This window comes from Trichomycterus rosablanca, chromosome 10 (genome assembly GCF_030014385.1).
Source record: "Trichomycterus rosablanca isolate fTriRos1 chromosome 10, fTriRos1.hap1, whole genome shotgun sequence".
Taxonomy (NCBI): domain Eukaryota; kingdom Metazoa; phylum Chordata; class Actinopteri; order Siluriformes; family Trichomycteridae; genus Trichomycterus; species Trichomycterus rosablanca.
Genome location: NC_085997.1, coordinates 37,413,840 through 37,485,928, shown reverse-complemented (window position 1 = coordinate 37,485,928; position 72,089 = coordinate 37,413,840). Strand labels below are relative to the sequence as shown.

Sequence of the window (72,089 nt, the reverse complement as noted above, 5' to 3'; positions counted from 1 at the left end):
TTAACAGGTTCTTAAAAAATAAACTTGTAGCGTAAAGCCTCCACAAGGGGGGCGTTTGTGTACATCTTGTAAACCACAGTAGTTTCGTTTTGTGTTTTGTTTTGCTGAATTTGATGTTTTGATAAATTTGATGTGTTTTAATGTGGGTCGCTTGAAAAAAAAGTGTGAAAAACCCAGCATTAAGGCATGGTTTGTTTCATTTTGGTGTGGATGTACTCTGGCAGCTTTGAAGAGTCCAGACCTCTTTGTTCAGACATCCCAAGTTGCAAAAACTCATTTCAGGGAGGTACCCCGGGACCCCCAAACACACACGCACACACACACACAAAAAAAAAAGCTAAAAAACCTCTCGCACATACCAAAGGATTATGGGTGATAACAGAACTTTTTGGAGCTGCTAACTGAGCTACTAAGCTAACTGTCCGCGTCACAAACACATAGTGCACTAGATAGTGTGAAAGATAATAGATTAATGTTTCCTACATAGTGCACTACTTTGTATATTAGAAAATAATTTATGTTCCTTAATTGGTGCACTAGGTAGTGTACTAGATAATAGACTTATATTTCTTGCATAATGCTTTAGGTAGCGTATTAAAGGATTTACGTTCCCTACACAGTGCACTAAATTGTATATCAGATAACGGATTTATGTTCCCTACATAGTTGCACTAGATAGTATTTTAGATATGAATTTATGTTCCCTACGTAGTGCACTAGATAGTGAATTAGACAATTGGTGTATGTTTCCTAAACAGTGCACTAGATTGTATATCAGATAACGGATTTATGTTCCCTACATAGTTGCACTAGATAGTATTTTAGATATGAATTTATGTTCCCTACGTAGTGCACTAGATAGTGAATTAGACAATTGGTTTATGTTTCCTAAACAGTGCACTAAATTGTATATCAGATAACGGATTTATGTTCCCTACATAGTTGCACTAGATAGTATTTTAGATATGAATTTATGTTCCCTACGTAGTGCACTAGATAGTGAATTAGACAATTGGTGTATGTTTCCTAAACAGTGCACTAGATTGTATATCAGATAACGGATTTATGTTCCCTACATAGTTGCACTAGATAGTATTTTAGATATGAATTTATGTTCCCTACGTAGTGCACTAGATAGTGAATTAGACAATTGGTTTATGTTTCCTAAACAGTGCACTAAATTGTATATCAGATAACGGATTTATGTTCCCTACATAGTTGCACTAGATAGTATTTTAGATATGAATTTATATTCCCTACGAAGTGCACTAGATAGTGAATTAGACAATTGGTTTATGTTTCCTAAACAGTGCACTAAATTGTATATCAGATAACGGATTTATGTTCCCTACATAGTTGCACTAGATAGTATTTTAGATATGAATTTATATTCCCTACGAAGTGCACTAGATAGTGAATTAGACAATTGGTTTATGTTTCCTAAACAGTGCACTAGATTGTATATCAGATAACGGATTTATGTTCCCTACATAGTTGCACTAGATAGTATTTTAGATATGAATTTATGTTCCCTACGTAGTGCACTAGATAGTGAATTAGACAATTGGTGTATGTTTCCTAAACAGTGCACTAAATTGTATATCAGATAACGGATTTATGTTCCCTACATAGTTGCACTAGATAGTATTTTAGATATGAATTTATGTTCCCTACGTAGTGCACTAGATAGTGAATTAGACAATTGGTTTATGTTTCCTAAACAGTGCACTAAATTGTATATCAGATAACGGATTTATGTTCCCTACATAGTTGCACTAGATAGTATTTTAGATATGAATTTATATTCCCTACGAAGTGCACTAGATAGTGAATTAGACAATTGGTTTATGTTTCCTAAACAGTGCACTAGATTGTATATCAGATAACGGATTTATGTTCCCTACATAGTTGCACTAGATAGTATTTTAGATATGAATTTATGTTCCCTACGTAGTGCACTAGATAGTGAATTAGACAATTGGTGTATGTTTCCTAAACAGTGCACTAAATTGTATATCAGATAACGGATTTATGTTCCCTACATAGTTGCACTAGATAGTATTTTAGATATGAATTTATGTTCCCTACGTAGTGCACTAGATAGTGAATTAGACAATTGGTGTATGTTTCCTAAACAGTGCACTAAATTGTATATCAGATAACGGATTTATGTTCCCTACATAGTTGCACTAGATAGTATTTTAGATATGAATTTATGTTCCCTACGTAGTGCACTAGATAGTGAATTAGACAATTGGTGTATGTTTCCTAAACAGTGCGCTAGATTGTATATCAGATAACGGATTTATGTTCCCTACATAGTTGCACTAGATAGTATTTTAGATATGAATTTATGTTCCCTACGTAGTGCACTAGATAGTGAATTAAACAATTGGTTTATGTTTCCTAAACAGTGCACTAGATTGTATATCAGATAACGGATTTAATACGCGATCGGGAAAAAAGTCTGTGTCGCCTGCGTGCGTGCGTGCGCGTGTGTGTGTGTGTGTGTCGCTCTTGGCCGCTCGTTCTAGATTCCGGGAGATTTTATCTGACTTGCGGGCATCAGGGAGCCGCTATGTACATGCGGGAGACTTGGGATGTCTGTTTGTTCCACATTTTTGGGATGAACTGGAACATCAATTGCAAGCCAAACTCTTGTGGAAAGCCTTCTGATAAGAGTAGATGCTGTTATCACAGCAAAGAGGGCGCAAACTCCATACTGACCAACAAAGGCATGCTCAGGTGTCCACATACTTTAAGTCAGAAGTGTGTGTGTGTGTTTATGTATATAAAATACCCGTCACGTGTGTGCTCTTCAGGTGCAGTTCGGCCACGCGGGTGCTTGCGCCAATCAGGCGTCGGAGACGGCCGTGGCGAAGAACGAGGCGCTGCGTGAGGCCGGAGTTTACGTTCCCAGAAGCTTTGATGAGCTCGGAGACGTAATCAGGTCAGAAACCCTGTAAAAACAAATACAACTGAAGCTCTGAACACTTTACGGTACATAAAATTGTCTAGAAAAAAGGTAAATGACCAGATTTGAAAAATAAGCATAATGGTGAAAAAAAAATGGTGTATAAACTCTTTTCAAAATTTGAAATTGTTACTATAATATTGCTGAAAATGAAAATATAAAATGGATTAAAATATAAAGACAAGGTTAAATAAACAGACAGAAACATAATACCTATTTTTTTGCCATTAAATGACACGTGTTAAATATGTCGTCAAAACCCAAATAAATACATAAATAAATATTATAATATTGCAAAATATTTTGCTTCTTGACCAGGTCTGTGTATGATAAGCTGGTAGAGGGCGGTGTGATCATTCCAGCACAGGAAGTTCCTCCCCCTACAGTCCCGATGGACTATTCCTGGGCCAGGGTAATTATTACTATGTTATTAACATCATTTCTATTAATATGCACTTAGTGAGCACTTTATTAGGTACACCTAGTTATTTAGGCCATTTTAGGAGCTCGACCTGCCACATATTTATTGAAAATCCTATCCTGAGGCAGTTGTAGCCTAGCGGTTAAGGTTACTGGACTTGTAATTGAAAGGTCGCTTGTTCAAGCCCCACCACTGCCAGGTTGCCACTGTTGGGCCCTTGAGCAAGGCCCTTAAACCTCAATAGCTTAGACTGTATACTGTCACAGTACTGCTTTGGATAAAAGCATCTGCTTAATGCCAGAAATGTAAATGTAGTATTATTGAAATGGACCATTTGCACTCCGACCGCACTGATATTAACATGGTAATGACATTGACTGAGTGTATCAGGTGTAGCAGTGTTGTTGGGATTGTAAACACTCCCTTATTAAGGGTTATGTATACTTTTTGTGGACCATCAGTGGATGCTTTCTGTTTTTTTGTTTTTTATATTTAGTTAAAGTGCTGGGTTGTTTACAAATCCCAACAACACAGCTGTACCTGCTACACGCATACCACATACTCATACAACACACACTACCATGTCGTTTACCTAGTCAGTGTAGAGAATGGTTGACCACTCAAATAATCGATCAGTCGGGGTTTCCTTTATATTGATGCACTAGGGGGAAATACAGTCAGTATTTGTATACCAACAATGTGCATCTATATGTTAGGTGTAGCTCTTAAAATTGTGAATTCTGCATATTGATGCACACGGTTTGTGTGTGTGTGTGTGTGTGTGTGTGTGTGTGTGTGTGTGTGTAGGAACTGGGTCTGATCCGTAAGCCCGCCTCCTTCATGACCAGTATCTGTGACGAGAGGGGTCAGGAGCTGATCTATGCCGGGATGCCCATCACTGAGGTCTTTAAGGAGGAGATGGGATTAGGAGGAGTGCTCGGCCTGCTGTGGTTCCAGAGGAGGTACATCTCACTCTGTACGGTGCTGGGAAAAAGTATTTGCCCCCTCCTGATGTTTTATATTCCTAAATAATACATTATTTGAAGTTAATAACTGGTTGGGCTACTTCCAGTTACTGGAGGACCAGTCTTCCATATAGTTGTTTAATGGTTGCTTTAATTCACCCACAGTATGGGCATTGGAGCGTGAAGTGCTCATTTAAGGTGGACCAGTTCTTGTTGTTCAGCTCAGTGTCAGATCACGCTGCTTAACAAGCGAATGATCAGGTGTCCACATACTTTTGGCTATGTTGCTCGACAATGCAAACCTTTTACTCAGGGATTGCTGAGTCCAGGTTCGGGTGTTTTGACCACACCCATTTCCAACAGGTGCATGACAACAGTGATATGCTTTCAAGTCGATGGCAACAGTTTGGGGAAGGCCCTTGTCTGTTTGTCTGCACAGAGCCCTGACCTCAACCCTATTGAACACCTGTAGCATGAATTGGAATGTTGATTGTGAGCCAGGGCTTTTTTTAATTGAGCCTTTTTGGGAAAGGGGACGGGGTGCAAGTCCAAAATAATGGATTAGGTAAGGGGGTTTCTAACAAGCTTATGGTTAGGTGTCCAAATACTTTTGGCTATACTGTGTGTAATTTTCATACTTGGGTTGGAAGTCGTGACCGTCGTGAATTAATAATAGACTTAATAGAATGTGACTCTGTGTGTGTGTGTGTGTTGCTGCAGGTTACCCCGGTACGCCTGTCAGTTCATCGAGATGTGTCTGATGGTGACGGCCGATCACGGTCCCGCTGTGTCCGGAGCTCATAACACCATCGTGTGCGCTCGTGCCGGGAAAGACCTGGTGTCCAGCCTCACGTCCGGCCTGCTCACCATCGTAAGGGCTCTAGAGAATGTGCTACGTCTGTCTGGTGGACGTTTCTGTGTTAGTGCTATTAAAGAAACATGCCAGCAGGGATCTCTAACAAAAATGTCTGGGAGAAGTCCTTGCAAAAGCTGGTTGTTACCTGCTCTGAAGCTTACATGCGTTGTTTACACAGCACATACAAGTGTTTTCTGGCTGTGTCCCAAACCACATCAATGTGCTACAAAGTGTATGACTGTACTCTCAGGTTTTTTCCCTTACGTCCCAGTCTAGTCACCCCTTTATATATGGCCACTTCTTTTCCCCTGACAGAGACAGGGCTGTATCATGCACTGCTATACCTGCCAGCAGGAACCACAGTAGCTGCAGCAACAAGGAACTTATTTAACCCTCCTTCCTCAGGCACAGCCGACAGAGCCTGAGATTCGACCATCAGACAAAATGAACTTCCTGTTTTTAGGAAAACACAAAATTGACCAAAATATAAAGACAAGATAAAATAAACAGCCAGAAATATAATGCTTATTTCACCATTAAATGACACGCGTGTTAAACATGGCGTAAAAACCCAAATAAATAAGTAAATACGATTAGGAAAACACAAGGCACTTGTAGCCTATTGGTTAAGGTACTGGACTAGTAATCAGAAGGTTGCTGGTTCAAGCCCCATACTGCCAGGTTGCCACTGTTGGGCCGTTGATCAAGGCCCTTAACACTCAATTGCTCAGACTGTATACTGTCACAGTACTGTAAGTCACTTTGGATAAAAGCGTCCGCTAAATGCAGAAAACTGTAAATGTAAAACACACTGTAACATTGGTTAAGAGTATAAGTGTGTGTGTGTGTGTGTGTGTGTGTGTGTGTGTGTGTGTGTGTGCGTGTGCGTGTGCGTGTGCGTGTGTGTGTGTGGTGTACAGGGAGACCGTTTTGGCGGCGCCCTGGACGCGGCAGCCAAGCAGTTCAGTAAAGCGTTCGACAGCGGCATGCTGCCCATGGAGTTCGTCAACAAGATGAAGAAAGACGGCAAACTGATCATGGGCATTGGGCATCGGGTCAAATCGGTAGGTACTTCATTTTATAACGGCTCAAATTTTACGAAAGTGAAGCGTCTACACCTGAAAAACATTTATTATTGTTCATGGTTGGCATCAAGTCTCCTGCGTACAACTCTTAAACGATACACAATCCACCAATGTGCCAAAACATTACGACCCCTAGGGCTGAAACGGTTCCTCGAGAACTCGCACGGACGACTTTTACTTTTGCACGACGCGTTCACGCTGTGGTCAGGTGATGTGAAGAAGCCGAGGGCTGCGTCCGAAACACTTAAACAATACTTAACAGGACTTAAACCGGGTACTTTTCACGTACAGTTCAATGTATACTACGTATCTGGACACGCTCGCATGCAGTACGCTCCTGCGTACTGTTCAGTGTTAAAGTCGAGCCGAGATTTGATAACACAGACTGCAAAATATAGAAAGAGAAAATATCGAGGGGTGAACAGAGGAGACAGAGAAAACCACAGAAAGTTTGAGGTCATTTTAAGCTGGAAAAAAGGAAAACTCAGAACAACATCCACACCATCAGAGCGTCGTGTTGATACCCCGGCTTTTCTTCATTACAACCACCACAGGCTTTTTTGAAGTTTTAGGCAAACACACACGTACACACACACACACACACCAGATCTACCTCATCTAGAGATACAATCCTGACAGAATTTTTTTTACCTCCTACAAACGCCACAAAGCCTCTCAACAAAATATTAAAGCTTTATGTTCTGCCTGAGCCATAGCTGAAACTTTTAGTTCTGAAAGTTGCACAAATTAGAGGCAAGTTATATTTATGTTTTATTGTTTATTATTATTTATGCCTTAGTTTTAGGTGCCTGTTTACATTTTAAAAGTAATTTGATTAATTTTTGATGTATTTGTTTTTGCATTTCAAAAATGTTCTCTTTAAACTGTCCTGTGTGCAGGAATAAAAATTTACAGTTTGCTTTAAGAGACGCGTCTTATTTTATCTTATACGTATTTATTTTTTCTCTTTATTAAAGCAGAAGTATTTCTTATCTGTTGTAGCCTAGTGGTTAAAGTATTGGACTAGTAATCCAAAGGTTGCTGCTTCAAGCCCCACCACTGCCAGGTTGCCACTGTTGGGCCCTTGAGCAAGGCCCTTAACCCTCAATTGCTTACACAATATACTGTCACACTACTGTAAGTTGCTTTGGATAAAAGCTTCTGCTAAATGCCGAAAATGTAAATGTAATCTGATTTCTCGATTAATCGCTGGAATAATCGATAGAATACTCGATTCCAAAAATAATCGATAGCTGCAGCCCTAACGACCCCCACAATATATACTTCATAACAATTCAGACACCGAATGTAAACATTTTATTTATTTATAATAAAAATGTCTGATTGTAAATATTCCACCTGTTGTTCCTGCTCAGATCAACAACCCGGACATGAGGGTGCAGATCCTGAAGGACTTTGTGAAGCAGCACTTTTCCTCCACGCAGCTGCTGGACTACGCTCTGGACGTGGAGAAAATCACCACCTCCAAGGTCTGTGGTCGCCTCCGGAACGGACTCTGCTCTGACCTTTCCTGTACAGCGTTTGTGTATTTTGTGTATATCCGGCGGTCGTGGTACATCCGTGATCGTGTGATGTTCTCTGTGTGTGTGCAGAAGCCCAATCTGATCCTGAACGTGGACGGTCTCATCGGCGTGGCCTTCGTGGACTTATTAAGGACGTGCGGAGGGTTCACACGGTAAGAACATGCGTGTTCCACACCGCTTCCTCCTCGAGTGCCGGACGAGGCTCCGCCCCTTCCTGTTCCGTCGCTGATCCTTCCTCTGTGTTTGCAGGGACGAGGCGGACGAGTTCGTGGAAATCGGCGCTCTTAACGGGATCTTCGTCCTGGGACGCAGCATGGGCTTCATCGGTACGTGTTCGTCTTCAGATGCGCTCGTGGCCAGCGGTGTTTAAAAGCCCAGGTTTGGCGTGAACACCTACTGGAGTACAAGGCGACGTCAGGCACAAATTCCCACAAACACACTCCAAAATCTTGTGCTAGCCCTTTTCAGGAAGGTAGAAGCTGTTGTAGCTGCCAGTTCCATATTTTTCGGCATTTAGCGACGTTCTCATCCAGAGCGACCTACAGAAGAGCTTCCATAGTGAACATTACCTTACTCTAGTTTAAGTACAACAGTCCAACAACACACATCTGATAAAACTCAATTTTAGAACAATTTTTTAAAATAGGAAATAAATAAGAGAATTAGTAAGTACATGTTAGTTCTCAGTGCTTAGTAAAGAGGTGATGAATGACTTGATGCTTGTCTTCCTCGAGTTGTGGGTGGAGGATCAGGTCGAGCGAGACTAGTGACTCGCTCGACCTGAGCTCGACTTGAGCCGAGTTTTATTAGACCTCGAAGGTAGCTTGGTGCTGGTCCATTTTTGGCTTTGTAGGCGAACATCAGTGTTTTAAATTGAATGTGGGCAGCTACAAGAAGCCAGCAGTGGGGGGGGGGGGGGGGGGGGGGGGGTGATGTGGCAGCAGTGTGGTGATGGTGTGGCAGCAGTGTGGTGATGGTGTGGCAGCAGTGTGGTGATAGCGTGGCAGCGGTGGGTGATGTGATGTGGCAGCAGTGGGGTGATATGGTGTGGCAGCAGTGGGGTGATGAGATGTGATGTGGCAGCAGTGGGGTGATTATGTGGCAGCGATGTGGTGATTACGCAGCAGCAATGGGGTGATGTGATGTGATGTGGCAGCAGTGGGGTAATGATGTGGCAGTGGTAGGGTGATGCTGTGGCAGCAGTGTGGTGATGACGTGGCAGCAGTGGGGTGATGACGTTGCAGCGGTGGGGTAATAACGTGGCAGCAGTGGGGTGATGGTGTGGCACAAGTGGGCTGATGATGTGGCAGCAGTGGGGTGATTACGTGGCAGCAGTGGGGTGATGACGTGGCAGCAGTGGGGTAATGATGTGGCAGTGGTAGGGTGATGCCGTGGTAGCAGTGGGGTGATAACGTGGCAGTGGTAGGGTGATGCCGTGGCAGCAGTGGGGTGATATGGTGTGGCAGCAGTGGGGTGATGAGATGTGATGTGGCAGCAGTGGGGTGATTATGTGGCAGCAGTGGGGTGATTATGTGGCAGCGATGTGGTGATTACGCAGCAGCAATGGGGTGATGTGATGTGATGTGGCAGCAGTGGGGTAATGATGTGGCAGTGGTAGGGTGATGCTGTGGCAGCAGTGTGGTGATGACGTGGCAGCAGTGGGGTGATGATGTGGCAGCAGTGGGGTAATGATGTGGCAGTGGTAGGGTGATGCTGTGGCAGCAGTGGGGTGATAACGTGGCAGTGGTAGGGTGATGCCGTGGCAGCAGTGGGGTGATAACGTGGCAGCAGTGGGGTGGTGTGATGATGAATCTGAGTAGCTTCCATGGAGAGAAATGGCCGAATCTTCCTGATGTTGTAGAGGAGGATCCAGCATCTTGTCATGTTGGCTACATGAGGAGAGAAGCTCAGCTGGTCATCCAGGACGACACTAAGGCTTCGTACATGATCAGATGGTCTAATCTGGGAGTCATTGAGAAAGATGACCAGGTCCTGGGTTGGAGATTGATCTCCAGTAATAAGTAACATCTCTGTCTTGCTGGGAATAAGTTAAACCCCAGTAGTTTTGGAACAGGATGTCCAGCAAGCAAACGTTTGAGATGTCCATATACTTTTGGTCATGCAGTGTGTTAACGGTCATCTCCTCGTCCTCTAGGTCACTATCTGGACCAGAAGCGTCTGAAGCAGGGTCTGTATCGGCACCCGTGGGACGACATCTCCTACGTGCTCCCCGAACACATGTCCATGTGACCTCCATCACCCCCGTCAGCCTAGATGTTCGTCTCTCCTCGTCCTGTCTCTGACCTGATACTGGTGTGTGGAGGTGGAGGGTGGAGGGCGCTATTTATTATGGGGGGGGGGGGGGTGTACGAGGTTGATTTAAAGTTCAGCTCTGTGTTACTGTTGTTTCTAAAAGCACTTTCATCCACTTCCTGTCCTAACACAAGAGGAGCGACGTCTACACCATCAGCACCGAGACCAACGCGCTGCCGTAGCGCTAACTAGCTAATGTGCTTCAATAAAAGCTTTGCTCATGACCTGCCTGGAAAAAACTGCCTTCAGACACACACATGAAAGCCTGATCGTCGTATAATTAGCTAACTCGCTATGTTGTAACCTTTGATACTTAGCCATGCGACGTTTAGCTTCCACCTAGATTTACACGTTCGCCGAATAAATACGTGGTTTTTATGTTAGCTTTGTGCTTACTATCTGTTTGCTAAATCACAACTCTAGTGGTTTGGTGTCCTGACAGGTCGACCGCTTGGTAAATATACAATTTGCTAACTAGCCAGTTTGCTTACTAGATGTTTTGCTTTAAAACTAGTTTGCCAACTATTTAACTCAACAGTTTGCGAGTTTGATAGCTAGCTGGATGTTTTGTGTATTAGCTAGCTTCAGGACAAAAATACGTCGATAATTACTCGGAATTATTTGGCTAATTTGCTGGATTTAGAACTATCTGGCTACCTCACAAAGTGAGATCGCTAATTCACTGCTTTAAAATCTTGATAATTAGCCAGTTTGATTGAATTTGGCTACTGTTATAACTAGCTGGATTGCTAATAGGGTAAATAAATGATTGGCAGTATTGCTAACTTGAGTTAAAATCTCGATGATCAGCTGATATTGGTGAATTTCTTAATCATTTTAATTCAGCGCTTATTTACAAACCCTGAAAGGTCAGATTGCAGAAACACGGCCGACGTTCATGTTTAGCATCTGTCAGAAATAAAAGCAAACTGTGACTAATTCAAGGGAAAGAAAAAACAACACACGGTATCTACAGAAGGTTCCGGATCTCCACGAGCCACCAGAACCGCTTCGGTTCTTCTCTCGGCATCTAAAAATGTCTGGAACTGTTCTGGAGTAACGGATCAGCGTTCTTCTGAAGTATCTTAGACACTTTGAAGCATGTGGATCCTAAATCTGGTGATTAAAAGGCTGATTAGTATTATTATCATACTCGTTTAACCAATGGGTGGGTACATCGTCATCCTGGACAAGACCACTCCCATCAGGATATACGTATAAATCTGCAAGGATGCCAGCAAAAGTGCCCTTCCAAAGTATAACATAGCATAACACCATAAGCATAACTGGCATTGTTGTGATCAAGCATTCAGGTCTGTACCGTTCTCTTGGTGTCCTCGTATGTGAACCCATGAACCTTTGTCGCTTGTTTGGCTGCCCAGCTTGTGATGTGCGTCAATACTTCTCACTCCTGTATCCACCCGAGTGCTCGAGTCTGATGGGCTCGTCCCGTTACACCGCTGGAGGACGTTACGCTTCACACCCTTGTACCTGTTACCTGTAATGAAGGCTCCATGACGGCGGTGCTCCGTTCACCAGCTGAAGTGCGTGATTGGGGGGGGGGGGGGGGGTTTGATTTGTTTTTTTGGGTTGGATTCTGCGTCAGGATTTCGCGCTTTATGCTCGACTCCATGTTTAACTGTGAAACTAAAAGCTTCTGCTATTTTCTGTTTGTTTTTTTAATATACGCCTACAGCTGTAATACTGTAGAATTTAATAAAGATCATTCTTGGTTAAAGCGTGTCTGTTTGATAGTTTGGGAAGGGGGGGGGCAATAATTTAATTCAGTTCTACATTTCTATCATACATGCACTATGTGGTGGCACCTGATGATGGTCCGCAAGCGCAGGTCCAGAAACAAAATTTATTGACCGGCTTTGTGATGAAATAGAACGTCAAGTCAAATGTATTTATATAGCGCTTTTTCAATGAACACTGTCTCAAAGCAACTTTACAGAATCCAGGACCAACAAACCAAAAACCCCTGTTAGGCAAGCCGAGGGTGACCGTGGCAAAGAAAAACTCTGGAGAGGAACCAGACTCAGCAGGGACCCCCGTCCTCTTTCGGTGGTCTGGAGGATATTTTAAATAAATGGAATTTACACAAATCATACAAACACTAAATTAAATTGTACTGAAAGTTATAACTAGCAAAAAAATAATTGGAGTTCTTCATTGTATAGTCCAGTCTGTGATGAAGTCTGTTGTAATTTTGGTGCAAACAGGTTTCCATCCCATCTAGCAGGAGCAGCATTGTTGGCACTGCGTCTTCCTACATCACTGCCTGACCTCGCAAATGCTCTTTTACCTGAATGAGCACAAATTCCCATAGACGTGCTTTGAAATCTTGGCAGAAGAGTGAAGGCTCTTTAATGCTCGTGGCTTTGGAGTGGGACGGCCACAAGCTCACGGTCGCCGTATAGTGCATGCGGTAGTTCGTGAAATGATGAAGATACAACCACAGATGGACACTAGTCAACAAATTGTGACTTTCCTATCCTGTGGTTCAGAAAGGCGGGGGGTCATTTTGCAAACTACAGTGGACCCTTGGGTTACGAACGGTTTACCATACGAACATTTTGGGTTACAAACAATGTTTTTCAACTTAACGTACCAACAAATTTCGGATTACAAACCGAAATTCGCGAAACACGTGACGTCACGAACAAGTTGACTCCAACCGTCTCTCTATATATATATACAGTGAGCGACCATTTGGACAGCAGAATTCAATATTAAAATGGCCTCAAAGAATGTGCAGAGGAAGCGAAGTGCTGAGAAAATGAACAAATCTATCACTATTTGTTGTTGTATAATTATCCTGCCAGTAGGTGTCACTGTGTATCAGACAGAGGGGACAGTGAAGTATTCTTTCTTTCGTGCAAGTACACCTACAAAATACAACACTACTGAAATAAAGAAGGAAATAATAGAGAAATATGAGTTATTGTTGTTTCTGGTAGATACATTTTATATAAAAAGAAGGAAATGTATTATGGTGTATGATAGAGCACACGTACTGTACTGAAATGTGATGTGTGTTATGTACAGTACTACTGTGTATTGTTGTTGGGATACTTTCATTTATAACAAAAAAGAGCATTTAAGACATTAGAGAGGTTAGGGGTAAGGGGGGGTTTGGGAGGTCTGGCTCGGATTAATTCTGTTTACATTATTTCTTATGGGAAAAATAGGTTTAACTAACAAACATTTAGACTTAAGAACAGCCCTTCAGAACCAATTACATTCGTAAGTCAAAGGTACTGTATATTAAATTTAGCTGGGCAGGTCGCCTCACAGCAAGAAGGTCCTGGGTTTGAGCGGTCCGAAACCATTCTGTGTGGAGTTTGCATGTTCTTCCCGTGTCTGTGTGGGTTTCCTCCCACAGTCCAAAGACGTGCAAGTGAGGTGAACTGGAGATACTAAATTGTCCATGACTGTGTTTAATATTAAAAACTTGAACTGATGAATCTTGTGTAACCAGTAACTACCTACAATCCTAATAAATAAATATTAAATTTAGCCACTTATTTTGGGGGTAGTTTTAGTCCCAATAATCTTGAAGGGGGTGAAAACCCCTAGGATTTCCAGAGCTCTCTGGGGGGCACGTGTTTTGTCCGTAGTGTCTTTCTTTCTCTCATTTTTTTTTTAAATTAAGGTTGCAGTGAGGCAGGCAGTCCACCTATTGCATGTCTTTTGGGGGTGAAGGAAACCAGATTACCTGTATGAAACCTATTCAAATAAGTACTCCCAGGATCCAAGTTGCAAAAATCTTTTTAAATTATATTGTTAATTTTTCTCATTTTTTCTACACTTCACATTTAAAAACATTTCTATATATTTTTTTGTATAATATATATTTTGACTTGTAGTTTTTGTAATTACTGTGGCTGAGCAGTCACTAAAGCATTTCACTGCCAGTTGTACTGTGTATGACTATGTATGTGACAAATAAACCTTGATTTGAACCTATTGAAGTAAATTAATTTCATAATACACATTTTTAACTACAGATGATTAGTGCTGGATGATATAGCTGTTCTTGTTCTCTGACTCATGGAAATCATTTGGACCAGCAGCTTTTAGATTCGTATTAGGTAACAGACAAAAATATCACGACCCCAGTATAAAAACTGAGTTTGTACTTCAGTGATTGTAAGTTCAGTGTGTCTCAACTCAAATTCAGACTCAAAAGAAGCTTTTTTGGCATGACAAATAAGGACATTCGTATTGCCAAAGCAAGTTAGAGAGAAATAATAAAAATAACAGTAAGAAAGAACAAATATGTACAAAAACATACAACCATAATGAGGTAGTAATAGCGATCAGTTTGTCTGTGTGTGTGTGTGTGTGTGTGTGTGTGTGTGTGTGTGTAAAGTCCTGAGTAAAAGTCAGATTGGTTTTCTACCAAATTACCGCACTACTGATCATATTTACACCCTACACACCCTGATCGAAAAATATGTAGTTCAAAATAACTAAAATATTTGCATGTTTTATTGATTTTAAAAAAGCTTTTGATTCCATTTGGCATGAAGGATTGTTTTATAAAATGTTAGAGAGTGGTGTAGGGGGTAAAACATCTGATCTTATTAAATCCATGTACACAGAAAACCAGTGTGGAATAAGAATCGGCAGTAAGAGAAACATCTCATCTCTCAGGAGCGTGGAGTGAGACAGGGCTGCTGTTTAAGTCCAACTCTATTTAACATCTATATTAATGAATTGGCCTCCATGTTAGAGCACTCAGCCACGCCCGGTCTCACTCTACACGACTCAGAGATTAAACTCCTGCTGTATGCAGATGATCTGGGCCTGCTGTCCCCCAGCGCTCAGGGTCTCCAGCACAAACTGGACCTGCTGCAGCAATACTGTCAGACCTGGGCCCTGACAGTCAACCTCAAAAAGACCAAAATTATGACCTTCCAGAAAAGAGCCAGATCTCAGGGAACCAAACACACATATAAATTAGGACAGCATGAAATTGAGCACACTAAAGATTATACTTACCTCGGACTGAACATCAGTTCCACAGGAAACTTTAACCCGGCAGTAAATGAACTGAGAGAAAAAGCTCGCAGGGCGTCTACGCCATAAAACGTCAAACATTCGTGGAAATTCCAGTTCGAATCTGGCTTAAAATTTTTGAATCAATAATTGAACCGATTGCTCTATATGGCAGTGAAGTTTGGGGTTCGCTTACACACCATCAATTCCATAACTGGGACAAACATCCATTAGAGACCCTGCACACAGAGTTCTGTAAAAGCATCCTAAAGGTGCATAGACACACCACGAACAATGCGTGCAGGGCAGAATTAGGCCGATTTCCACTAATTATAAACATACAGAGAAGAGCAATCAACTTCTGGAACCATCTAAATGAGAGCGACCCCCAAACTTATCATTATAAAGCCCTGAAACACCAAGAGCTGAGCAAACATACCAGTCCCCTCATCCAACCGGTCCTGAGTCACTGCACCCACACACCACTAACACACACAGATACACCACTAACACACACAGACACTCTAACACACACAGACACTCTAACACACACAGATACACCACTAACACACACCCATACACCACTAACACACACAGACACTCTAACACACACAGACACTCTAACACACACAGATACACCACTAACACCCACCGATACACTAATAACACACACAGATACACCACTAACACACACAGACACTCTAATAACACACACAAACACATTGCTAACACACACCGACACACCACTAACACACACTAACACAATAAAGACTCAGGAACAAGAGAAATCTGTAAACCCAATTAGAATAAACCAAATTACACAAAAACTCAGAACTAAATATCTGAATTATTGGGAAACTGAAACTAAAACTCAAAGTAAAATGCAGTTATTTATTATTTGTTATTATTTGTTGTTATTTGGCCCTAAACAGACACTACAGTGCAGCAGATTATCTGAGCACAGTATCCGACCCTAAATTAAGAAACACCCTGACGAGGTACAGACTGAGCGCACACGACCTGGCCGTGGAGACGGGGCGACACACCCGGTCCTGGCTGCCCCAGGAGGAGAGGTTGTGTCAGCACTGCACTCTCAGTACAGTAGAGACGGAGCTGCACTTCCTCACCCGGTGTACCAAGTACCACCACGTCCGCTCCCAATTCTTCCCTAAATTTAATAACATCATCCTCAACTTTACCTCCCTCCCGGACCCCGACAAACTGCCCCACCTACTGGGGGAGCACAGAGAGAGCTGCACACTAGCAGCACTCTATACACACACCTGCCACCAGGTGAGGGACAGTGGGTGACCATGTCTCATACACACACACACACACACACGCACACACACACACACACGCACAAACTGATTGTTTTACTACCTCATTAATGTAAATATTATAATTTTTATTGTTATTATTTTTGCACTGTTTTTATTAATATTTTATTCTATTTTATAATAGTTTTTGCACATGTAACTGTTCTGTATATTTTTGTTTTTCCTTATTGTTATTTTTATATTTCCCTGTAACTTGCTTTGGCAATACGAATGTCCTTATTTGTCATGCCAATAAAGCTTCTTTTGAGTTTGAGTGTGTGTGTGTGTGTGTGTGTGTGTGTGTGTGTGTGTGTCTCTGTCTCCCCCTGCTGTCCGTGCATAAGAACTGCTGCTGCCGCCGCTGTGTGAGCCGCACACGCTTACTAGAAGCAGGCTCTTTCAGCCGTAGGTCGCGTCATTGCTGCTGCGCATGCGCGCTGCTATCCAGGGTTGATGTTTGTGTGCGTGTGTCTGAGTCTGATCTACCGGACCGATCTCGCCCGTTTGTTACGGATCAGACCCGCCGAGGAGGAGCGCGACATGGCGGCGGTGGCTGCTGCTGCGGCGGCGGCCCCCCCAAACCCAAACCCAAACCCGAACCCGAACCCGAACCCGAGCCCGAGCCCGACAGCAAACCAGAGCCGGAGCTCAGGCGCTGGCAGCGGGGAGGAGGCGCACCGGGCCGCGGCGGCTTTGCAGAGCGACGGTGAGGCGGAGGAGGCCGAGCAGTTCTCGTCGGGAGCGCACTGCTCCGAGCTCGCCCGCCGGCAGAACGAGCAAAGGAAGCTCGGGCTCTTCTGCGACGTGACTCTGGCGTTCAGCGGCGGCGGAGCGGCCGGGCGGGCGGCCGGGGCTGGAGCCGGGGCCGTGGCTGAGGGAGGGTTCGAGCTGGGCGCTCACCGCTCCGTGCTGGCGGCCGCCACTGATTACTTCACCCCGCTGCTGAGTGGCCAGTTCTCGGAGAGCGTGTCGCGCCGCGTCGATATGAAGGAGTGGAGCAGCGAGGCGGGACCCGAGAGAGAGACCGTGGAGAGCGTCATTCAGTTCATGTATACCGGGGAGATCCGGGTCAGCACAAGCAATGTCCACGAAGTTCTGGAACTAGCCGACAGGTAGGAGAGAACCGAACCGGGCTGGGGCGGGTGTGACCGGTATGGTATTGATTTTGCATGATCTGCTGAATGCTGGTGATGCTCCTGCATTGATTCTTGTGGGATTCGGAACAGACACAGTGATGTCATCGGTCCAGTTTCTCTGGCATTTTATGATGTTCCACTTTAAAGCTGCAAGATCTGAAAACGTGGGTGCAGCATATATATATATAGCAACATGGTGTTTTTCTACCCTTATATGCATGCAGAAGGTGGATTTGCTCAACTAAACTGCCCCAGGTGTGCGTGAGGTGAGGGTGTATTCCTGCCCTGCACCTAGTATTGCACCCACTGCGTTTTTGACCAGGATGAAGTTAAAATATACACCAATCAGCCATAACATAACACACTGTCCATTTTATCAGCTCCACTTACCACATAGAAGCACTTTGTAGTTCTACAATTACTGACTGTAGTCCATCTGTTTCTCTGCATGCTTTGTTACCCCCTTTCATGCTGTTCTTCAATGGTCAGGACCCCCACAGAGCAGGTATTATTTAGGTGGTGGATGATTTTCAGCACTGCAGTGACACTGACATGGTGGTGGTGTGTTAGTGTGTGTTGTGCTGGTATGAGTGGATCAGACACAGCAGCGCTGCTGGAGTTTTTAAACCCCGTGTCCACTCACTGTCCACTCTATTAGACACTCCTACCTAGTCGGTCCACCTTGTAGATGTAAAGTCAGAGACGATCGCTCATCTATTGCTGCTGTTTGAGTCGGTCATCTTCTAGACCTTCATCAGTGGTCACAGGACGCTGCCCACGGGTCGCTGTTGGCTGGATGTTTTTGGTTGGTGGACTATTCTCAGTCCAGCAGTGACAGTGAGTGCTGCTGTGTCTGATCCACTCATACCAGCACAACACACACTAACACACCACCACCATGTCAGTGTCACTGCAGTGCTGAGAATCATCCACCACCTAAATAATACCTGCTCTGTGGTGGTCCTGTGGGGGTCCTGATCATTGGAGAACAGGGTGAAAGCAGGTTAAAAAGAATGTAGAGAAACAGATGGACTACAGTCAGTAATTGTAGAACTACAAAGTGCTTCTATATGGTAAGTTTTTCAGGATGAACTCAAGTTAATGTGTGTGAAGGCAGGCGAGCGAATACTTTTGGCAATATAGTGAATATTACCCTTGGTGACCTGGTGAGGAGGTTGGTAGAGTGGGTGCTGCAGGGTAACGTGTCTGAAGGACCTGGGTTCTATTCTTGTTTCCACCACAAACCTGTTGCAGTACATTCATGGGTGATGTGATATCGATATCGTGGTTATGTACGGCTGGGCGATGTGCTGATACTGTGTGTAATCAGGATCAGTACTGGGTAACATGCCAGTATAAAATCAACCATGACCAGGCATAACATTCTGACCACTGATGGGTGAAGTGAATAACACTGATTATCTCTTCATCACGGCACCTGTTCGTGTGTGTGTGTGGGGGGGGATATATTAGGCAGTAAGTGAACATTTCATCCTCAACGTAGGAAAAATGGGCGAGCGTGAGGATCTGAGCGAGTTTGACGAGGGCCACATTGTGACGGCTAGACGACTGGGTCAGAGCATCTCCAAAACTGCAGCTCTTGTGGGGTGTGTCCCCGGTCTGCAGTGGTCAGTATCAATCAAAAGTGGTCCAAGGAAGGAACAGTGGTAAACCCGGCGACAGGGTCAACAGACGAGCTACTGTAGCTCAAACTGCTGAAGTAGTTCATGCTGGTTCTGATAGAAAGGTGTCAGAATACACAGAGCATCACAGTTGCCGGGGACCAACACAATATTAGGAAGGTGGTAATGATGTTATGCCTCATGACTACAGGGCCAGTGATAGCTCGGTGGTTAAGGTACTGGACTAGTAAACAATGTTCCCGGTTCAAGCCCCGCCACCACCAAGTTGCCTGAGCAAGGTCCCTGGGTCCCTGAGCAAGGCCCTTAACCCTCAATTGCTCATCATGTTCCGCTCATTGTGTGTAAGTCGCTTTATATAAAGGCGTCTGCTAAATGCTGTAAATGGTTATAATGTTATGCCTGATTGGTGTATTTGATATCGGTATGACATTTATCACAACAGTAGTCGGTCACTTTGACAGAATGACACCTGACCGGCTGGGCGATTATAATAAAACATTGAGATCATGAGGCACTTGATTTACTTATAATTATTGAATTATTGATTTTTAGCACCTGTGGGTAATACGTCTGGCTAAAACACCTCAAGTAGAAGAGGTGTCCACATACATTTGGCGTTTGTTATCTGTTGTACTAGAAACTGTTTTATTTGCCCACTAATCAATAATGAAATTTCTTTTTAGCGATTACTATGGTTAGTTGGGGCGTCAGGGTGGCTAAGTGGGTGGCACTGTCTCCTCACAGCAAGAAGGTCCTGGGTTTGATCCCCAGGTGGGGAGGTCCGGATCCTTTCTGTGTGGAGTTTGCATGTTCTCTTCGTGTCTGCATGGGTTTCCTCCAGGTGTTCCGGTTTCCTCCCACAGTCCAAAGACGTGCAAGTGAGGTGAACTGGAGATATAAAATTGTCCATGACTGTGTTCGATATAACTTTGTGATCTGATGAATCTTGTGTAATGAGTAACTACCGTTCCTGTCATGAATGTAAGTAAGTGTAAAACATGACGTTAAAATCCTAATAAATAAACAAACATTATGGTTAGTTTGCAGGCGCTGTATTTTTTTGCGTTTGTGTCTATTTGGTTTGTTTGGGTTGCTTTCGTACTTCGATTTTTTAGAATGGTGTACATTTAAGCATCTCAGCTGATTTGATTTGAGTCCCCACAAAATCTGCCCTATTATTAATAGCAGTTTTTGTGGTAAGTTTTTTTTAGATTTGCTGATTAAAGTAACCCAGTCGAGACGATTCTGTATTCTGCATTTAAATCCTAAAAATCTGAAACATGATCAGAATTAAATTAGAAACAGAAATCAGAACTCAGTGCTTCTTTGTGTTTAGGGTGAATGTTTTTAACCTGTCTGTCCACTAGATGACGCTGTCAGTACATTTACATTTGTGGTATTTAACAGACTTTTATTTACACTTATGAACTGAATACAATTATAGTAATTGAGTGTTAAGGGCCTTGCTCAGGGGCCCAACAGTGCCAATTTGGCAACCTTATGATTGCTAGTCCAGTACCTTAACCCAGGGGTTTTCAACCTTTTTGGACATGCGCCCCCCCTTCGTGTGCCAGCCGCGAACTCCCCCCCCCCCCCCCCCCCCCCCCCCCCCCCCCCCCTTGCGCCCCCCCCCCTCCCCTTCGTCAACCACCGCACAGACATCATTGAGAAAGCTTCTGACAAGCTAAAATAACGTAATTAACGTTGTGCACATCATACATATGATGCAATTTTGCTGATATAAAATATTACTTTAAAAACATAATACAGTCCGACCCCATCTGAGCCGATTCTATCAGCACATTATATACATTTGTGGTTCACTTTGGTAAATCGTGAGCGGTTCTTGCTTTTTGATGTAGATGAGAGCAGAAAACGTTACAGAGCCAATCACAGACAAAAGTTCATCAATTACTGAGTTGGTTAGTTCAGGATCATCTGCTCTGACTGAGAGAAAACGTTTAGCTCCACAGGCAGAACGACTCTGAGTCGGTTACGGCTCTGTGGTAATAACCAGTATAATTAAGCCTGAGCTTTTTATGGTAATCGAGTCACACAGAATGTTCTGTAGTAGTTGGTGTTTATTTAAAACCGCTACATTCATTATAACAGTAAACACAGAGAGATGACTGAGAAGAGAAACTTACACTGCGCTTAAAATGAATCCACTCCTGAATCACTTATATCGATACTGTGAACAGGGCATCTCTCTTAAAGACACACACACGTCCTATAGCAGCAGTCGTTGCTTTTGTCACCGGTTTATCTTCACTGATAGCTCTATTTTGAAGTTTTTTTTTTCAAACTAAACTGAATAAGTAAGTAGTAAAAAAAGTAAAAAAATCTCGTAATGCCATGCCCCCCCTTCCCCCGGTCAGGCACTCGCACCCCCCCCAGACAAGTACTCGCGCCCCACAGGTTGAAAACCCCTGCCTTAACCCCTGAACTACCACTGCCCCTTAGAAAGTAGTATAACTTGCATTACCTGTCTTGAGTGTGCATTCATTGGCTCATTGTGGGTATACAATGACTGACCGCCTGTTTCTCTGCACATCCATCAATGGAAAGCGACCCCATTTGGCATGTGGACCCTTCTCAGCTTCCCAGCACTGCAATAACACTAACACGGTCATGAGTGTAGCAGGTGCAGTAGTGTTGTTGGGACTTTTAAACACGGCGCTCCAAAGATCCACTCATAAAAGACTAACTGTCCACCTACAGCCAACACTAACGGGGTATGTGTTCTTAATAAAGAGGTAAGGAGGTTTAAACGGGACTTAAAAATCACATCAACACTCCTGCACCTACTACATTCATACCAGAATGATCCACCATGCAAATAATATCTGGACTGTAGTTGGGGGGTCCTATAGAGGTTTATTTCTATTAATAAATGGGGTGGGGGTGTTGACAAGGTGTACAGAGCAATAGATGGTCTACAGTCAGTAATTGTATACCAAAAAGCGCACCAATATGGTAGATGTGGACCATAAAATAGCCAATGGATATCAGTGGAACCTGTAAGACTGGTGTTTCTAATAAAGTGCTTGGTAAGTGAAGGTTGTAATCTTGATCTTTTCCCTCTTTCCGCCCGTCAGGTTCCTCCTGGTGCAGCTGAAGGAGTTCTGCGGCGACTTCCTGAAGCGGAAGCTGAGCCTGGCGAACTGCGTGGCGGTCCACAGCCTGGCGCACATGTACACGCTGGACCAGCTGGCGTTACGCGCGGCAGAGATGATCCGCCGCAACTTCCACAGGGTGATCCAGGACGAGGAGTTCTACACGCTGCCGTTCCACCTGGTCCGCGACTGGCTGAGCGACACCGAGATCACGGTGGACTCGGAGGAGGTCCTGTTCGACGCCGTGGTGAAGTGGGTGCACCGCTCCACCGAGGAGCGCGAGAAGCATTTCGAGGAGCTTTTCCGGCTCCTCCGGCTGCCTCAGATAAAGCCCACGTACCTGACCAGGGTGGTGAAGAACGAGCACCTGGTGGCGCGGAACGAAGCCTGTCTGAAGCTCGTCTCGGACGCCGTGGAGAGTCACGCCATACGATTCGAGAACCACAAGAAGTCTGTCTCGGATTCTGAGTTCTGGGTGGCCTTTCAGCCCCGATTCGGACAGAACATGGACGTCATTATGGTGGTGGGCGGAGTCTCGGAGGGCGGAGACTACTTGAGCGAATGCGTCGGGTATTTCGTGTACGAAGACCGCTGGGTGAACCTCCCGCACATTCATAATCATCTGGACGGCCACGCCATCGCGGTTACCGATTCGTACGTCTACGTGGCCGGATCCATGGAGCCCGGGTTCGCCAAGACCGTGGAGAGGTACAACCCGAATCGTAACACCTGGGAGCAGGTGAGCAATCTAACCACGCGGAAGCATTCGTTCGGACTCACGTGTGTTAAAAACATCCTGTACAGCATCGGAGGGCACGGGAATTTCAGTCCGGGATTTAAGGACGTCAGCGTGTACGAACCGGAGCAGGACAAGTGGCACAACTTAGAATCGGCGCCCAAAATCTTACGAGACGTGAAGGCGATTAGCGTCGAGGATCGTTACGTGTACGTGACCGCGAGGACGCCGGTGGACACGGACAACGACGACGGGCTCAAAACAGTGACGACTCGTTACGACACCGAGAGCCGGCAGTGGCAGGAAGTGGATTCTTTGCCCCTGATTGATAATTACTGTCTGTTCCAGATGGCCGTGTCGACCTCAAACTTCTACCACACGGCGTCCTGCTGCCCGAGGAGCTACGGCAACATCCGGGACGAGGCGGCGCGCCAGAAGATCAGCGCCAGGATCTCGGACGAAATCCTGGAGAGCCTGCCGCCGGAGGTGACCAGCGTGGAGGGCGCCGCCGTGTGCTTCCTCGGCGACGACGTGTTCGTCATCGGCGGCTGGAAGAACAGCGACGACGTGGACAAGCAGTACAGGAAGGAGGCGTACCGCTACTGCGCCGAGAGGAAGCGCTGGATGCTGCTCCCCCCCATGCCGCAGCCGCGCTGCCGGGCCACGGCCTGCCACGTCCGGATCCCTTATCGCTTCTTGTACGGGTGCCAGAGGTACCCCATGCCGCAGAATTTAGCCAGACAGCGGGACAGGATGCAGCAGATGCAGCAGCTGCACCGGCGCACTCTCACCCTCCGCAGGCAGCTGCAGTCGCAGATCGAATGCTGAAAACGGTCTTGATGTTCAGAGCGTCTCGGGACCAAGTCTGCAAACGTCTAGTAATTCTCCAGTCCACCAGGGGGCGATAGTGATCTGTGAATAATGTTATTAACCAAGCATTGTGAATACCATTAACATTCCCTGTTTATTTCGTATTTATCGTAAATGCTTTTTACCAGCTTCAGGATGTTGATTTTGTTGTATAGTTACATTTCTTTACATATTTATATATTTATTTTTCATTAGTAGCTTCAGAAGAGAAAACTGACGCGGTTAAGGATTGCAGATGGAAGTGTTCTGAATATCTGCAGTACCTGTTTGAAACAGCCAATGCTAATCAGTGATATTTAGCGTATTAGGTCCAGCGTTAGCCTACGCAGAGGGGTACAGAAGAGGAGAAATGTCCTCCGGTCAAGGGTCATGAGCGCAAATTATTAACACTTGTTGTATTTGTTGTATTTTGTTTTTCAGAAAGTGTTCGAGCTTAGCGTAGCCTACGCAATAACGCAATCGCAACTCACAGCGTCGGGCTAATGCATCGCTAAATCTTGGTAGCCTGTTTTCAAAGCGCCTTTTCCTTTCTGTGCTAAATCTTTACGCGCACAGACCGGTTACGAATCAGTGTGCTATTATTTCTAGCGATTTCTGGCTGCTATAATAGTCCACACATCCGAAAACACAAAGCCGCTGTGGCGTATTCATAACCAGGTCAGATACCTGCTAGCAAGGGAGCAACTTGATGTTGTTTTTGTATGACTAATGTTGATATTATTGATAAAATGACGCTATAAGCGCTTCGCTTACAGCAGCTTTTGAAATGCAGCGTTTCGGAAGAGAAAACTGACGTGGTCAAGGATTGCAGATTGAAGTGTTCTGAATACCTGCAGTACCTGTATAAAACAGCCAATGCTAATCAGTGATATTTAGCGTATTGGGTCCAGTGTTAGCCTACGCGGAGGGGTACAGAAGAGGAGAAATGTCCTCCGGTCAAGGGGGAAAGTGTTCGAGCTTAGCGTAGCCTACGCAACTCACAGCGCCGGGCTAATGCATCGCTAAACCGTGGTAGCCTGTTTTCAAATCGCCTTTTCTTTTCTGTGCTAAGTCTGTACGCGTACAGAGCGGTTACGAATCAGTGTGCTATTATTTCTAGTAATTTCTGGCTAGTGAAGAGCGTAGCTAATGCCTGCTATAATAGTCCACACATCCAAAACCATGTAGAAAACACAAAGCCGCTGTGGCGTATTCATGACCAGGTCAGATACCTGCTAGCAAGGGAGCAACTTAAGGTTGTTTTTGTACGACTAATGTTGATATTATCGATAAAGTGACCGACTCTATAAGCCCTTCGCTTACAGCAGCATTTGAAATGCAGCGTTTCTTCTATTTCATTCCGATTTTCGTTAGCATTCCGCCACATCGCGCCAGTTCCTTGTGTGCAGCTAGAAGCCGATGCCTTTGCGGACTCGCGTCGAGTTCATGCTAGCACTGATTTAAACCAGCTAATGAGTCTGCATCACATGAGAGGATGTAAATAATGTAATCATGTTGTATTATATTACGCTGGTTTCGTATTTCGTTGTTTAAAAGTTCCTGAGAAGCTGAGAACAGTTGGGACTTTTGCATCGTGCACTATTAGCTGTTTGCTATTCCGCTGTATGTACGATATAAACGGGGTCGGTATGTTTTGGGAGAATTATAGAGCTGCAGATTGTAACCAGTACACGATCATTATTTTATTTTGTATTATATAAGGTGAATAATGCGTGTTTAAGTGTGTTTGTGTTGTTTTGTCGTGTCTTGTTACTTGTGGAGAACTGAAGTGCTTTTACCGGCCGCACTCCTGGATGCCTTAACTGCTGACGGCTTAGCACGCGTTGCCAGCGCTGTTTGTAACGTGCACGTTAACGGTCGTCAAGTTGGATCAGGCGTGTAGCAAAATGAGCAGTTCGCTGAAGCGGAGTTTCTGAGGATGAGGCAACCCACAGGCAAACGTCTTAAGCTGTATGTTGTACGAGCGCTTCATAACGTCCAGTTATATCTCGTTCATTACCACATTAATTCTTCAGCTTTGTTCACCTTTCAAACACCGACAAATCACGTCTGAATTATTATTCCGTCCTTCAGCTGAAACGAACAAAATGTGAAATCGTTTCGGTTTCTTTATTTATGAGGTTTTGTTTACGTGAGCTGCTTTTTTTTTCTTTCTTTTCTGAGTTTTGCACTTGATTTTGTTCTTTACATTTAGATTCATTCCTTCATTTATTTTTATGTTAATTTCTGACCAGATTTGGAAAGCACTTCTTTGTGTCTCGAATAGTGCTGGGATTTGGGCTGTGTTCTAATTCTCTTGTCGACGTCCCCTTGGTTATGTACCCTTGGTGTTTTAACACTTAAACAGATAAAAACAGGGGTAATTAATTACTGTGTATTTTAATAAGTCCATTTAGGCCATGTGATAAAGCCAGGCATGAAGTCGAATCACACCTTAACAAAAAATCTTATGTTTACATGCCCAATGCTGTCCTAACATACTGGAACGCTAAATACATCCAGAAGCTTTTATATAGACTACATCTGTACTACAAGGGATCTTCAAAAAGTTTCCACACTTTTAAAACTCTCTTTATTAGAAATTTCAAAAACAAATTTCATCACTTTTCTATATTGTCGCCTTCCGATGCATTTTTCCAGTGTCTTACCATCATTTTAAAGCCATCAGATTAAAATGTTTTTGGTTGAGCTCGTAGCCACTGATGCAGCGCTGCTTTCAGATCATCATCACATGAAAATCTTCTTCCCCTTAAAGCTTCTTTGAGCTTCCAAAAAGGTGAAAATCAGATGGAGCTAAATCCAGACTATAAGCGTCTCTCAGACAGGACCGTTTACTCCTTCTCCCACCCTCACCGTTTCCAAAATATAAAAGTGCAGAAACTTTTTGAAGATCCCTTGTACTTTCCAGCTTGCAGGAAGAACACACTATACTATAGTATTCCTCCACCGGAATCGAACCTGGCTTCCTTGAGAAGTGATTTGTCTCTCTTGCTACCAAAAGGCCACAGTGATAAAATCCGAATCCGAGCTACATGTGTACTTTTGTGTTTTTTGCGACCAAAGTGAGGTTTGAGGGTAAAAAAAGAAGGGGGGGGGGGGGGGGGGGGGGGAGTAGTGATATATCAGATATATAGTTGTGTATAAGAGTAATATAATGATTTATTTGTCTATCATTGTACGTTTTATTAATGACATTTCACATCTTATGTTCGTCCTGGTGTTTGTGAGACGTCATTCCATTTTGATTCACATGAACCAGCTAATTAAAAACATCATGATTATTTATTAAAGTATATTTATATACATTGATATATTAATTATGATGATAATTGATTAATAATGAACCTTGTAACGTCACTCTGGTCCGTCTCTGAAATGTGAGCGGCAGACGAGCTTTGTGTCAGAGCTGAAAAGCTCTGAGCTCCCACAATCAGGACATCAAAACTACATGGATGCATATTAGTCATATCTAGTTCCCTCTTACAGTTCCTCTGTAACATGCACTAGTCCCACAATGACTAGCACAGTCTCTGACTGCTTCTTTACATCACTGTGGAGGGTTATGCTATACCTTGCATGTTCCTCCACCACTCACAAGTTGCTGTTCTGGTTGCAGCGATTAGAACCAGTCCCACCTTTTCTTCCATAGACACGCCCAGTAATGTCTGTTAAGCTGGAACTGAAGTGTCTGCAGTGATGGTTTACAGGTTTTACACTCGTTGGCAGGTCATTTTATTTCTTTGTGTAGGAATTGAAATCAGTTTTGACTCGGTTCTGGATGTTTGTACTCGCCATGATTTTGCGTTTCAGGATTTTTATGACATGTTATTAATGTGTTACAGAACAAAGCTCCATTTCTTCTTAATGTAAATCAGACATTCCACTTTTTTTAGACATTTCATGGACGCAGAATCGTCTCCACAGTTTTGCTTCGTCTGCTTTTGTGTTTGATATTTTCCAGTTTTATTTTATCATCAGTAAGTTTCTGGCTGTGAAATTACAGAATGTTTGAATGAAATCTTGTCAGTCTTATACTGAAGTTAAGTGAGGTTGTTTATTATCTGCCACTTTATTTAGTTTTATATATGTTTAGGTTCAAGTATAGCTCATAACATTTCTCTTGTGAACATTTTATGTTGACATGATGTCTGATCCTCATTCAAGACAGAATAACATAGTCCAGAATTGAAAAAAAGTATGTGAACCCTTGTATTTATATAGTATAAGGTGCCATAATTAAACATTTCTTTTCATTGTTCAGTTTAGTTTTGCTTGATACCTTTGTACTGAAAACATAAAATACTTTTTAGTACTGAATGATATGATTATATCACTCCAATTCAACCAAACAAACTTTAATAAATTGAATTGATCTGCTGGGTCAGAAATAAACAAACAGCAGGTTGGATGATTTATTTAGTGATGTTGAAGGTTCTATAATATCATTTATGTTTGACTTTTAACTTCCAGATCGTAAAACGATTTCTTTAGAAACCTGGACCAGTGACATCACTGTGTCCTCACCAAGCATGACCAGAACTCTGTGATAAACCACGCTTCTTCTCTCAAGTACATGAATTCTTGAAGGTGGAGCCATGAACAGTTCTCTCTCTGGTACAGACACAGTGATGTAATTGGTTGGGAATTTTTTTGGCTTTTTCCTCCTAGATGGACTTGAGAGAAGCTTATCAGCTTTTATTAGAGGAGCTGGAAGTAAAAAGTCCTTTTTAATATAAAAAAAAATAGACAGATGGTTTTGTTCTGGTTTAAACATTTACATTTATGGCATTTAGCGACACTTTTTATCCAAAGCGACTTACAATTATTAATGAATGAAATTTAATCTATTTTGGACTCAGGGGCCCAACGATGATAACTGGGGCTTGAGGTGGGGCTTGAACCGGCACCTTTCAGATTACTAGTCCAGTACCTTAATCGCTGAGCTGACACAACTGGTATTTATAAGTTTTCATTCATTATATTACAGGAGAAAATGTGTGAGCGCTTTAAAATGTCTATATTGGAATTGTATTTCCCCAGATAAATATTATTATAATCTTCATATCAGGTCGTAAATAGTCAGTTTAAAGTGTCTGCTGAGGTGACAGAGCTTGTGGAATTAAAATCAGCATTATGATTGTGATACTAAAGTCTTCACGTGTTTTCATTTATAAAGTATAAAGTGTGTAAAAGTGAACGAGTCCAAAGATGCTAAACGTCCTGCCTATGAGGAATATGGAAGTGTGTGTGTGATGTGTGATTGTCGAGGCCAGCAGAGCATAAATGTGCCAGATATGTAAAAAGAAAAAACAGACCATCATGTTCCAGCCCTTGTAAAACAAAGTCTATAATGAATTTATGTATATTGCAGATGTTTTGCTTTGCATGTGGTACAGATGTGCACTGCAGGATGTGGATTGCAATAAAAATGCATTTTTAAATTCACCTTTGTCTGTATTTTCTCATTCTGGTTATGATGGACACATACTTATGATTGATCATTTATTCTTATTTAATGTTAAATTTAATGATTCAGTTTTTTTATACAGGAGTCGTGATATGTTTCCTAATGTGAATCTAACAGGTGATGGTCCAGAACATTTCCATGATTTGGAGAACAAAGACAACAATATCACCCACAACAACTTCTGCAGGGTTTTAGAACAAACGAAAGCCCGGAAGAAAACCTACAGTGACCCGAGTCAAGTGTCCCTAGAACCCGTGTTGCTCTGTAGCTCACACTACCAGGTGACTTTAATAACAGACTTTTGGAAACACATACAAGTCAAAAATTTACATACAGCAACTTAAAGATATAGTTTAGTAGTGTAGAAAGCTGTAGAATGCCCATGAGAAATGAGCAAGTTCAACCTCCCCCATTAAATAGCACATGGAACAGTCGTCTCTTGCTGAGGTTGGGAAGAAAACACAAACTGTGACCTTATGCTTCGTGAAAAAGAACCAACAAAAAACAGATCAGCACATAAATTTAAACCTGTGTGCCAAGCACGTGCACCCATGTCATTAGGTGTTTGACATCAAGTCTTTACTTCACACTGTATTGCACCACTGTGTTGGAAGAGCAGTCTACATCCTTCACAGGTACAAACCTTTGCACATTTTATTGCACAATTACTGGTAATCTGGTATCTTTAGCACATAGAAAAAAGAAAATGGATCAATAATATGCATATTAAATATTTTATGTTTTTAATAAATAGTGTTTATTAACTGCAGCTTGTCCCAACAATTTCTGAGCCCATTGTTAGTCAGATCAGTCCTGGCTAATCTTGTTGCAGAGGACCCAGATTGTATTGTATGGTGCTCTCTGTGGGTTGGCTGCTGTATCTGTGGGTCCTGATGAGGGTAATGGGTGTGGTGGTGGGGCTGATTGGTTGCAGACAGGCTGATCCATGAGGAAGGATGAAGGTTCCTGAGGAGGCAGAACAAGTGCAGGAACTACAGGCAAGAGAAACTTATATACATCTTTAAGGTTTTTATAGTTCTTCAAGGTCGTCCTGATTTACACTGCTCAAAAAAATAAAGGGAACACTAAAATAACACATCCTAGATCTCAATGAAATATTCCAGTTGAAAATCTTTATTCATCACATAGTGGAATGCATTGAGAACAAAATAACAAAATCGATCAATGTAAATCAAAATTATTATCCCATGGAGGTCTGGATTTGGAATCATACTCAAAATCAAAGTGGAAAATCCAATTACAGGCTGATCCAACTTCAGTGGAAATTCCTCAAGACAAGTTAAAATGAGGCTCAGTAGTCTGTGTGGCCTCCACATGCTAGAGGTAGCATGAGATGGTGTCTACAACCCACAGAAGTTGCTCAGGTAGTGCAGCTCATCCAGGATGGCACATCAATGCGAGCTGTGGCAAAGAAGGTTTGCTGTGTCTGTCAGTACAGTGTCCAGAGCATGAAGCAGATACCAGGACACAGGCAATACACCAGGAGACATGGAGGGGGCCGTAGGAGGGCAACAATCCAGCAGCAGGACCGCTACCTCCTCCTTTGTGCCAGGAGGAACAGGAGGAGCAGTGTCAGAGCCCTGCAAAATGACCTCCAGCAGGCCACTAATATCCATGTTTCTGCTCAAACTGTCAGAAACAGACTCCATGAAGGTGGTATGAGGGGCCCAACGTCCACAAGTGGGGCTTGTGCTTACAGCCCAACACCGTGCAGGGCGATTGGCATTTGGCAGAAAACACCAAGATTGGCAGATTCGCCATTGGTGCCCTGTGCTTTTGATGGATGAGAACAGGTTCACAGTGAGCACGTGACAGACTTGACAGAGTCTGGAGACGCCGTGGAGAACGTTCTGCTGCCTGCAACATTCTCCAGCATGACCGGTTTGGCAGTGGGTCAGTAATGGTGTGGGGAGGCATTTCATTGGAGGGCCGCACAGCCCTCCATGGGCTAACCAGGGGTACCCTAACTGCTATTAGGTACCGGGATAAGATCCTCAGACCCATTGTGAGACCATATGCTGGTGCAGTGGGCCCTGGGTTTCTTCTGATGCATGACAATGCTAGGCCTCATGTGGCTGAAGTGTGTCAGCAGTTCCTGCATGATGAAGGCATTGATGCTATGTACTGGCCTGCCCGTTCCCCAGACCTGAATCCAATCGAGCACATCTGGGACATCATCCACCAATGCCACGTTGCACCACAGACTGTCCAGGAGTTGACTGATGCTTTAATCCAGGTCTGGGAGGAGATCCCTCAGAAGAACATCCGCTGCCTCATCAAGAGCATGCCCAGGCGTTGTAGGGAGGTCATACAAGTACGTGGAGGCCACACACACTACTGAGCCTCATTTTAACTTGTCTTGAGGAATTTCCACTGAAGTTGGATCAGCCTGTAATTGAATTTTCCACTTTGATTTTGAGTATGATTCCAAATCCAGACCTCCATGGGATAATAATTTTGATTTACATTGATCATTTTTATGTTGTTTTGTTCTCAACGCATTCCACTATGTGATGAATAAAGATTTTCAACTGGAATATTTCATTAATTGAGATCTAGGATGTGTTATTTTAGTGTTTTAGTGTTTTGAGCAGTGTATTATGAAGCATAACAAAGGGAAACACTAATGCTGTTCAGGACTTTGTAATGTGAAGTAATTGTTATTAATATAGCAGCTCCTCTCCTCCATACATCAAATCTACACATTAACCCCACCGAGGTGTCTACCAACTGAAGCTCATCTTGAATTGATCAAAAGACAGAAGAATCATGATGAGGTCAGATGAGTCCACAGTTCAGCTTGTTTCAAGGAAAACCAGATGTTAAAATAACCACGCCAAAAATAAAAATGATAATTGACCAATTACTTTACCATCTATCTGGGTATAGGGGAGCATCAGTTACCACAGCATGTGTGACTTGTGTATGTATGAATAAGAATTTAAAATGTGTTTTCATTTACAAACTACAATGAAGATGAGCAGTAAAAAAAATTTCTTTGTAAGTTTAATAAAGATTCAGAACAAAGAACAAATCAGATTCATGTTTTTATTCCATTTAAAACCAACTTTTTTGAAAACTGGGTAAAATGAATTACAACAAGATCTGTTTTGGCACTTGGTTACAGAAGCAATTCTGTTTACCTATAAAACACCTTCAGATAACCAATAATCAAATTTACAACTTAATTTCACCTCTTTATCCACATTAACATACAAAATAAAAATTTTTTATATTGGGCTTAGATGTCACAATATCACATATACACACTTATCCCATCATTTTTATACTTTAATTCTTTTTATACACAATTTACAATCACTGTATATACAAAGTGTTTTTTTTTTTTTTTTTTTACTCCTGGTACATTAAAGTAAAAAACACTTTAGGCTGTTAATGTCACAGTAAGTGGTTAAGGTGCATTTTGTAATGCTTATATTTAAGTCGTCCTTTTATTTAATTTTGTATAAAAAATAATTTAAACAATTAAGTACAGATGTTTTCAATAGGGTGTGAAGTGATACGTTACTTAGATCTAAATGTGTTTACAATTAAGTAATCATTGTTAGCGAGCCGATATTCATTATCCCAGGTTAAGGTCAAAATATATTTTAGAAATATATTATTTTAAGTCTTTTTTGCACTACTTGATGTGTATTCACTGATTACCACCTTGTATTCCTGGTACTTGGACTATTATTTACACTTTTTTTGTAAAGTAGCATGTTAGTGACTTCACTTATTGGCTAATACACAGCTAATAACAATAGAATCAGCTGCACTGATTTTATATGACATTTATTTACTCCCTTTTTACATGTATAACCATGTTTTAAAGTGACCGAGTCACATCATCAAAACACTTAATGTTAAAAGCTAAACGTGGATTATTGTACTACAACAATAACCTACAAACATCAAACTTCTCTTAATTATTACTGATACTAAGTTCTCTCTACTGTTATGAACCTGTGGTCAGAATGGAAAGTAATAATAAAAATGTTAAGCTTTTTTCTTCCTGCAGATTTTCTTTTGAAATAAACAAGAACAAACTTTATTTTCTACTTGTTAAACAGTTGGTGAGTTTTCAAACAACCTGTCATGTGTCCTGTTCTGTTAGTTTGTTGTTTGTTTTGGATAAAACTGGTTACCCCTGCTGTACAGACTTCAGTCTAGTTTAGTTTAACCATTACCTACAGCTTTTACACAACCTTTAAACACCTAAACAGCAGTGAAGGGTAATAATGACCAGTAATAAATGACAGAAGTTTGGTGTTCCCAGGTTTAAATACACTAAGCAACGTTAACCACACTATTTATTTTGATTAGCTCGTCCATGTAAAAAAAAAAAACCTGTTCGCTATTAACTAAGACAGAATCAGACAGAATGTTCAACTGGATCCAGTTATGTTTACATTACTGTTCTATTTTACTGCTGCATTCACTGTGCTGAACTGTTATCATAAAGAATAAAGACTTGTTAATATGAAACTCTGTGATGTGTTTTATATTGGATGGGACGCTGGTTGTTTATAGTTAACAGTTAATTGGCAACTAAAACTATCATTTATCAATTGAGAATATTTGCACGTGTTCTTGGAAAAAAGTATTAGCAAGTACAGTAGACCCACCCATGGGTTACGTACGGTTTACCTTACAATCATTTTGGGTTACGAGCAATCTTTTTCAACCTCACGAACAAGTTGACTATGACCATCTCTCTCTCTCTCTCTATACAGTGCTGTAAAAAGTATTTGCCCCCTTACAGATTTCTTTTGTTTTTGTACATTTGTCACACTTAAATGTTTCAGATTATCAAACAAATTTGAATATCAGACAAAGATAACCTGAGTGAATACAAAAAGCCATTTTTAAATGTTTTCATTCATTAAGCTATCACAAACAACCTTGCCCTTTGTGCCGACAACTCATCCAGGAGGTCACAAAAGAACCCAGAACAACATCTGAAGCACTGCAGGCCTCACTCGCCTCAGTTAAGGTCAGTGTTCATGATTCAACAATAAGAAAGAGACTGGGCAAAAATGGTATCCATGAGAGAGTTCCCAGGCAAAAACCACTGCTGACCAAAAAGAACACAAAGGCTCGTCTCACATTTGCCAAAAAACATCTTGATAATCCCCAAGACTTTTGGGAAAATATTCTGTGGACTGACGAGACAAAAGTGGCCCCGTTACATCTGGAGTAAAACTAACACAGCATTTCAGAAAAAGAACATCATACCCACAGTCAAACATGGTGGTGGTGGTGGTGTGATGGTCTTGGGCTGCTTTGCTGCTTCAGGACCTGGACGACTTGCTGTAACTGATGGAACCATGAATTCTGCTCTCTACCAGAAAATCCTGAAGGAGAATGTCCGGCCATCAGTTCGTGACCTTAAGCTCAAGCGTACTTGGGTTCTGCAGCAAGACAATGATCCGAAGCACACCAGCAAGTCAAACTATGAATAGCTTTTAAAAAAAAAAACTAAGTTTCGGAGTGGCCTAGTCAAAGTCCGGACTTGAATCCGATTGAGATGCTGTGGCATGACCTTAAACAGGACGTTCATGCTCAAAAACCCTCTAATGTGGCTGAATTAAAAGAATTCTGCAAAGAAGAGTGGGCCAAAATTCCTCCACAGAGATGTGAAAGACTCATTGCCAGTTATCACAAACGCTTGATTGCAGTTGTTGCTGCCAAGGGTGGCACAACCAGTTATTAGGTTTAAGGGCAATTACCTTTTCACACAGGGTCAGGTTGGTTTTGATAGCTTTTTTCCCTTAAATCATCATTGAAAAACTGCATTTTGTATTCACACAGGTTCTCTTTGTCTGATGTTAAAATTGGTTTAATAATCTGAAAAATGTAAGTATGACAAAAAAGCAAAAACCAAAGAAATCTGTAAGGGGCAAATACTTTTTCACAGCACTGTACAGTACTACTGTGTATTGTTGTTTATTATTGTTTATTACAGGAATGTCTATTCTATAATTTAAGATTTAAGGGAATATATATATATATATATATATATATATATATATATATATATATATATATATATATATATATATATATATATATATACACACAGTGGGGAAAATAAGTATTTGATCCCCTGCTGATTTTGTAAGTTTACCCCCTTACAAAGACTTGAACAGTCTATAATTTTTATGGAAGGTTTATTTTAACAGAGAGAGACAGAATATCAACAAAAAATCCAGAAAAAAAACATTAAATAAAGGTTATAAATTAATTTATATTTAATTAAGGGAAATAAGTATTTGATCCCCTACCAACCAGCAAGAATTCTGACCCCCACAGACCGGTTATGTGCCCATGAGGCACACAAATTAGTCCTGTCCCTGTATAAAAGACTCCTGTCACAGAATCAGTTTCTTCCGTTCAAATCTCTCGACCACCATGGGCAAGACCAAAGAGCTATCAAAGGACGTCAGGGACAAGATTGTAGACCTGCACAAGGCTGGAATGGGCTACAAGACCATCAGCAAGAAGCTTGGTGAGAAAGAGACCACTGTTGGTGCGATCATTCGAAAATGGAAGAAATACAAGATCACAGTCAATCACCCTCACTCTGGAGCTCCATGCAAGATCTCACCTGGTGGGGTAAGAATGATTCTGAGAAAGGTGAGGTCAGCCCAGAATTACACGGGAGGAGCTTGTCAATGATCTCAAGGGAGCTGGGAGCACAGTCACCAAGAAAACCATTAGTAACACACTTCGCCGTAATGGATTGAGATCCTGCAGTGCCCGCAAAGTCTCTCTGCTCAAGAACGCTCATGTACAGGCCCGTCTGAAGTTTGCCAATGAACACCTAAATGATTCAGAGAAAGCTTGGGAGAATATGATATGGTCAGATGAGACCAAAATTGAGCTCTTTGGCATCAACTCCACTCGCCGTGTTTGGAGGCAGAGAAATGCTGGATTTGACCCCAAGAACACCATCCCCACTGTCAAACATGGAGGTGGAAACATTCTGCTTTGAGGCTGTTTCTCTGCTAAGGGTACAGGAAGACTTTAACGCATTGAGGGGCTGATGAACGGTGCCATGTACCGTAGAATCTTGAATGAGAACCTCCTGGCCTCAGCCAGAACACTGAAGATGGGTCGTGGATGGGTCTTCCAGCATGACAATGACCCAAAACATACAGCCAAGGCAAAAAAGGACTGGCTTAAGAAGAAGCACATTAAGATCCTAGAGTGGCCTAGCCAGTCTCCAGACCTTAATCCCCTAGAAAATCTGTGGAGGGAGCTCAAACTTCCAGTTTCCAAGCGACAGCCTCGAAACCTTCAGGATTTGGAGATTCCGTAAAGAGGAGTGGGCCAAAATCCCCCCCCCGAGATGTGTGCAAACCTGGTGACCAACTACAAGAAACGTCTAACCTCTGTGCTTGCCAACAAGGGTTTCTCCACCAAGTACTAGGTCACGTTTTGCTAGGGGATCAAATACTTATTTCACCTAATCAAATACAAATTAATTTATAACTTTTATTTAATGTTTTTTTTTTTCTGGATTTTTTGTTGATATTCTGTCTCTCTCTGTTAAAATTAACCCTTCCATAAAAATTATAGACTGTTCAAATCTTTGTAAGGTGGTAAACTTACAAAATCAGCAGGGGATCAAATAATTATTTTCCTCACTGTACTGTATATATATAGTATTTATAACAAAAAAGAGCATTTAAGACATTAGAAAGGTTAGGGGTAAGGGGAGGTTTGGGAGGTCTGGCACGAATTAATTCTATTTACATTATTTCTTATGGGAAAAATAGGTTTAACTAACCAACATTTTGACTTAAGAACAGCCCTTCAGAACCAATTACATTCGTAAATTAAGTCCACTGTAATTCAAGAATAATACTAACGTATTCATCATTAATCAGGACTTGTAGTGGAGCTGCTGCTTCACTTTGCACATTTTTCTTTCTTCTTGGTATAAAATATCCGCATTTCTTTTTTTTTTCTTTTTTTTTTAAATTCTTTATTTATTGACATTTAACATCACAATATTTTCAGTACAAACTGTTTTTTTGAGTTTTATACATTTTTTCAATATTTCCTTTATCCCTCTCTTCCCATTCGTGGAGGGAAAAATACAATAATAATAACAATAATAACGACAATAATAATAAAAGTACTTCTAAATAAACTATGTACAATCAGGGAGTGAATTTTTATATATAACCTATATATTACTCTGTAAAAATAAAATCAGGTCTGAGGGGTGTCACATAATTAACCCATTTTCCCCAATATGAATCAAATTGTTCAAATTTTAAATTTAAGAATGCTGTCATCCTCTCCATTTGATAAATTCCCAATGTGATGTCCATCCATGCATTCAGGGTTGGACTCTCCCGGGACAACCACTTCCTGGTAAGAGCTTTCTTGGCAGCCACTAATAATGCATTTATTAAGTGTTTATCATTTTTCCCCCACTCTTGAGGTATAAGTCCAAAATATGTGCTCTTGCACTCTAGGTTAATTTCACATTCAAAAATATCTTGTAGAGCTTTATGTATCCCCATCCAGTAGTCTTTAATACCCGGGCAGTCCCAAAATATATGGAAGTGATTAGCGTTTTGATTTCCACAGTTTCTCCAGCAGACAGGGGGGTTATTATCATAATGTGATTTCTGAGAAGGTGTAATAAAGTATCTTATTGAGTTTTTCCACCCAAACTCCCTCCAATATTGAGACCTGGTGCACTTCCACTGATATCGCCATATCGTTGTCCATTCTTCCTCTGATATAAATATCCCCCCTTCCTTTTCCCATTTGGCTTTAATATACAGAGTTGAATGTATTTTTGGGTCAGAAAAAGCTTTGTATAAACATGAGATTATCCCACCACCAGTGTCTGCGTTATATGATTTCTTGAATAAGTTCATTAGGCCTATGTTTAGCCCAGTTACATTTTTTGCCCTTGTGTTAAATATCCGCATTTCTAATAAGATCACAAAAGACCACAAGCTCACTGTAAAAACAGAAAAACAATTAATGCTACAGATCAAAAAATCACTGTATAGATGTATAAGATGTAACACATATACTGTACATCAAAATGAAAATAAATGCAACTAAACCACATTTTTCATTTTGTTGTGAATCATTGCTCTGACCCTAGACATTATATATAGTACCTATGTACAGCATTATTTCATTTTAAGTTTTTTAATTACAATAATTAAATAGTAGTAAATATATGTGAATTTGTTATTGGCCTAAATTAAATTGAAAACACAACAAAAACAATATAACATTTTTTAGCTATCTGAATGTCTGACTTGTTACATCACAACACACTTTGTACTATGTGTCAAACAAAGACAAAAATAAATGTTAAGGTTTGTTTTGTAGATGGTTTCATAATATACAGAAATAATGTGTACTCTAAAGTTTGTAACTGATGGCTGAGGTGCAGGAGCTACCAGATTCGTACTTTCCTGATTTTGTACCGTTAAGTTCTATGTTACAAGATATGAACTGTGGAGTAATTTGTGGAGTAAAAATCAGTATTTAAACATTTTAACTGGTAAAACCTCTTACCTAAAGCAACGGCTGAGCCCGAAGTGCCTTCCTTTGTTTTCTTTCATTTCTGTATGAAGACATAAAAACATTTATTTTTGTGATGTATGAGAAATAATGACTGTAGAGAAACACTGATTCATGCTGAACTACATTCCTGCTCATTTTATTTCAGTCTGCAGTGATTATATTGATTGTTGTGACTAAATCTCTGTCATTGTCTCTGTATTAAGTGTTTAAGTTCCAGCTGGTCTGTGTGTTTTCGAATGGCACAAAATAACAGAATTCAGTTTCTTTTCTCTTTAATGTGATTTATTGCCTTACCTTCTTTCAGCTAAAATATGCCAGACTCTTTTTAAATTTAACAGGTAACAGCAAAAGACGAGGACACTTTCACATGGTAGAACAACAACTGTCAGATCCTTCACATTTCGTTCACCATTTCCTGATGATTATATAAAAAAAAAAATTCAATATTGTAACTGTAAAACAAACTGTTATAAAATCAATAATTCATGCATGTGGTAAAATCAATTAAACACATTTTATTACTTAATTCAGTAATCAATTATATATTTATGTGGTTATTAAAGTTTGTTGAACCTAGAATTCTTCAGGTTGGTGGATCAGTTACTGATGTGGTGCTGTCATGTGATGAGGTGTTATGTGATGAAATTATGTTATATGATAAGATGATGCTATGTGATGAGGTGCTGTTATGCGATATGTGATGAGGTGTTATGTGATGAGGTGTTGTTATGTGATCAGGTGTTACGTGATGAGGTATTATGTGATGAGGTGTTATGTGATGAGGTGCTGTTATGTGATGAGGTGTTCTGTGATGAGGTGCTGTTATGTGATGGTGTTGTGATGAGGTGTTATGTGATGAGGTGTTATGTGATGAGGTGCTGTTATGTGATGGTGTTGTGATGAGGTGTTATGTGATGAGGTGTTATGTGATGAGGTGTTGTGATGAGGTGTTATGTGATGAGGTGCTGTTATGTGATGAGGTGTTATGTGATGAGGTGCTGTTATGTGATGAGGTGTTATGTGATGAGGTGCTGTTATGTGATGAGGTGTTATGTGATGAGGTGATGTTATGTGATAAGGTGTTATGTGATGAGGTGATATGTGATGAGGTGTTGTGATGAGGTGTTGTGATGAGGTGTTATGTGATGAGGTGTTATGTGATGAGGTGCTATTATGTAAAGAGGTGTTATGTGATGAGGTGCTGTTATGTGATGGTGTTGTGATGAGGTGTTATGTGATGAGGTGATGTTATGTGATGAGGTGCTGTTATGTGATGAGGTGCTGTTATGTGATGAGGTGCTGTTATGTGATGAGGTGCTGTTATGTGATGAGGTGTTATGTGATGAGGTGATGTTATGTGATAAGGTGTTATGTGATGAGGTGATATGTGATGAGGTGTTGTGATGAGGTGTTATGTGATGAGGTGCTGTTATGTAAAGAGGTGTTGTTATGTGATAAGGTGTTATGTGATGAGGTGATGAGGTGTTGTGATGAGGTGTTGTTATGTGATGAGGTGTTATGTGATGAAGTGTTATGTGATGAGGTGTTGTTATGTGATGAGGTGATATGTGATGAGGTGTTATGTGATGAGGTGTTATGTGATGAGGTGCTGTTATGTGAAGAGGTGTTGTTATGTGATAAGGTGTTATGTGATGAGGTGTTGTGATGAGGTGCTGTTATGTGATGAGGTGATGTTATGTGATGAGGTTTTGTTATGTGATAAGGTGTTATGTGATGAGGTGATATGTGATGAGGTGACGTTATGTGATGAGGTGTTGTGTGATGAGGTGTTATGTGATGAGGTGGTGTTATGTGATGAGGTGTTATGTGATGAGGTGTTATGTGATGAGGTGTTATGTGATGTGCTGTTATGTGATGAGGCGTTGTTATGTGATGAGGTGCTGTTATGTGATGAGGTGCTGTTATGTGATGAGGTGCTGTTATGTGATGAGGTGATGTTATGTGATAAGGTGTTATGTGATGAGGTGATATGTGATGAGGTGTTGTGATGAGGTGTTATGTGATGAGGTGCTGTTATGTAAAGAGGTGTTGTTATGTGATAAGGTGTTATGTGATGAGGTGATGAGGTGTTGTGATGAGGTGTTGTTATGTGATGAGGTGTTATGTGATGAAGTGTTATGTGATGAGGTGTTGTTATGTGATGAGGTGTTATGTGATGAGGTGATGAGGTGTTGTGATGAGGTGTTGTTATGTGATGAGGTGTTATGTGATGAAGTGTTATGTGATGAGGTGTTGTTATGTAAAGAGGTGTTGTTATGTGATAAGGTGTTATGTGATGAGGTGATGAGGTGTTGTGATGAGGTGTTGTTATGTGATGAGGTGTTATGTGATGAAGTGTTATGTGATGAGGTGTTGTTATGTGATAAGGTGTTATGTGATGAGGTGATGAGGTGTTGTGATGAGGTGTTGTTATGTGATGAGGTGTTATGTGATGAAGTGTTATGTGATGAGGTGTTGTTATGTGATGAGGTGTTATGTGATGAGGTGCTGTTATGTGAAGAGTTGTTGTTATGTGATAAGGTGTTATGTGATGAGGTGTTGTGATGAGGTGCTGTTATGTGATGAGGTGATGTTATGTGATGAGGTTTTGTTATGTGATAAGGTGTTATGTGATGAGGTGATATGTGATGAGGTGTTATGTGATGAGGTGTTGTGTGATGAGGTGTTATGTGATGAGGTGGTGTTATGTGATGAGGTGTTATGTGATGAGGTGTTATGTGATGAGGTGTTATGTGATGAGGTGTTATGTGATGAGGTGCTGTTATGTGATGAGGTGCTGTTATGTGATGAGGTGCTGTTATGTGATGAGGTGCTGTTATGTGATGAGGTATTGTTATGTGATGAGGTATTGTTATGTGATGAGGTGTTATGTGATGTGCTGTTATGTGATGAGGCGTTGTTATGTGATGAGGCATTGTTATGTGATGAGGTGTTATGTGGTGAGGTGCTGTTATGTGATGAGGTGTTATGTGATGTGCTGTTATGTGATGAGGTGATATGTGATGAGGTGTTGTTATGTGATATTTTATGTGACGAGGTGCTGTTATGTGATGAGGTGTTATGTGATGAGGTAATATGTGATGAAACCGCATTAATTAGAGTAGTTAACGAGTTGTTAATGTCTTCTGATAATGGATGTGTCTCTTTTCTTGTTCTATTAGATCTTAGTGCAGCGTTTGATACGGTCGATCATAAAATTTTACTGGAGAGGCTAGAAAATACAGCAGGTGTTAAAGGACTCGCACTCTCTTGGTTTCAATCATATTTGACTGACCGCTCTCAATTCGTTTATGTAAATAATAAATGCTCGGAAACTACAAAAATAAAGTGTGGTGTTCCACAGGGGTCGGTACTGGGACCGCTATTATTTACCCTCTATATGCTTCCACTAGGTGAAATTATTCATAAACATGGCATAAACTTTCACTGCTATGCAGATGACACACAGCTGTATATATCAGCCAAACCAAATGATACTGACACAATCAGTAAGATTGAAGATTGTGTAAACGACATAAAAAACTGGATGTCGTGTAATTTTCTTTTACTTAATTCAGATAAAACTGAGGTTTTACTTGTTGACTTGTTACTTGTAAAAACTTTCTCTGTTACTCCCAGCCCAGATGTAAAAAACTTAGGTGTCACACTAGATTCAGATCTTTCCTTTGATACACACATTAATAATATTACTAGAGTTGCTTTCTTTCATCTGCGTAATATCTCTAAAATCTGTAAATGACGCTGAAAAACTGATCCATGCGTTTATAACTTCTCGGTTAGATTATTGTAATGCTCTTCTAACTGGATGCTCTGGTAGATCCATAAACAAACTCCAGTTAGTTCAAAATGCAGCAGCTCGAGTGCTAACTAGAACTAGAAAATTTGATCATATTAGTCCTGTTCTATCATCTCTACACTGGCTGCCAGTTAAATTCCGCATTGAATACAAAATACTTTTACTAACCTATAAAGCGCTACATGGTCTGGCTCCACAGTATCTGAGTGAACTTATTAATCACTACAATCCAGCGCGTCCACTTCACTCACAAGATGCAGGGTTACTTATAGTTCCTAAAATTAAAAAGATCACAGCTGGTGGAAGAGCATTTTCTTACAAAGCTCCACAACTTTGGAATAATCTTCCTGCCTCTGTTAGGGATTCGGACACAGTCTCAATGTTTAAGTCTAGACTGAAAACATATTTATTTTCACAGGTTTTTGATTAGTATAGACAAAGGCGCAGAGCTTGGGGGTTCTTGGTCATAGAAACTTGTGGTGATCAGGGATGTTGGGTCGCTGTCGTTCTGCCTCTCTTGTCCGATCACTCCGGTTTGGGTAGGAGAGGTGGACGCTGATGTCCTGTGAAAGCCTTCATGACCTTGTTACCTGCTCGCTCTCCCTTTTTAGTTATGCTGTAATAATTAGGGCTGCCGGAGTCTAAAACTCTCTGTAAAACTGTTTTACTCAACTAGCATTGTACATTATTAACTACATTCTCTGTTGTTTTACCCCGAGGGCATTCTGATGGAAACCTGTTTACCCGCCGAGGTTCAGGATTAAAGTCGAGACTGCCGTGACAACGACGCTGCTCCTGCATGATTTGTGTAAATCCTACTTATTTAAAGTATCCTCCAGGCCACCCATGAAGGATGGGCCCTGCTGAGTCTGGTTCCTCTCAAGGTTTCTTCCTGTAATTTTCAGGGAGTTTTCCTGCCACAGTCGCCCTCGGCTTGCTTAACAGGGGTTTTTGTATCTGTTGGTCCTGGATTTTGTGAAGTTGCTTTGAGACAATGTCTATTGTAAAAAGCGCTATAAAAATAATGTTGACTTGACTTGACCAATATGCGATAAGGTGTTATGTGATGAGGTGATGTTATGTGATGAGGTGCTGTCATGTGATGAGGTGTTATGTGATGGTGTTGTTATGTGATGAGGTGTTATGTGATGGTGTTGTTATGTGATGGTGTTGTTATGTGATGAGGTGTTATGTGATGAGGTGTTATGTGATGGTGTTGTTATGTGATGAGGTGTTATGTGATGGTGTTGTTATGTGATGGTGTTGTTATGTGATGAGATGTTATGTGATGAGGTGTTATGTGATGGTGTTGTTATGTGATGAGGTGTTATGTGATGGTGTTGTTATGTGATGGTGTTGTTATGTGATGAGGTGTTATGTGATGAGGTGTTATGTGATGGTGTTGTTATGTGATAAGGTGTTATGTGATGAGGTGTTATGTGATGACGTGTTATGTGATGAGGTGTTATGTGATGGTGCTGTTATGTGATAAGGTGTTATGTGATGAGGTGTTATGTGATGAGGTGATGTTATATGATAAGGTGTTATGTGATGAGGTGTTATGTGATGAGGTGATGTTATATGATGAGGTGTTATGTGATGTGCTGTGATGATGTGTTATGTGATGGTGTTGTTATGTGACGAGGTGTTATGTGATGAGGTGTTATGTGATGAGGTGGTGTTATGTGATGAGGTGTTATGTGATGAGGTGGTGTTATGTGATGAGGTGTTATGTGATGAGGTGTTATGTGATGAGGTGTTACATGATGAGGTGTTATGCGATGAGGTGTTATGCGATGAGGTGTTATGTGACGAGGTGTTATGTGACGAGATGTTATGTGATGAGGTGGTGTTATGTGATGAGATGTTATGTGATGAGGTGTTATGTGATGAGGTGTTATGCGATGAGGTGTTATGCGATGAGGTGTTATGCGATGAGGTGTTGTTATGTGATGAGGTGGTGTTATGTGATGAGGTGGTGTTATGTGATGAGGTGTTATGTGATGATGTGTTACGTGATGAGGGTGTTATGTGATGAGGTGTTATGTGATGAGGTGTTATGTGATGAGGTGTTACGTGCTGAGGGTGTTATGTGATGAGGTGTTATGTGATGAGGTGTTATGTGATGAGGTGTTACGTGATGAGGGTGTTATGTGATGAGGTGTTATGTGATGAGGTGTTATGTGATGAGGTGTTATGTGATGAGGTGTTACGTGATGAGGTGTTACGTGATGAGGTGGTGTTATGTGATGAGGTGTTACGTGATGAGGTGTTACGTGATGAGGGTGTTATGTGATGAGGTGTTATGTGATGAGGTGGTGTTATGTGATGAGGTGTTATGTGATGAGGTGTTATGTGATGAGGTGTTATGTGATGAGTTGTTATGTGATGAGGTGTTACGTGATGAGGTGTTATGTGATGAGGGTGTTATGTGATGGTGTTGTTATGTGATGAGGTGTTATGTGATGGTGTTGTTATGTGATGGTGTTGTTATGTGATGAGATGTTATGTGATGGTGTTGTTATGTGATGGTGTTGTTATGTGATGAGATGTTATGTGATGAGGTGTTATGTGATGGTGTTGTTATGTGATGAGGTGTTATGTGATGGTGTTGTTATGTGATGGTGTTGTTATGTGATGAGGTGTTATGTGATGAGGTGTTATGTGATGGTGTTGTTATGTGATAAGGTGTTATGTGATGAGGTGTTATGTGATGACGTGTTATGTGATGAGGTGTTATGTGATGGTGCTGTTATGTGATAAGGTGTTATGTGATGAGGTGTTATGTGATGAGGTGATGTTATATGATAAGGTGTTATGTGATGAGGTGATGTTATATGATGAGGTGTTATGTGATGTGCTGTGATGATGTGTTATGTGATGGTGTTGTTATGTGACGAGGTGTTATGTGATGAGGTGTTATGTGATGAGGTGGTGTTATGTGATGAGGTGTTATGTGATGAGGTGGTGTTATGTGATGAGGTGTTATGTGATGAGGTGTTATGTGATGAGGTGTTACATGATGAGGTGTTATGCGATGAGGTGTTATGCGATGAGGTGTTATGTGACGAGGTGTTATGTGACGAGATGTTATGTGATGAGGTGGTGTTATGTGATGAGATGTTATGTGATGAGGTGTTATGTGATGAGGTGTTATGCGATGAGGTGTTATGCGATGAGGTGTTATGCGATGAGGTGTTGTTATGTGATGAGGTGGTGTTATGTGATGAGGTGTTATGTGATGAGGTGTTACGTGATGAGGGTGTTATGTGATGAGGTGTTATGTGATGAGGTGTTATGTGATGAGGTGTTACGTGATGAGGGTGTTATGTGATGAGGTGTTATGTGATGAGGTGTTATGTGATGAGGTGTTACGTGATGAGGGTGTTATGTGATGAGGTGTTATGTGATGAGGTGTTATGTGATGAGGTGTTATGTGATGAGGTGTTACGTGATGAGGTGTTACGTGATGAGGTGGTGTTATGTGATGAGGTGTTACGTGATGAGGTGTTACGTGATGAGGGTGTTATGTGATGAGGTGTTATGTGATGAGGTGGTGTTATGCGATGAGGTGTTATGTGATGAGGTGTTATGTGATGAGTTGTTATGTGATGAGGTGTTACGTGATGAGGTGTTATGTGATGAGGTGTTATGTGATGAGGTGGTGTTATGCGATGAGGTGTTATGTGATGAGGTGTTATGTGATGAGGTGTTATGTGATGAGGTGTTATGTGATGAGTTGTTATGTGATGAGGTGTTACGTGATGAGGTGTTATGTGATGAGGGTGTTATGTGATGAGGTGACGTTATGTGATGAGGTGTTATGTGATGAGGTGTTATGTGATGAGGTGTTATGTGATGAGGTGTTACGTGATGAGGTGTTACGTGATGAGGTGTTACGTGATGAGGTGTTATGTGATGAGGTGTCAGGTGATGAGGTGATTAGATAGATAGATAGACAGACAGACAGATAGAGAGATAGATAGAGAGATAGATAGATCACATTATTAGGTACAATAGCAAAAAGTATTAAGTAAATAAAAGACTCAGTTAAAACTATTAATTCAATAGGCTTAAGGTGCATAAGAAATAATAAGTAAGCATTGCAGTACAATGTTAGTAGAAATAAATACAGTATATATGCAATATGTAATATAATAGAAAAATTACATGAGTTGTCTTGTCATTAAATGTCCAATGTCTCCATATGTGATGAGGTTATATGTAATGAGGTTATATGTAATGAGGTGATATGTGATTAGGTGATATGTGATTAGGTGTTAAGTGATGGTGCTGTTATGTGATGAGGTGTTATGTGATGAGGTGTTATGTGATGGTGCTGTTATGTGATGATATGTGATGAGGTGTTATGTGATGAGGTGCTGTTATGTGATGTGATATTTGATGAGGTGCTGTTATGTGATGATATGTGATGAGGTGTTATGTGATGAGGTGCTGTTATGTGATGTGATATTTGATGAGGCGCTGTTATGTGATGTGATATGTGATGAGGTGCTGTTATGTGATGATATGTGATGAGGTGTTATGTGATGAGGTGCTGTTATGTGATGTGATATTTGATGAGGTGCTGTTATGTGATGAGGTGTTATGTGATAAGGTGCTGTTATGTGATGTGATATTTGATGAGGTGCTGTTATGTGATGATATGTGATGAGGTGTTATGTGATGTGGTGTTATTTGATGAAATGTTATGTGATTTTATTGCTGTAGATTTTACTCACGTGCTTTTAGGATCAGCTCGACTAACAAAGCAACAGTGTTCACAATAATCAGAGCCACTGCACCAAACATGTACACAAACTTACGTTCTGTAATGAGACAGAATGATTAATTAATATTTACAAAAAAATGGAAATTGGTTTAATTTTAAACATTTTAACAAATTAATAATGACATACAAAATATAATTAACTATTTACAAACCAACCAGTTAGTATTTTAGTGGTTTTGCTTCATATTTAACAAATCAGACTGTATGATCCCACAATTCTCCTGTTTTGCTTCTTGATTATTGTTTTAATCTGTTCCTCATTGTTAATCTTGTGTCCTCTTCATTTGTGTTTAGGGAATTAAAGATCCCACTTTTTTCTACTTATAATACAATGCAGATATCAGAGCTCACACATCCACACATTTACATTTTTGGGATTTAGCAGATGCTTTTTATCTAAAGTGACTTACAGTACGGTGACACTTTGTTGTCTAAGCACTTGAGGGTTAAGGGCCTTGCTTAATTGCTAGTCCAGTATCTTAACCACTAGGCTACAATTGCAACACTGGGCCCCACACACTCCACCTGACAGTCTTGTTCCTTGGATCTTCAGTAATAAATTTAACTTCTCTTACACTCAGTGACTGTTATTATATCACTTTTAATTTACACACAGTTCTATAATAGATTTGCTATAATCTATGTTTTTTATTATTTTCCTCACTTGACCTATATTCAGTCCTGTGTACACTTGTATTTTGGACCTGCCCCCTTTACTTTTGTAGATCTAAAAATGCCTTGTATTTATTGTTTTTGTATTCATTACACTGATTTTATTTATTACAGTGTTGTGTTGTTTGCACTTGTGTTTTGTGTTGCACTCTGGTCCGGAGAAACGTTGTTTTGTTTCACTGTGTACTTGTATAGCTGTAAATGACAATAAAACCTTCTAAATCTTAAATTTCAGTATCAGTCGATATCAATCTGATACAATCATCCTTACAATAGCAGTAATCTGAATTTTTTTTAAATTCATTTACACACTATAATGTAAACGGCTGCCTTGTGACTATAACAGCCTCCGCTCTTGTAGAAAGGCTTTGTAGATGTAGAAAGGAAGATTGTTCTGGAAGATACTGTTCTGGGTGTAACTGCTGTTCTTTCGTTTTTCAGGTCATCCTGCAATTCTTTTAGCTTCTCTCTTAACTATACTACTATGGCGTCAAAATAGGGCCAAAAGTATTGAGAACCTAAAGAGCAGATTTTGAGTTCATTTTGTATTTTACATTTATAAATAGTCCGTTTTTCGCCTTTGGCTGCACTTTTTCTCAATCACGCTTCTCTTGGTCTCGCTTTCAGTTTAAAAAGTTTCTCGCTTCCGCTTTTTTTTTTGCATTTCTCTCAGTTACGCTTTTTCTCTCTACTCAAAAATCTTCTCAAGTTAGATTCTGGCACCGTTTTAACAAGTGGGCGGGATCTCGCCACTCATTGGCTGCTGGAAATAAGCACTGCTCACCGAGTACCTTAAATCCTGAATGCCTGGTGTCTGTTATTCCACTTCAAAAACCTTATTTCTCACTCCAATAACCCAACTGTTGGGTTATTTTCTCAACCCAGCACTTGGGTTATCATGTCCTGTTGCCAGTGGCTAAATTCTCTTAGGCCATTACAAATGTACATTTATATTCTTGTGTTGCCAGATTGGGAGGATTTTATTCGAAACTGGAAATAAATTGGAAAGTTTCAAGGAAACGCGACACTGCAAATAAAAATATTTCAAATGTCACTGAATTTATAATAACTAATCTGTAAGATATCAGCAGTTTATTATTATGATGTTCTTTATGAGCATGCTTGGGTGATTTCCACTGATGTCACTCAATCTGACAACATTTTTCAGTAACGAGTAATCTAACGCGTTACTATTTCCAATCCAGTAATCAGATAAAAGTTACTTATCCAAGTTACTGTGCGTTACTATTTTTGTCATTTTCCTTAGTAAAAAGATATATTTTTGCTTTCTTTTTGCGTCTCGGGGAGTGACGTCTGGCCTATGCGACAGTTAAGTCACGGGCTGCGTCCAGAATCGCATACTTACAGAGTACGTACTAGATTGGAGGAAGTGTGCACTACTCGGCCGGTAAAAAAGTACAACATCCGCCTTCTTAACAACGTCAAGTGATGACGTGGGGACGTGATGACGTAATATCACCATGGTAACAGACTCATTACAAACCCCACTCGCCAAAATTTTGGATATTTATCGTCTTTTTGTTATTTATTTGTCTTTAAAAATTTTTTATTTTATTTATCTTACTTACACTTGTGAACAGAGGACTCCGCCATCTTTCTTGTTTCTTATTCCGCTTCAATCGCCTACGCAGTGTTGCCAACTTAGCGACTTATTTAGCGACTTTTCAGACCCCTCTAGCGACTTTTTTTCAAAAAAGCGACTAGCGACAAATCTAGCGACTTTTTCTGGTGTTATTGGAGACTTTTGGAGACTCGAACGTGAAAACACAGATTGTTCTGCAGTTACTGTCCTCAAGCACGGGCGGTCAGTATCACAGTCAGTGTTGCCAGAATACCAAATACCAAAATGAGCGGATTTTGTTGGAAATTGGCAGGGAAAAACACACTTTGGCAGGTGGACAAAATTTGGGCTGGCTTGTAATTATTTTGGCAGCTTAAAATATAAATAAAAAAAGCTATTGCTAAAGCAGGTGGAATATAAATAGGTCTCCCTTCTCCCTACCTTCTGTCACCACATCAAACCCGTTGTCAAAAGTTTGATTGACAGGTTATTCTTTCCAGTCCAAGACACTGTTGCCACGCCCATCAATACAGTGATTCATATGTTAGACAAGTGATTTGAGTTGAATATGAAGGTAAGCAAGTCTCATATGTACGAGAGGTTAAACTTTCATTGCTTGCAAGTTTATTTTTATTTACATGCAAAGGGTTGTGTGTCCTAACAAATAATGCATTTTACAAACTTGGTAGGCTACTTTAAAGACATGCAAGCAAAAAAAAATTGTCCTTTATAATGTATAATTACTGATCTGTACATTTTAAGATATTAATTTGTAGGTCATGATGGTTTAACTGGTTTATTATTTGTGAAATGCTAAACATCATCTGCTTATCCTGTGTTTTGGGCGTTTTTTCATGCATTTTGGCTGAAAATTACTGTCGCAATCTGGCAACCCTGCCCAGAGTAGCTCAGTGTTTTCTTAAAAAACAAAAACAAACCACGAATTAACAGAAGAATGTTATTTGTAGTTCTAAACATATTTAGGGTGTTTTTACCCACTTTTTGTCTCTCCCACGATGTTATTCCTCTCTTCTACAGCGTCAATTACATGCAAATGGACCATATGCAAATTAGGCGATGACGTCATTTAGCGACTTCTAGCGACTTTTAGGACAGCCAATAGCTACTTTCCTTACTGAGGAGTTGGCAACACTGCGCCTACGCAGCTCCAGTTGCATTATGGGATACTTCAGCGGACCGCATTATATAACTAATAAAGTAACTTGTAATCTAACTTACTTACTTTTAAAATCAAGTAATCAATAAAGTAACTAAGTTACTTTTTCAAGGTAACTATGCCATCACTGGTGATTTCCCATGCATTTCGGCAGGTTTTGAAATACGTTTTAACACTAGCAATCTGGCAACCCTGATGACAGCGCAGCAAAGTCTGCTGCAGCAGAGTATTTGAGGTAAGTGTTTTCAGTTTATTTTAATATTTTAAATGCTAATAAAATATATGTTTGAAATATCACTAACCATATATTTAGTTTAATTAGTTAGCTTTATCTTACTTTGCTAACAACAGATAAGACTTTACCTCAGCAAAATGTTTGTGAGCGTGGGCAAAAGAGTTACAGTAACATTAATTATAATTTATTTCCAATGTTTTAAAACATAATTAGTTTATTAATGTCTCTTTTTGCTCATTTACTGAGTGTGGAGCAGCATGGTACCTTTCCGTTAGTATGATCCTTTAGAGTAGTGTCTTTTATCCAAGCATATAAAATTTTTTTGTGTATCCACATACTGTGTTTAACATATTTTTTTTATTTATTCTAAATAATAAAAAAACGAAAACATTTGTGCTGACTTTTTATTATTGTTATTATTACTATTATTATTAAAAGCAGTAACAGTAGCCGTATTATAATTTACATATCAGCATCAGTAAACAATGCATTGGAGTAAACAACATTCATGGTGAAATTAACCCAGCATTGGGTAAAAAAAAAAAAGAACCTTGAACCAAACCAGCACAATGGTTAAACTGCATAACCCAACAAGTTGGGTTTAAATAACCCAGCATGTGTTCTGTCCGATATTTACCCAGCACTGAGTTGCCAAATAATACAGGTTGGTTTGTTTTTAGCCCAGCATTTTTTAGAGTGCAGTTGCCTCTAAAGTTTGTAATATCACAAAGTTGTCAAAACCCTTCCTGACTTCTGCTTGCTAAATGAAAATTGAGACCCCCCATCTCCTTCAGAGGAGTTGGAAATATTTCAGGCTGGATTAGGGAGACGAAAGATGTCTATAGGATGAGCAGTGCTCATCTCCAGCAGCCAATGAGTGACTAGATTCCGCCTTCTTGTCAAAATAAATTTGTGGCAGGGTTTATTTCCAGCAGCCAATGAGTGACGAGATCCCGCCCACCCGTCAAAATGGGGCCAAAATCTAACTTGAGAAGATTTTTGAGTCGAGAGAGAACATTTACGGCATTTTACACTTTTATCCAAAGCGACTTAAAGTCTAAGCAACTGGGTGTTAAGGGCCTTGCTCAAGGGCCCAACAGTTGCAACCTGACAGTGGTGGGATTAGAACCTGCTTACTAGTCCAGTACCTTAACCACTAGGCTACAACTGCCCTGTAAAAGCTGAAAGAAGTGTAACTGAGAGAAGCACAAAAAAAGCGAAAACAAGACCGAGAGAAGCGTGATTGAGAAAAAGCGAAAAACAGACTATTTATAAATGTAAAATACAAAATGAACAAAATACCTAAATTTTTAGGTTCTCAATAATTTTGGCCCTATTTTGACACCATACTTACCTCCCTCAATCTTAGTCTAAATTCATGTTGTAAAATCCTGTGGTTCAAACTGTCCAGGGATGATTTTGATTTACTCTTTCTACTTTTGGATTATTAAATCATTTGTTCTGACATGGATGTTAAAGATGTTTGCTGTATTGCTGCAGCTTTGTTGACCTTAGCTTCTTTACCTTTCTCATGATTGTAATCTTATCAGCCAATCACAGTGTCTTCTGAAAATAACTCGACACAGCCATTAATGTCTAAATGGCTGGCAACATATACTGAACAAAAATTTAAACGCAACACTTTTGTTTTTGCTCCCAAAGATCTAAGACTTTGTCTATGTACACAAAAGGCCTTTTTCTCTCAAATATTGTTCACAAATTTGTCTAAATCTGTGTTAGTGAGCACTTCTCCTTTGTTGAGATAATCCATCCACCTCACAGGTGTGGCATATCAGGATGCTGATTAGACAGCATGATTATTGCACAGGTGTACCTTAGGCTGGCCACAATAAAAGGCCACTCTAAAATGTGCAGTTTTATCACACAGCACAATGCCACAGATGTCACAAGTTTTGAGGGAGCGTGCAATTGGCATGCTGACTGCAGGAATGTCCACCAGAGCTGTTGCCCGTGAATTGAATGTTCATTTCTTTACCATAAGCTGTCTCCAAAGAGACCAGCCACCAAGACAGCTGCTGCAACAATCGGTTTGCATAACCAAAGAATTTCTGCACAAACTGTCAGAAACCGCCTCAGGGAAGCTCATCTGCATGCTCGTCGTCCTTATCGGGGTCTCCACACGACTGCAGTTTGTCATCGTAACTGACTTGAGTGGGCAAACGCTCACATTCGATGGCGTCTGGCATGTTGGAGAGGTGTTATCTTCACGGATTAATCCTAAATACAGTAAAACTGCACATTTTAGAGTGGCCTTTTATTGTGGCCAGCCTAAGGCACACCTGTGCAATAATCATGCTGTCTAATCAGCATCTTGATATGCCACACCTGTGAGGTGGATGGATTATCTTGGCAAAAGAGAAGTGCTCACTAACACAGATTTAGACAAATTTGTGAACAATATTTAAGAGAAAAAGGCCTTTTGTGTACATAAAAATGGGAGCAAAAACAAAAGTGTTGTGTTTATAGTGAGTACACCCCACAGTGAACATGTCCAAATTGTGCCCAAATGTGTCGTTGTCCCTCCCTGGTGTCATGTGTCAAGGTTCCAGGTGTAAATGGGGAGCAGGGCTGTTAAATTTGGTGTTTTGGGTACAATTCTCTCATACTGGCCACTGGATATTCAACATGGCACCTCATGGCAAAGAACTCAACATGATAACGACCCCAAACACACCTACAAGATGGCAACTGCCTTGCTGAGGAAGCTGAAGGTAAAGGTGATGGACTAAACCCAATTGAGCACCTGTGGCGCATCCTCAAGTGGAAGTTGGAGGAGTTCAAGGTGTCTAACATCCACCAGCTCTGTGATGTCATCATGGAGGAGTGGAAGAGGATTCCAGTAGCAACCTGTGCAGCTCTGGTGAATTCCATGCCCAGGAGGGTTAAGGCAGTGCTGGATAATAATGGTGGTCACACAAAATATTGACACTTTGGGCACAATTTGGACATGTTCACTGTGGGGTGTACTCACTTATGTTGCAGCTATTTAGACATTAATGGCTGTGTGTTGAGTTATTTTCAGAAGACTGTAAATCTACACTGCTATACAAGCTGTACACTGACTACTCTAAGTTATATCCAAGTTTCATGTCTATAGTGTTTGTGAGAGGTGTACTCACTTTTATGAGATACTATATATATATATATATATATACACATATACACAGTGGGGAAAATAAGTATTTGATCCCCTGCTGATTTTGTAAGTTTACCCCCTTACAAACACTTGAACAGTCTATAATTTTTATGGAAGAGACAGAATATCAACAAAAAATCCAGAAAAAAACATTAAATAAAGGTTATAAATTAATTTGTATTTAATTAGGTGAAATAAGTATTTGATCCCCTACCAACCAGCAAGAATTCTGACCCCCACAGACCGGTTATGTGCCCATGAGGCACACAAATTAGTCCTGTCCCTGTATAAAAGACTCCTGTCACAGAATCAGTTTCTTCCATTCAAATCTCTCGACCACCATGGGCAAGACCAAAGAGCTATCAAAGGACGTCAGGGACAAGATTGTAGACCTGCACAAGGCTGGAATGGGCTACAAGACCATCAGCAAGAAGCTTGGTGAGAAAGAGACCACTGTTGGTGCGATCATTCGAAAATGGAAGAAATACAAGATCACAGTCAATCGCCCTCACTCTGGAGCTCCATGCAAGATCTCACCTGGTGGGGTAAGAATGATTCTGAGAAAGGTGAGGTCAGTCCAGAATTACACGGGAGGAGCTTGTCAATGATCTCAAGAGAGCTGGGAGCACAGTCACCAAGAAAACCATTAGTAACACACTTCACCGTAATGGATTGAGATCCTGCGGTGCCCGCAAAGTCCCTCTGCTCAAGAAGGCTCATGTACAGGCCCGTCTGAAGTTTGCCAGTGAACACCTGAATGATTCAGAGAAAGCTTGGGAGAATGTGATATGGTCAGATGAGACCAAAATTGAGCTCTTTGGCATCAACTCCACTCGCCGTGTTTGGAGGCAGAGAAATGCTGGATTTGACCCCAAGAACACCATCCCCACTGTCAAACATGGTGGTGGAAACATTCTGCTTTGGGGCTGTTTCTCTGCTAAGGGTACAGGAAGACTTTAACGCATTGAGGGGCTGATGAACAGGGCCATGTACCGTAGAATCTTGAATGAGAACCTCCTGGCCTCAGCCAGAACACTGAAGATGGGTCGTGGATGGGTCTTCCAGCATGACAATGACCTAAAACATACGGCCAAGGACTGGCTTAAGAAGAAGCACATTAAGATCCTAGAGTGGCCTAGCCAGTCTCCAGACCTTAATCCCCTAGGAGGGAGCTCAAACTTCGAGTTTCCAAGTGCACAAACCTGGTGACCAACTACAAGAAATGTCTGACCTCTGTGCTTGCCAACAAGAGTTTCTCCACTAAGTCACGTTTTGCTAGGGGATCAAATACTTATTTCCCTTAATTAAATACAAATTCATTTATAACTTTTATTTAATGTTTTTTTTCTGGATTTTTTGTTGATATTCTGTCTCTCTCTGTTAAAATAAACCTTCCATAAAAATTATAGACTGTTCAAGTGTTTGTAAGGGGGTAAACTTACAAAATCAGCAGGGGATCAAATACTTATTTTCCTCACTGTATGTACAGTGTATCACAAAAGTGAGTACACCCCTCACATTTCTGCAGATATTTAAGTATATCTTTTCATGGGACAACACTGACAAAATGACACTTTGACACAATGAAAAGTAGTCTGTGTGCAGCTTATATAACAGTGTAAATTTATTCTTCCCTCAAAATAACTCAATATACAGCCATTAATGTCTAAACCACCGGCAACAAAAGTGAGTACACCCCTAAGAGACTACACGCCTAAATGTCCAAATTGAGCACTGCTTGTCATTTTCCCTCCAAAATGTCAAGTGATTTGTTAGTGTTACTAGGTCTCAGGTGTGCATAGGGAGCAGGTGTGTTCAATTTAGTAGTACAGCTCTCACACTCTCTCATACTGGTCACTGAAAGTTCCAACATGGCACCTCATGGCAAAGAACTCTCTGAGGATCTTAAAAGACGAATTGTTGCGCTACATGAAGATGGCCAAGGCTACAAGAAGATTGCCAACACCCTGAAACTGAGCTGCAGCACAGTGGCCAAGATCATCCAGCGTTTTAAAAGAGCAGGGTCCACTCAGAACAGACCTCGCGTTGGTCGTCCAAAGAAGCTGAGTGCACGTGCTCAGCGTCACATCCAACTGCTGTCTTTGAAAGATAGGCGCAGGAGTGCTGTCAGCATTGCTGCAGAGATTGAAAAGGTGGGGGGTCAGCCTGTCAGTGCTCAGACCATACGCCGCACACTACATCAAATTGGTCTGCATGGCTGTCACCCCAGAAGGAAGCCTCTTCTGAAGTCTCTACACAAGAAAGCCCGCAAACAGTTTGCTGAAGACATGTCAACAAAGGACATGGATTACTGGAACCATGTCCTATGGTCTGATGAGACCAAGATTAATTTGTTTGGTTCAGATGGTCTCAAGCATGTGTGGCGGCAATCAGGTGAGGAGTACAAAGATAAGTGTGTCATGCCTACAGTCAAGCATGGTGGTGGGAATGCCATGGTCTGGGGCTGCATGAGTGCAGCAGGTGTTGGGGAGTTACATTTCATTGACGGACACATGAACTCCAATATGTACTGTGAAATACTGAAGCAGAGCATGATCCCCTCACTCCGGAAACTGGGTCGCAGGGCAGTGTTCCAGCATGATAATGACCCCAAACACACCTCTAAGACGACCACTGCTTTATTGAAGAGGCTGAGGGTAAAGGTGATGGACTGGCCAAGCATGTCTCCAGACCTAAACCCAATAGAACATCTTTGGGGCATCCTCAAGCGGAAGGTGGAGGAGCGCAAAGTCTCGAATATCCGCCAGCTCCGTGATGTCATCATGGAGGAGTGGAAAAGCATTCCAGTGGCAACCTGTGAAGCTCTGGTAAACTTCATGCCCAGGAGAGTTAAGGCAGTTCTGGGAAATAATGGTGGCCACACAAAATATTGACACTTCAGGAACTTTCACTAAGGGGTGTACTCACTTTTGTTGCCGGTGGTTTAGACATTAATGGCTGTATATTGAGTTATTTTGAGGGAAGAATAAATTTACACTGTTATATAAGCTGCACACAGACTACTTTTCATTGTGTCAAAGTGTCATTTAGTCAGTGTTGTCCCATGAAAAGATATACTTCAATATCTGCAGAAATGTGAGGGGTGTACTCACTTTTGTGATACACTGTATGTGTATATATACAGTGTATCACAAAAGTGAGTACACCCCTCACATTTCTGCAGATATTTAAGTATATCTTTTCATGGGACAACACTGACAAAATGACACTTTGACACAATGAAAAGTAGTCTGTGTGCAGCTTATATAACAGTGTAAATTTATTCTTCCCTCAAAATAACTCAATATACAGCCATTAATGTCTAAACCACCGGCAACAAAAGTGAGTACACCCCCAAGAGACTACACCCCTAAATGTCCAAATTGAGCACTGCTTGTCATTTTCCCTCCAAAATGTCATGTGATTTGTTAGTGTTACTAGGTCTCAGGTGTGCATAGGGAGCAGGTGTGTTCAATTTAGTAGTACAGCTCTCACACTCTCTCATACTGGTCACTGAAAGTTCCAACATGGCACCTCATGGCAAAGAACTCTCTGAGGATCCTAAAAGACGAATTGTTGCGCTACATGAAGATGGCCAAGGCTACAAGAAGATTGCCAACACCCTGAAACTGGGCTGCAGCACAGTGGCCAAGATTATCCAGCGTTTTAAAAGAGCAGGGTCCACTCAGAACAGACCTCGAGTTGGTCGTCCAAAGAAGCTGAGTGCACGTGCTCAGCGTCACATCCAACTGCTGTCTTTGAAAGATAGGCGCAGGAGTGCTGTCAGCATTGCTGCAGAGATTGAAAAGGTGGGGGGTCAGCCTGTCAGTGCTCAGACCATACGCCGCACACTACATCAAATTGGTCTGCATGGCTGTCACCCCAGAAGGAAGCCTCTTCTGAAGTCTCTACACAAGAAAGCCCGCAAACAGTTTGCTGAAGACATGTCAACAAAGGACATGGATTACTGGAACCATGTCCTATGGTCTGATGAGACCAAGATTAATTTGTTTGGTTCAGATGGTCTCAAGCATGTGTGGCGGCAATCAGGTGAGGAGCACAAAGATAAGTGTGTCATGCCTACAGTCAAGCATGGTGGTGGGAATGCCATGGTCTGGGGCTGCATGAGTGCAGCAGGTGTTGGGGAGTTACATTTCATTGAGGGACACATGAACTCCAATATGTACTGTGAAATACTGAAGCAGAGCACGATCCCCTCCCTCCGGAAACTGGGTCGCAGGGCAGTGTTCCAGCATGATAATGACCCCAAACACACCTCTAAGACGACCACTGCTTTATTGAAGAGGCTGAGGGTAAAGGTGATGGACTGGCCAAGCATGTCTCCAAACCTAAACCCAATAGAACATCTTTGGGGCATCCTCAAGCGGAAGGTGGAGGAGCGCAAAGTCTCGAATATCCGCCAGCTCCGTGATGTCGTCATGGAGGAGTGGAAAAGCATTCCAGTGGCAACCTGTGAAGCTCTGGTAAACTCCATGCCCAGGAGAGTTAAGGCAGTTCTGGGAAATAATGGTGGCCACACAAAATATTGACACTTCAGGAACTTTCACTAAGGGGTGTACTCACTTTTGTTGCCGGTGGTTTAGACATTAATGGCTGTATATTGAGTTATTTTGAGGGAAGAATAAATTTACACTGTTATATAAGCTGCACACAGACTACTTTTCATTGTGTCAAAGTGTCATTTTGTCAGTGTTGTCCCATGAAAAGATATACTTAAACATCTGCAGAAATGTGAGGGGTGTACTCACTTTTGTGATACACTGTATATATATATATATATATATATATATATATATACTGTATATATATATATATTAGATATTTATTTGTAAGGTTCTTTAATTATTTTACAAGCAGATCAAACAGCATCTGGATGAGTTTGCACTAGAGAAAGTGTTTGTGTTACAGCTGTTGTAGGTAAATGGAAATATTACAGGTGAAATAAGTGTTTATTATTAAACTATTATTAAATAGAATTAGCTCAGTTTACTCAGTTAATCTTACTGTAATTAATTAAGCATTTCTTCTGATTTATCTAAAATCAATGCTAAAACCATCAGCTTACACATACAAACGTAGCTATAACAGACATTTGTGTAAAATTTCTGCTTTTATTTGAAATTAAAGCTGTTAAATGCAGCTTATTTTAACTAATTGTCAAAACCTCAGTACATAAAAATGTTCACAATAAAGGTTAAATACCTGATAAATCGATGGACAGTAATATTCGTGCCATCAGACTCAAAATGTAGAGATATACAGTCATACAAAGCAGTGCATCACGTTCTGTATAATGGGTAAAAAATACAAATACATTCTTACACAGATTTAATCATCAAACATCTGATTTAATCATAAGAACACTTACCAAGGTCTGTCTATCTATCTATCTACCTGTCTGTCTGTCTACCTATCTGTCTGTCTGTCTGTCTACCTATCTGTCTGTCTGTCTATCTCTATCCATCAGTCTATCTCTCTCTTTCTCTATGTCTGTTTTTTTTTTACAGTGTGTGTGTACTCCTTTCTGTAAGGGAGAGGTTCTTTCTGTCTGTGTGTGTGCGTGTGTGTGTGTGTGTGTTCACTTCCTTCCGACTCAAATGCAGGCGCCTACTAAAACTATATTATTAGGGGTGTAATTAGTAGACACAGTAGATAGACAGGGAGGCAGACAGGTAGATAGAGTAGATATAGAGAAGAGTTAGCAAAAACTTCACAAGAAAAACTAAACAATGTAAAGTGCACATGAGAATGAGGGATGGTTTATTAGTTTATTATCTGGAAAATGGAAATCTATTTTATTAAGAATGGGAGTACAGTAATCCCTCACTATATCACGCTTCGACTTTTGCGGCTTCACTCTATCGCGGATTTTATATGCAAGCATGTGTAAATATAAATCGCGGATTTTTCGCTGGTTCGTGGATTTCTGCGGACAAGGGGTGTGTTGGAAAAGCTAGTGAGTTCTCTACATAGACGGATTTTACGTCATCCTGTGCTGCGCTCCAGATAAGGAGGCTGTTCCAAATCCTAGATGCCTTAATATCCTCACTACTGAGGCATCTTAACATTTCAACGTTATTTTCACTCAAAAACAAGGGAGCATCCGACGCTGCCTAAGTGATCAAGACAATCCCAGCATTCATTGCGGGTCGGGTGCTCTTCTCACAGAAAAATAAACATGGCTGATGGGGCGGACAAACGAATGGAGTTCTTTTCAAACGTAAATAAAATATTATTGATTTTTAACTTGTATAAACTTGAACCGAGTGTTTTTATTTGCAAGTTCGGGCTTGTCAGGAAATGTAACCGTTATCGTTACATGAAGGGAGATGTTATATTGACATGTTAGCGTGCTGTGCTACCTCAATCCATTGGTTTTAATGACAAGATGCTAAATGTTAAACCCGATGGAATCAGGTTATAAAAATAACCATATAAACACATGGTTTTTACTTCGCGGATCTTCACCTTTCGCGGATTTTCACCTTTCGCGGAGGGTTCTGGAACGCAACCCCTGCGATCGAGGAGAGATTACTGTAATGTTGGTTGTATTTCATTTAATTATTATTGTGCTGGGTTGCTGTGTTGTGCCACTGGTACAAGAAATGAATTATGTCCAACATTACTGGACAGAACCCAGTGCTACAAACTACAATTTCTGCAAAAGATAATATATGTTTCACACCTATTACATAAAACAGCTAAATTTTTGGTGAAGTGCTAATAATTTTTCCCAGGCCTGCCAATGAGCTTCTCTACGTGGCGTAAAATCACAAGGAGCAGAAGAAGGAGCAAAGTAAATGCCTCCGTATTCATCAGCATTTTCTCAACATTAACGGACAATAACCTGATTAATTATTATAAGTTATCATAGGCATTTTGCTGATGATATTTTTACACTTCATACAGTTATCATTTATCAGTTGACCCATATGCATAATTATTTTTGTTTATCATTACATTTATCCTTTACTTTTATTATTGGAGTTATGCTTTGGGTTTTGAGACCTATGATGGATTGGTCAAAAGTTTTAATCATTTTTATATATCAATAAGTCTGACCAGCAAACTATGACTGGTTATCTGTATCTAATGCCTAGTTCACACTACACGATCTTTGCCCTGATTTTCGCTCGGCGACTGGTCGGCACTAGATTTGCCGGCTCGGGAGCAACTCGGCGTTCGCTCGGCGATAAAAATTCGGCTCTTAATCGTTAAGTCTGAACTACTCAACAACTCGATCTGAGCGGCTCGCCGAGCGCTCGGCAACCGGATCGAAATATCTAGGATGTCAGATATCTGAATGGGTGTTTCCCGACTGGCAATGTCGAACAGCCAATGAGAACACAAGATACAGTGTGAGAAGAAATGCAGGGGAGGAGTGTAAAAGACTGTACAGTACAGGGGCTTATTATAGTTTATATCATAATAAACACCTGTTTATATACACACACACACGTTTTAAAGTATTTCTGACCTTATCGTTCTCTACAAAACACCAACGTTAAATTGCAAAAATATTTATTAACCTCCAACTCACTACACAACAACCCAAGCCAAATCCACTAAGATTCATTTATTTTTTCTTTTTGTTTTTACGTGCACAAACTTTGATCTCTCGCTACTTGTGCATTTTTGGACGTGGTATCATTAAACCTTTTGTCACTTCTCGTGTGTTTTTGTAACAAAACGATATTTGGGAGACCAGAGAAGCTCGCCTGCGATTCCAGTTGGTGATAGATCATGTAGTGTGAAACACACACCGACTGAAAAGACTCCCAAGTGCAAAAGATTCAGTCGTGCAGTGTGAACTGTACAGCGACCCGACAAATCAGAAAGTCGTGTAGTGTGAACTTGGCATAAGGAGTTGGGTGTTGGATGACAGTCTGATTATGATATGATGTGTAGAGATTACACAGCTGCATATTGACATGTGGGCTTGGTGAATGTTTTATTTTAAAAACTGTGGAGAAGTACTGCGGATTTGGGTCTCATAATCTTGGGCCTCAGAATGGCGTCCTTGTAGTAGATTATAATGCGCCATCGTATTTACTAAAACACCTGCAAGATTAGATTGTGCTAACAGGTTTACTGTTTTAATGGGTCAAAAAGATTGTTGCATGTGAGTGGTGCAAATGGAAATGGACTAAATTGGAAAAAATGTAAAACTGTCATGAATCGAGGCTCTATGCTCCTGGAGTTTGTTAGTTTATGTGCCACGCTCCTCTCTTCAGGAGCACATGCTGGAGTGTTTTTGGTTTGAAGCTAACACCCCTCTCTATGATTGGTTCCATGCTAATTATCCACAGCTGCACATTGTTTGAGTAGGAATGTAACGATGCACCACAAGACAGTAAAAAATTGATTCACATGTGTAACGATTCAAATCGGTTTACATGTATAATGAATTTATATTCACTTCAAACAGCAGAGAGAGCTGGCGTTATTTACCTCGCCTGGTTGATGTCACTAAATGGTTGCCAGGTTCGTAATTTTCCAGCCAAATGTATTCATGTGAGGATACTTTCTTTATTTGTATTATTAATTTATTTATTTAATGTGGGATTTATTATTTTTCATTTGTCATGTCGGTTTGCTTCCTAGTTTTTGCTCTTGTCTAGTTCCTGTCCTTGTTAGTTTGCTCATGCTTCTTGTTTAAGTCTTATCTTAGTCTATGTTTAGTCTATGCTTAGACTTTGTTCATGTGTGTTTAGCCTTAGCATAAGGTTTAGGTTTAGCATTTAGCTTAGTTAATGTTTGTTTAGCTTAGCTATTAGCATTTAGGTTAGCTTTAGGTCCCATGTTAGTATGTCTTGTCTTGTGCTTTGTTGTAATTAAATGTTTTGAAACATCATCTCTGCATGTGTTCGCCCCTCTTGTCACGTCTATCCCAATTTATTACACAAACAGTAAAACTACAGAAATTATCGATTTATAATGAAGCAAACTTAGACTACAGGAAAAGTGTTCAAATACGCGAGCAAAAGGTGTGAGTTTATTTATAAAATTTTTTACAACTTGAAATGTTTTGTTACTATTTATTAAAGCTTTTACTATAGAGGGAGGAACTGGGTCACACCCAGAACACTTCACTGAGGTTTTTTAATATTTGGATGTGATTCAGCACTCCAAAACGTGAGGTCATGGCGTATTTGATTAACTGATTAACTGATTAACTGATGATCGTCTAATCAAGTATAATTTATTTTACTTTGTGTTTGTGAGATGATGAGAAAAGAAACTTTTTATCCTCTTTCAGTGAAACATAACAAATGTAACTGGTTCTTACCTTTCACAGTTTCCAGAGCAGTAAATATAAAGTAGATTGTCAGTGATAAACTCAAGATAGGCACGATTAATTCAAATATAACAACGCACAAATCTGCAAAAATACAAAATGTTTCAGTTAGAACTTTATTTAAAGGTTTTTATAAAACTTGTTACAGACCAAAATCCTACAGTTAACAAAATCTCACTCAATCAACAAGTTGAAACGGAAGAGACTGAAGAAACTCTTTATTATTATTTGTTCTTTCTATTAACAGAATCTGTTGGTGCACAAGCAAAAAGTGAAAAATTACTTGGTGTACAAGTTTTTGTACTATGTTTATAATCTGTAATGTTTATAATCACTGTATTTATATGGTAGGATTCCTGTACTGCTCAGGCATCACAACATAACCTTAACCTCTCGTCTATCATCACCCACACAAGTACTGTATGTAGTGGAGTTAGGGAGGGTCAAATAAAATAATATTAAAAAATATGAATAATTAATTAATGCTGAAAATGTGATGAGCCAGTGATAGCTCAGTGGTTAAGGTACTGGACTAGTAAACAGAAGGTTGCCGGTTCAAGCCCCGCCACCACCAAGTTGCCACTGTTGGGTCCCTGAGCAAGGCCCCATTGTGTTCTGCTCACTGTGTAAGTCGCTTTGGATAAAAGCGTCTGCTAAATGCTAAAAATGTAAATGTAAATGTAAAATGTGAATGTTTGTAAAGAAGGCCTCTAAATTCTGAAAACAATTGTTATAAAAAAGTTTTTCATATACTTACTGAAACCTATGAATAAAGTTCTAGTCATAAATGGAAGAAACATCAGGAGGAACAGCACTGAAAAACAGAAAGTTCATCATATTATTGTGGTCCAGTTTGCTGAAATACTGATAAATGGGCCAATAAAGCTAATTTATATCCACTCACTGATCACATTATTAGAAACACGGTACAGCTGCTTATTTATTTAATTATTCAGTCGTGTCAGCAGCACAAAATAATAAAATGTAACTGACACAGAGCTTTAGTTAATGTTCACATCAGATAAGACTGGAGACTAAATCTGATCTGTGTAACTTTTACTGTGTTACAATCTGCTAAACTTCTGGTATTTTTACCATAGCACGCTCGAGAGTTCACACAGAATTATGCACAAAAGAAAAGTTTAATTCTGTCTTTACTGGGATACAGTGACAGTGACTGATGAGAACATGGTTAAGCAGCAGCCGTTGGGGACAACAAAGGTGCCAAGTTGCTACTGTTGGGCCCCTGAGCAAAGCTCAAGTATTAACCACAATTTTAAGTCACTTTGGATGAAAGCGTCTGCTAAGTGATTTTGTGACAATGAAACTAGTGATAGAGTCCAAAGCAAAGTAAACTTTACATCATCATGAGCTGCTGTACAGGAACAAAGACCATGCTTCAAAAACAGTTAATAGTGATAAAAAGAGCAAATAAACAAATACAGATTGTGCTGTATGTATAGTTTGTTTACATTGCAGAAAGCATCAAAATCGCAAGACTGCCAAAACAGACATTGTGTACAACTGTATGTAAACTTTTGACCTCAGCTGTACCTGTGATTCACCCGCCAAATCTCATTAAAAAACTCTTACCGAATAACCGCTTTGCGCGAGTCAAAAGTGTAAACACTGTACAGATGTGCTTTTATATTATATACGATTATCACAGAGGTTTTGGTAAGATACATGAACACCTTGTAATTATGATTACTTAAATTGTGATTAATAAGGTCTAGACCAGGGATGCCCAAATAATTCCTTATAAGGGGCCAAAAGTTAATCTCAGTGAAGGGCCACGGGCCAAAACTAAATGGTTATGTTATTTTTTTGTTATTTTAATTAGAGCTAGGCGATAAAAAAAAATCTCGATTATTTTCAAATTTATTACCGATTCTTGATTCCAATTGCGAATTTTTTTTTGCTTGTTCTTGTATAATGCAGTTGAAAAAAAATACTCAAATTTCTTTTTTCTGCATTTTTATGTAAAAGACTGCAGAAGTGCAAAAATAGTAACAGCACCACCTATAATTATCATTTCAAGGGACTCAAACTTTAAAACAATAACAATATAACAACAATTCACAATAATTAAAACAAAATAGAAATCTGAATTAGCTATATCCTTTATTAGGAATAGTTTACAAACAACTCACTTTAAATAATGTGCAGCAGAACCTCCTTACATTATGTAGTGGGTGGTGGAGCTCACCCCGCCTAGTAGCGGTAGAATGAAAACTAAACTTACCCTGGACGATCGCAGAGTGTACAGATCTAGGTCTTCACTCCCCAGTACAATTAGTCTCTGTACTTATAGGTATAAGTATGGTTGTACCTGATCTGCGTGAAATATGTAATTCACTAATAGATGACAGCAGGTGGGCTTCGGAAAATACACACGGTGGCAACCCGAAGTTTTTTTGTTAACACCATACCAATATGTATTAATATAACCATTAACTCCCCCCCCCTTCTGCACACCTAGCAGGACAGGTGAGACCCCCTACTCCAGGATAAGGCAACATACAACTTTTAACACCAAAATGATGTTTATTTAAGAAAACTGTAATGAGTTATGTTGAATAGATCAAATTAAGAGCTATAATGCAACAAATTAAAACACAAATGTAATGAAGTTACAATTGTCATATATCTGTAACAAGCAACGTTTGCTTTATAAGTTTTAAATACTCAGTTACTACTGTTAGTAACTAATACTATTCAGTTCCTTACAATTAAACATACCATCTCGTACAAAACACTCAAGTAAGCTCTTGTTACTTTTGAAAACAAAATATCCCTTAATAACAAGTCTCTGAATAACTATTGGAACATTTGGAAAATAATAAACAAAATACTTTGATCACTTCCCATCATTTGTTGACTGGAGTAGCTGAGAGGATGTCCGAATGGCAGGGAAAGGGCAGTTCAACACAGCAAACAGCGGCCCCCGTTTCTAACTTGCAGTTCGAACACACGTGTGCACAAAAATCGTCCTTCACACAATAAGCTGACAACAGTCAGTCCAATTGTAATATCTCAGTCCCCCTCTGTCCCCACGTGAGTATCCAATTGAATTAAAGTCACAAGCACTGGCGCTCTGCCCCGCACTTCACACAGCAGTCTGGTTGCAGTTTAACAATATCCACTTTAACCAAAATGGCTCTGGAAAGTCAAATAAACACGATCTCACTTCGTTCCAGAAGTTGTAGCACTACAATTTACACACAACACAGACAAAGCCTCAAACTTTATCAGTCTATTGCGATGTTAAACGCGTCCGCCATTACACACACTGTATCTCCGTTATGAGTCACCTTTGCCCAAGGTGACTAAACAAGCCCTAAAACCCCTCAGCCCAACAACAGGTGCAGCGACTTGACTAAACTTCCCAAAACCTTAAGATATTCACGGTTAGACTGGACTGGTTTCTTCTCCCGCACTCGCTCTGTTCACCACAACACTGGAAAACGGGCGCTAAAACCACCAGGTAAACACACTGTGATGGGCTCTGACGTTAACCCTTGCGTGCCCTCACTACTGCATGAAAACCAATATCCTCCACAATTAGGAAAAGAACCACAAAAAGTTCTTTACAGGTTTAATAAAAGGAACACGAGCCTGTTTACTGTTTCCACCATATAAGTGAGTCTGTATCAGTATCTACACTGGGGGGACATTAAGTATCACTCAGCTCAGCTTTCATTTTAATATTGCATTAAATTAAAATATAACACGTTTTTTATTGTTAAATAAAACACTAATTCTATTCTAATGAACTGTGCTTTTATTTATTTCAACGGATGATAGAAAATGTTTCTTTTTAGGAGCAGAAACATTTGATCAAATGGAAATTAGTAAAGAGCAAAATATTATTCTTCACTTTTCTCTCCTCACCGCTGTACTGTGAGAACAGGTGAGCATGTTTTGTTTCGTAATGCTGATGGATGTTATACTTCTTTAGCACAGCCACTCTCTGTCTGCAGATGAGGCAAACTGCAGTTTAATCTATTACTGTAAAAAATATTCATGCTGCCAACTGTTTTTAACTTTTCGTTTATCAATACGCCCCTGCCTCCTACTCTCCATGATTACCAGCCTCACTCGTGTCATCATAGATGAATTTGTCTCTGCTGACAGGAGCTCCACAGCGCTTCCCTCTCCTCACCACTGTCTCATGTGAAATTGTGGTCAGCTCATGGATTGCAGCTCATGTTATAGGCAGTTAAACACCTGTTGAAAGAAATTCCCAGCTACTGACAAAAGTAGGTCCTACTTTGATCTAGCGAGGTGGGCCAAAAAAAAGAGACCCAAAGGGCCCCAAATTGGGCAGCCCTGGTCTAGATTATATAATAGATTTTTTTTTGTTTTGTTATAATTAATTTGTTGTTTGTGAAATGGTTTAGGCCAAGAACCTATAGTCAGGGAACATGGCTCTTCAGTCTGGACTGAGAGTTGAATGGCCGTGCGGTAGTGATGTTTGTTACCCTTCAATCTGAAGCTTCGATGCGTGCATCAAAAAAACCCAGACTCGAGTTGCTTCGACTCACTGCGTCGGTGCCTGATTCGTTCTACAGTGATCACGTGACCAATGACGTCCGAAGCTTCATTTCGACACACAACCACGTGACTGCTTCAGGGAATGATTCAAAAGCAGCAAATTCTAGTGCGCTTCAAGGGTCGTTTTTGTATAAATTACCATAATAATAACACGACAAAGTGAAAGCAGCAACAGTGTGAATGTAATAAGAATTACAACAGAATAGTTTTTTTTAAGTGTGCGTTATCAAGATGTATTCCGAGTGTATTCTATATACAGTATATTCAGTGTATTACTGATTAATGTGTTGTAATACATGACATTATTCAGCTATGACAGTATTCTGCCAAACCATGAATGTATGTACACCTCAGCAATGACATTTTGAAGACATTTAGTTTCATCAATTACTTTTATGTCATGTTTTTAATGCACTGGAACACAGTTTTGGGATCCCTTGTCCACTAGATACACAAAGCACTTTGAGGTTTTGGCCACCAGATGTCGCTAATGTGCACCATGTTATGAAGCTTCGAGTAATGAACCTTTATCAGATACAGTTCGGAGGAAAGCTTCGGTTTGACATCACTACTATTTGAGTCAGGATGCCACAGAATGAGGGATCACCCTCCTTTATTAGCCCCACTTTGTTAAAAAAAGAAAAGTACACTAATCAATAATCAATAAATAATAATTAAAAAGTAAATAAATGTAGCCCTCATAAAATTTAGATGCTTGGGTTTTTATTGATTAAATAGAACCCGATGGGACATGAACAGAATTGAGTTATTAATTTAGTTTATATTGTTGTTTGTGTTTGAATGTAATAGGTTGAAAATAAAAGTTGAGTAATTGTAGTGTAAAAGTAGTGTCATCATAACTATATTGCCACATACTACTTTAAATGTGTTTTGTTTCTTTGAAGAGACTGTTATCCAGTTGTGGACTTTAAAGTAATTATTATTGTGTCAGAGTTCATATAGTTTGGGATAAGGAGAGGGGGCAGAGCTAAAAAGAGAAGGATCGCCACGTTATTGAATGAATGAGGATAAGGAGTTTTGTTTTCCAGACTGAATGCTGAAAAAAGGGATAAAAATAAGAGTCTAACGAACATTTGTTGGTAGAGCTGAAATCCAGTGATGTAATGAACCAGTTTGTATGAGGGTTTCTTTGCTGGGTTGCAGTTAATTTGAGTGGAATATAGGCAGTGGTGGTTTGCATCGGTGGGTTATCGGGACATGTGAAAGTTGGAAGTTTGGACCGGTGAAGGTTCGGGACATCAGGAGGACCGGATATCGGTGAACTTGTGTATTTTTGCATCGGGGATCTTGTGCTAAACTGTTTGCTGCCCGGATCTGTTCTGCCACTGGAACTGTGAGTGAAAGATTTTTTTTCTTCAAAGCGCACCAGCGGAGGGTAGCTCCCTCACACTATACACCCCGGGGTATTCTTTTTCAATTTGTTTATTGACATGTTACTGAATGTATTATCTTTTAATAACTTGGCTAGATGATTTATATTGCCGTCTACTTTGGTGCACATTAAAACTGGGAACCTGTTCTTTGCAGATTTAAAATTGCTGCATTGGTTACCTTAATCATTTTACCATTTACAGTAAAACATTAAAGTTAACCTCTCTGTTCTCATATTTACTGTGTTGTGTAACATTATTTTTTTTCTTTCTTATTCCCTAAATTGTATGTTAACAAGTGAAGTTGTGTTAGATTTATCCCTTGTGGAGGGGAATGAATATTAATGTATGGGTGCATGGGAGAACCGAGTAGTATTGTAGCCACTTTCTTGAACCGGGCCATATCAAACATAGTCTTAGGCAGTGAGCCATTCTATGCAGGATAGTTTCGTTATTAGTAGATCTCACCGGAGTCCCTTCCATGCCATTAGTATAAGGGGGTAATATTGGATTTTGTTAACCCTTGGAAGTCAACTGAGTCTCTGGTGGGAGGGCTACATAAAGAAAGAAAAAAACCCTCCAATTTAAACAAATACAAACACATAACTCAATCACAATACTTTATCATTTCAAGTCTATAGATGCTCTCCACTCAACCTCTCAGTCTAGACCAGGGGTCCTCAAACTTTTTAACCAAAGGGCCAGATTACTGTTCTTCAGTGTTTTGGGGGGCTGGACCGCAGGTGAAATAGTAAACACACCCAAAAAAGTTATTTAATATGTATACTGGATGTATTGTCTGTGCTTTTTGTAACTGTAGTTTATAATGATAATGCAGAAATGTTATTTATTTTAATCATTTCCATTATCCTACCTCAGTGTTTCCTTAAAAAATCAGTGTGAACTGTGAGCCTGCTTTTGCCTGACGAGAGTAAGCGTCAGGTTCCATATTTGTTCCTGCCAGTCATAATAGCTAATAAATGTTGATCAGTGAGTCTGGATCTGGTTGGAGATTTAAGGTGTTTCAACTTCGAAAAAGTCTGCTCACAGATGTAGATGCTCCCGAAAACGGTAGTTACTCTGAGTGCATGTTTTATTGAGATCGGGGAGCTCACAATGGAAAGAGAAGCATAAAAATTAAACAATGTGTTTGAGTTTTGATTTTGGATGCATAAATGTGTTGATCTCCGGGAGCAGGTCGTTAAAACATTTCAAAACTCGCACCGACTCAGCAAGTGGATCTCAGTAAAGCACATCTTCAGCTCAGACAAGAATTCCTGAAACTGCCTGTAGTTAAGAGCATTCGCTGTAATGAAATTAACATAGGACACGAGGATCCCATTTATATGGCAAGCTGTTTTAGCTTTAAATCCTCCTTTTCTTGATATCAGGAATTACAATTTTGATATCAAGAATTAAATTCTTACTAGTAAGAATTGAATTATTACATGTTCTAATGATAATGAGTTGATTTGCATGTGGATTTAAAGGCGAGGCTAACTTGGGTTGTGCTTTTCTTAAAGAGAACATCATGAACCACATGTACTGCAAGCCATTGTAAACAAAATAGTAAAGGTTGTACAGTACAGATTTTGCAGCATACTCGAGCATTTACATTAAAAAATAAACATGTTTAAAAACTGCAGACTGAAAATACATCTAACCCTTAAATCTATGCTCTATCACGTAATCTACATATCAGTATTAAACCACATTTCTTTTGTAACGTCCAGGTTCAGTAGATGGAGCTTGGAAACAGATTTGAGAATAAAAGCCTTTTGAAACCAGAGACTGAACGGTCTACTAAATACATACACATTTATTTGATTCCTCTTTTAATGATGATTATTTTAGGAAAAATAAAACAGATCTTAGATGTCAATACTGTAAAATAAACATATGGGAGAATTTTTTTTAAAGTCAATCATTGATAATTACATTTGATTTCCAATCACTTGCAATGCCTGTTTAAGTCAAAGCTCCTGATTCTCAGTGTTTCACATGACAGTGATTTATATACAGTATAAGAGACGAAAATCCTGAAAAAATAGTGTACAGATACAGAATATAACAGTGCTTTATGGTAAATGTCTCGTCATCTCATGAATTTGACAAATTACAGATTACAGACAGTATAACTGGCATTCTGTATCCCCAATAACATGACATTTTACTGTATTTATTTTATGATAAATCACTGTCAGATGCACTGTTAGACATTTCTGTAATTTCTACAGTTATTAACCACATACCACACAGTAAAATACTGCAAATAGTTTTTACAGTACATAACAGTATTTTCCACTGCATCATGACAATTTTGCCTGATGCCAAATACTGAATA

The 72,089-nt window shown here is 40.5% G+C and overlaps 2 protein-coding genes and 1 long non-coding RNA gene across 7 annotated transcripts in view; 2 read left to right on the top strand and 1 right to left on the bottom strand.

Moving 5' to 3' along the window:
- aclyb (ATP citrate lyase b) overlaps positions 1-10,541 on the top strand; it is a 46,763-nt gene extending 36,222 nt beyond the window's left edge. For 3 of the 4 annotated variants that reach the window (XM_063003295.1, XM_063003299.1, XM_063003297.1), the window contains 10 exons: positions 2,823-2,950; positions 3,293-3,386; positions 4,203-4,357; positions 5,081-5,231; positions 6,137-6,280; positions 7,678-7,791; positions 7,915-7,997; positions 8,095-8,171; positions 10,001-10,158; positions 10,236-10,541. In XM_063003295.1, the coding sequence (XP_062859365.1) occupies positions 2,823-2,950; positions 3,293-3,386; positions 4,203-4,357; positions 5,081-5,231; positions 6,137-6,280; positions 7,678-7,791; positions 7,915-7,997; positions 8,095-8,171; positions 10,001-10,095 (1,041 nt within the window). In that variant the 3' untranslated portion in view covers positions 10,096-10,158; positions 10,236-10,541. The remainder of the gene's footprint in view (positions 1-2,822; positions 2,951-3,292; positions 3,387-4,202; positions 4,358-5,080; positions 5,232-6,136; positions 6,281-7,677; positions 7,792-7,914; positions 7,998-8,094; positions 8,172-10,000; positions 10,159-10,235) is intronic. The other variant, XM_063003296.1, reaches the window with a different exon arrangement.
- A 6,396-nt stretch (positions 10,542-16,937) lies between these two features.
- klhl11 (kelch-like family member 11) lies at positions 16,938-24,115 on the top strand. The gene is made up of 2 exons (XM_063003897.1): positions 16,938-17,596; positions 22,362-24,115. The coding sequence occupies exons 1-2, from the start codon at positions 16,938-16,940 to the stop codon at positions 23,941-23,943; spliced, it is 2,241 nt and encodes a 746-aa protein (XP_062859967.1). The 3' UTR covers positions 23,944-24,115.
- Positions 24,116-30,172: 6,057 nt separating this feature from the next.
- LOC134322027 (uncharacterized) lies at positions 30,173-59,894 on the bottom strand. 2 transcript variants are annotated; one of them, XR_010013948.1, is made up of 5 exons: positions 59,702-59,894; positions 47,606-47,692; positions 39,341-39,461; positions 39,038-39,086; positions 30,173-30,418 (listed from the first exon to the last, which is right to left on the bottom strand). It is a non-coding gene; the product is annotated as an uncharacterized LOC134322027 (long non-coding RNA). The 2 variants fall into 2 exon arrangements; XR_010013949.1 differs by lacking the exons at positions 47,606-47,692; positions 59,702-59,894 and adding an exon at positions 43,032-43,112.
- Positions 59,895-72,089: the final 12,195 nt, after the last annotated feature.

Coding starts and splice junctions, on each gene's coding strand:
- klhl11 (XM_063003897.1), top strand. CDS start 16,938: ATGTTTGTGTGCGTGTGTCTGAGTCTGATCTACCGGACCGATCTCGCC. Junction 17,597..22,361: donor GTTCTGGAACTAGCCGACAG/GTAGGAGAGAAC, acceptor TCCGCCCGTCAG/GTTCCTCCTGGTGCAGCTGA.